Below are 72,089 nucleotides of genomic sequence, written 5' to 3'. Positions count from 1 at the left end.
GTAGGATCTTAATTTGAGCCAGGTCGCTCCAGTCAGGAAAATAATCCCGCAGTAACAGGAAATGTGGATTATTATGTGGATTGAAATTAATGTACATTTTAGTAAGGGTTAATAAATATTTTGTTAGGGAAAATCAAGTCTGAGATTTAAAAGTGGAAATTACAAACTTGTACAAGCCTTTTTATAACTCCAATACATCACAAGTTGTGCAGGAAGTTATCAGGAACAAAATACTGATCAAATGAAGATCCTACATCTGTAAGCCTAATGTTTTATAGTGCATCATTCTGTTATAGTGCCAATATATTAAAATAAATCTGGCTATCAATCATAATACATATTTCTTGAAATGTTTAATATGTACTTCATGACATTCCTTTTTATGTTTCTTTCAGAAATGGCTCTGGTAGTGGTTGTTGTAGGTTTGACAGTGGCGTTGGTGTTGTGTGGGATTGGGATCATGTTCCTTGTCTGCACCAGACGAAAAGAGCAAATCTGTGAAAATTGCAAAGGTAAGCAATATGATTATGAAAATATGCTAGATATTTTTTGCTGTGCTGAAGTAACAATCGTTTTGAATTGATATTGAAAATAGTCTTGCCTTTTAGTAACTGTCTGATGAAAACCTTGCAATTTAATTTTTTATTTTCATTTATTGAAAGCTGTAACGCCCCTCAATGTACTCTGAACATTTCATGACTCTAGGACCATGACAATGTAGTTTAAAAAGCTTCTGAAATTTCAAAATGGTATGTTCTTTAATGGGAAAATCTATTTTAAAAAATCCTGGAAAGTTCCTGCTTTGGTGATAAGATGTTTTCAACAGACAGCAATGCTTTATTAGATTTGTTCTTCTTCTGTTGAAGCAGTGGGTGCCTCTCAGGTTGGCAGACATGACAGATTACGTGGAGAACAGGTATATTTATATTGTGAAATGGTTAGATTCCAATTTTAGGTTGAAATCCCTCAATAGCTCATGATAACCCTTGAAAACTACTCTATGTGATGAATATTGAGCCAGTAATTATCTATTTTCTAACCAATATGTGGCCTACTGACTCATAGATACTTTTTATATTTCTATGAATATAACCATGTGATATGAACAACATGTATCTGACAAGTATTTATGTGTGAGAAACATGTTTTTTCTATGTTTCTAAGATATGTTCCTCTTAGGATCAAGATGGAGATACGTAGAATTATGCTGCATTGAATTTCTCAGAGAAGAAAACTAAAAGAGGAAGAAAGAAGAGAGAGATGCCACAGGAGAGAGTGTACTCTGATGTCAGGTGTTAAGGCTAGGACGAACTTAGCTTAATCATTCTAAAATGTAGTGTTAATAATACTTTTTGTCTTTTAAATGTGTTAGTCAGTGCCCCTTGTACAAAGAGAATTAGAAAATATGAGAATTTGATAAATGTAATAAATGTTTGATAAAAATCACGATCAATCAGAACACAAATTAACTAATTGAAAGAAGAGCAATAGTTTTTCTAAAAAGGGACATGTTTCACTAAAAAACTTATTTTACGATTTTGTTTATTTGTCCAGTGTTGATACAGTCCCTAACAATTGTGCATGTCAGCGGTTAACAAAATAGAGCACTTTCTGTAAACATCTAATATTGTGTGATGATCTTGTGTTTTGAATCATATGCACTTTAAATCATCGTCATCATCATCACACTTTTAGCTTTGTACTGAAAGTGCTCTGGTGGTACAAGACAAACATATTGTGTTCTGCTGAAGCTCTTTTTTCATTCTTGCTGTTTGGATGAGAAAGTAAATGGTTGTACAGCTAAGGGGTGGTGCTGTAGAGATGTGTGGGTGTCTGTTTGAGTGAAACAGATGTGGAGGAGAAGCAACCAGTGTAAAAGCACAGCCATCTCATTTATTGACGCCTAAAGTTAAGAACATGAAAAGAGCCTCCCCAGATGCATAGGTTCTGCCTGGTCTTATAAACTAGACTTAGGTCGTATAAACGCTAACCCATAGCCTAGCTAACATTAGCCAGCTAGCTAACATTAGCGTTAGCCAACTAGCCACCTAGCTAATGTTAGCCTCAACAAATTTGAATTTTGTAAATTATTGTACGTTTGCAAATTCATAACATATCATACAAATTGTAACTCGTAACATGTCAATAAAAATAGATGATGGACATCGACAAAGTAATTCATACTAAATTGATTTACTAACACAATTAGACAAAATGCTCTGAAACCATGTTGATAGATTGGACTGATGATGGTATCAAACCGATTGCCTTTTTGCACTATGAGCCAAGCTGTACTGGGCTGGCCTGCGTACACATCCACTATTGTTTCTAGAACTGTGCTGGACAGGACAATGTGAAAAGAATTAATCTGAGCCTGCCCATGATGGTTCCACATGAATGGATATGGTTAGAGTGTTGGCTAACTAACTGATTCTGAACACCCAAAATGAAACAAAATTTATGAAAGAGGAGGCCCAAAAGAGGATAATATGACAATATAACAAAAAATACAATATTGCAAGCAGTCACAAACTGAGTGAGAGAGTCCTGACCAACACCTAAATGAGGTGTAAGCAAAGTGTTATAGCATTTAGCTCCACGCATCAGGGGGAGGGTCCACTTATGCTCCAAACTAGTTTAGTAAAACATGGACTTGTCAGTCAGTCGTCTGCAGTTCAGAGAGATAATTATTTTGTTTCATCTGAACATAATTTCTTAATATGCAAAGGCATAGGCATAAAATTGTGAATAGCTATAACATACAATGGTTTTGTTTTAGAATAAGTAGTAGAAGTCCTAACTGGAGTGGCTGTTTGTTGCTAGCTATACTTCAGAGTCCTTTTTGAAATGTAGTATTTGCCCCAAAGACATAAAATATGCTTAGTACTTACCTGGTAATGCATACAGCTAACCTACAATGTTGAGTAAAATACAATTAAAGTGTGAATAATAACTAATTCAAATCTGTCAGTTTAAGCTAGAGATATCTAAATGTGATTTTCTGGATTTTTTTTCTAATTTTGTCTGTCATAGTTGAAGTGTACCTATGATGAAAATTACAGGCCTCTCTCATATTTTTAAGTGTGAGAACTTGCACAATTGGTGGCTGACTAAATATTTTTTTGCCCCACTGTAACAATGAGGTACCTTATGTCCTGTATGCACATCAACTAGATGGTTCCATATGCCATGTATGTAACTAGTTGGTACCATATGCCCTGTACATACATCAACTATGTGTTACCGTATGCCCTGTATTTCCCTAGGTTGTACCGTATGTCCTGTATATAAGTACGTGGTAGCATATGCCCTACATATACAGTTGAAGTCGGAAGTTTACATACACTTAGGTTGGAGTCATTAAAACTTGTTTTTCAACCGCTCCACAAATGTATTGTTAACAAATTAGAGTTTTGGCAAGTCAGTTAGGACATCTACTTTGTGCATGACACAAGTCATTTTTCCAACAATTGTTTACAGACAGATTCTTTCACTTATAATTCACTGTATACCAATTCCAGTGGGTCAGACGTTTACATACACTAAGTTGACTGTGCCTTTAAACAGCTTGGAAAATCCCAGAAAATTATGTCATGACTTTAGAAGCTTCTGATAGGCTAATTTACATAATTTGAGTCAATTGGAGGTGTACCTGTGGATGTATTTCAAGGCCTACCTTCAAACTCAGTGCCTCTTTGCTTGACATCATGGTAAAATCAAAAGATATCAGCCAAGACCTCAGAAAAATAACTGTGGACCTCCACAAGTCTGGTTCGTCCTTGGGAGCAATTCCCAAACGCCTGAAGGTACCACATTCTTCTGTACAAAAAATAGTACGCAAATATAATAACCATGGGACCACGCAGCCATCATACCGCTCAGGAAGGAGACGCATTTTGTCTCCTAGAGATGAACGTACTTTGGTGCATAAAGTGCAAATCAATCCCAGAACAACAGCAAAGGACCTTGTGAAGATGCTGGAAGAAATGTTATGTTGATATAGGACTAGTTTTACTGGGGATATAGATACTTTTGTACCTGAAAGGCCGCTCAGCAAGGAAGAAGCCACTGTTCCAAAACCTCCTTAATAAAAGCTTGACTACGGTTTGAAACTGCACATGGTGACAAAGATTGTACTTTTTGGAGAAATGTTTGGCGTTTGGCATAATGACCATCGTTATGTTTGGAGGAAAAAGTGGGAGGCTTGCAAGCCTAGGTACATCATCCCAACCGTGAAGCACGGGGGTGGCAGCATCATGTTGTGGGTGTGCTTTGCTGCAGGAGGGACTGGTGCACTTCACAAAATAGATGTCATCATGAGGTAGGAAAGTTATGTGGAGATATTGAAGGAACATCTCAAGACATCAGTCAGGAAGTTAAAGCTTGTTCGCAAATGGGTCTTCCAAATGGACAATGACCCAAGCATACTTCCAAAGATTTGGCAAAATGGCTTAGGACAACAAAGTCAAGGTATTGGAGTTGCCATCACAAAGCCCCGACCTCAATCCTATAGAAAATCTGTGGGCAGAACTGAAAAAGTGTGTGCGAGCAAGGAGGCCTACAAACCTGACTCAGTTACACCAGCTCTGTTAGGAGGAATGGGCCAAAATTCACCCAACATATTGTGGGAAGCTTGTTGAAGGCTACCCAAAACGTTTGACCCAAGGTAAACAATTTAAAGGAAATGCTACCAAATACTAATTGGCTGTATGTAAACGTCTGACCCAATGGGAATGTGATGAAAGAAATACATACTGAAATAAATCATTCTCTGTACTATTTTTCTGACATTTCAAATTCTTAACCTGAAGTGGTGATCCTAACTCACCTAAGACAGGGACATTTTACAAGGATTAAATGTCAGTTTAAATGTATTTGGCTACGGTGTGTGTAAACTTCCAACTTCAACTGTACATGAACTATGTGGTACCGTATCCCATTTATATACATTAACTAGGTGGTACCTTATATCTTGTATATAACTAGGTGGTACCGTATGCCCTGTATATACAGTAACTAGGTGGTACCATTTGCCATGTATTTAACTAGTTGTTCTGTATGCCCTGTATATAACTAGGTGGTTCCATATGGTACTATAGGAGAGGACGGCTAATAATAATTGCTTCAACGGAGGGAATGGAATGGCATGAAACACATGGAAACCTGGATCCATGTGTTTGATGTATTTTATACAATTCCAGTCATTCTGCTCCAGCAATTACGAGCCTTTCCTTCCCAATTAAGTAGCCTCCAACCTCATGTGGTACTGTATCCCCTGTATATAGCTAGGTGCTTCAATACATGCTGACTGCTCACAGTTTCTAGGAGGATGAGGGCAGGATCACCACTACACTACCACAAATGAAAGGTTCGACTTGATGTTGATACTGTATGTGTCACCCTTGAACTAGTAAATAGTGTCTAGTATGTTAAACTGATTATCCTTAATAGCATGTGATGTCAGTACCTTCAATGACACAACTACAGCACCACCAGCTTCAGTTTACCATATAAGGACAACATTCATTTGTTGAGCTAAGGGGCTGTTGTTTGTTTGTGACTTTCTTCCTGGCAGCAGTTTGGTGTGTGACGATAATCACCCTGTAATTTTCCACCCGGTTTCGACCGAGCAAGAGAGCAAGACCCACACAGGATGACTAACCTTCAGTTGAGGTCTCACACATAGATGAATTGGCAAACACGTGCATTGACAAGACAAACCCTCCACTCTGAGCCAGCAGAGGGACTCACCACTTCAAAGTAAAGGTGTGAACTCCTAGACAAAGCCTGTCAAAGTGTGAAAATGTAACATGTTCTGCTGCAAGTTGTTCTCATAAATGGTTCTACATTAACCCACTCCACTTAGTAATTCAATTATCCTTAATTAACAAAGCCTTAACTCATTTAAGCTTAGTTTAACCAAAAGCTTGATTAATGGAAGTTATGAATTATTGTAACCAGTAATATTGTTTTGTAATCCTTGGTCACCTGATGACATCAGAAACATGAAAAAGTGTGGCTAGTTATTGAAATATTTACAGCACTCATTGCTTAAATTTCTTTAAACTCTTTAGGTAATGTGCCACAGTAACCTTGATATAAATAAGTCAACTTTGCATAAAAAACACTGGCATTTGATATAAAGCAGCAGATCTATTAACCTGGCCTGTTTGACCTCCTCACTAGAGAGCAGCAGATCTATTACCCAGGCCTGTTTAACCTCCCTCTAGAGAGCAGTAGATATATTACCCAGGCCTGTTTGACCTCCTCACTAGAGAGCAGCATATCTATTACCCAGGCCTGTTTAACCTCCCTCTAGAGAGCAGCAGATCTATTACCCAGGCCTGTTTGACCTCCCTCTAGAGAGCAGCAGATCTATTACCAAGAGCTGTTTGGTAAAGGCAAAAAAAGGCCATGGTGGCAAAGTAAATACAATATAGCAAGTAAAACACTGAAATGGTAGATTTGCAGTGGAAGAATGTGCAAAGTAGATATAAAAATAATGGGGTGCAAAGGAGCAAAATAAATACAGTAGGGAAAGAGGTAGTTGTTTGGGCTAAATTATAGGTGGGCTATGTACAGGTGCAGTAATCTGTGAGCTGCTCTGACAGTTGGTGCTTAAAGCAAGTGAGGGAGATAAGTGTTTCCAGTTTCAGAGATTTTTGTAGTTCGTTCCAGTCATTGGCAGCAGAGAACTGGAAGGAGAGACGGCCAAAGAAAGAATTGGTTTTGGGGGTGATATATACCTGAGAGATATACCTGCTGGAGCGCGTGCTACAGGTGGGTGATGCTATGGTGACCAGCGAGCTGAGATAAGGGGGGACTTTACCTAGCAGGGTCTTGTAGATGACATGGAGCCAGTGGGTTTGGCGATGAGTATGAAGCGAGGGCCAGACAACGAGAGCGTACAGGTCGCAATGGTGGGTAGTATATGGGGCTTTGGTGACAAAACGGATTGCACTGTGATAGACTGCATCCAATTTGTTGAGTAGGGTATTGGAGGCTATTTTGTAAATGACATCGCCGAAGTCGAGGATTGGTAGGATGGTCAGTTTTACAAGGACTTGTTTGGCAGCATGAGTGAAGGATGCTTTGTTGCGAAATAGGAAGTCAATTCTAGATTTAACTTTGGATTGGAGATGTTTGATGTGGGTCTGGAAGGAGAGTTTACAGTCTAACCAGACACCTAGGTATTTGTAGTTGTCCAAGTATTCTAAGTCAGAGCCGTCCAGAGTAGTGATGTTGGACAGGCGGGCAGGTGCAGGCAGCGATCGGTTGAAGAGCATGCATTTAGTTTTACTTGTATTTAAGAGCAATTGGAGGCCACGGAAGGAGAGTTGTATGGCATTGAAGCTTGCCTGGAGGGTTGTTAACACAGTGTCCAAAGAAGGGCCAGAAGTATACAGAATGGTGTCGGCTGCGTAGACGTGGATCAGAGACTCACCAGCAGCAAGAGCGACATCATTGATGTATACAGAGAAGAGAGTCGGTCCAAGAATTGAACCCTGTGGCACCCCCATAGACACTGCCAGAGGTCCGGACAGCAGACCCTCCGATTTGACACACTGAACTCCATCAGAGAAGTAGTTGGTGAACCAGGCGAGGCAATCATTTAGGAAACCAAGGTCTCAGCTGTAACAGGTAGCATTTGTATGCCCAAGCATCTGTAATGATCTCATCTGTTTGCAACATTCCCTTTTTTAAATACCTAAATAAAAATGCAAATATATGCATTTGTGTACATGTGTGTATGGTACTTGCATGTCTCTGTATGTATCTGTGCATCAACATTCATAAGGAACAGCCAATATGAGCCAATATGAGTCAAACCTCATTTGATTTGATTTGATTTTTTTTTTTTTACCTTGCTGGCCATTACAATGTAAGGCCCCTGAATGGCGCAGCGGTCTAAGGCACTGCATCTCAGTGTTAGAGGTGTCACTACAGACAGTGGTTCAATTCCAGGCAGTATCACATCTGGCTGTGATTGGGACTCCCGTAGAGTGGTGTACAATTGGCCCAGTGTCGTTTGGCTGGGGTAGGCTGTCATTGTAAATAAGAATTTGTTCTTAACTGACTTGCCTTGTTAAATAAAACCTACTTTTGCTCTTTTGTTTTGCAGCAGTGTTGCAGGCATTCTTTGCACGCCAACGCTTGTCAAGTGGTTAGCCAGTCCACAGTGCTTTAGCTCGTAGGCGTAGGCTGTGGCGGGCCATCTCTGCACTTTGGACAGACCTCTGAGCTGTTTGCTCACTACAGGCCTTCCTTCCCTGCATGTGTGGGTAGCCGCAAGATACACAGCTATGTTATGACTATGAGAGACTTTGACAAACAAGCTAATTTTAGCAAACCTGTTAACTTGAGAGTTGTAGGGCCAGCTGCAAAGTCCTCTAGGATTACATCTAAAACATGTTGTCAATGCAGTGTTCAATGCAACATATGAAAAACTGGTCATGAGGTACCTATACATACCTGTTCGTTGATGTACAGTGGGGCAAAAAAGTATTTAGTCAGCCACCAATTGTGCAAGTTCTCCCACTTAAAAAGATGAGAGAGGCCTGTAATTTTCACCATAGGTACACTTCAACTATGACAGACAAAATTAGAAGAAAAAATCCATAAAATAACATTGTAGGATTTTTAATTAATTTATTTGCAAATTATGGTGGAAAATAAGTATTTGGTCAAAAATCCCAGAACCACACGGGGGGACCTAGTGAATGACCTGCAGAGAGCTGGGAGCAAATTAACAAAGCCTACCATCAGTAACACACTACGCCGCCAGGGACTCAAAACCTGCAGTGCCAGACGTGTCCCCCTGCTTAAGCCAGTACATGTCCAGTCCTGTCTGAAGTTTGCTAGAGGGCATTTGGATGATCCAGAAGAAGTTTGGGAGAATGTCATATGGTCAGATGAAACCAAAATATTACTTTTTGGTAAAAACTCAACTCGTCGTGTTTGGAGGACAAAGAATGCTGAGTTGCATCCAAAGAACACCATACCTACTGTGAAGCATGGGGGTGGACACATCATGCTTTGGGGCTGTTTTTCTGCAAAGGGACCAGGACGACTGATCCGTGTAAAGAATGAATGGGCCCATGTATCGTGAGATTTTGAGTGAAAACCTCCTTCCATCAGCAAGGGCATTGAAGATGAAACATGGCTGGGTCTTTCAGCATGACAATGATCCCAAACACACCGCCCGGGCAACGAAGGAGTGGCTTCGTAAGAAGTATTTCAAGGTCCTGGAGTGGCCTTGAGTGTGTGAAAACCTTGTGAAGACTTACAGAAAATGTTTGACCTCTGTCATTGCCAACAAAGGGTATATAACAAAGTATTGAGATAAACTTTTGTTATTGACCACATACTTATTTTTCACCACAATTTGCAAATAAATTCATTAAAAATCCTACAATGTGATTTTCTGGATTTTTTTTTTTCATTTTGTCTGTCATAGTTGAAGTGTACCTATGATGAAAATTACAGACCTCTCTCATCTTTTTAATTATTGAGTCGGAGATCTTGCACAATTGGTGGCTGACTCAATACTTTTTTGCCCCACCTGTATATTATTTTACAATAAGGAAACACTACTGTAAAACATACACTTTATCTTGTCCTTGGCCTTTATCCTAATCTGACTTTGAAAGTGTCCAGATAAAAGATTGCATAAATATTTTTGAATTATTAGATGATGCTTACCAAAATTGATAGGGCATGTGAAAGAAATGATATAACCACCCCCCAGCCACATCTAGCTAAGTGGATGGGTCACTGTTGTCTAGACAAGTTCACATGTTCATGAAATACAATAGATGGCCCTAATCACCCCCAGACACACCTGGCTAACTTGATGGGTCATGTAATCATTATATGGTGAAATGGAGTCTTTTATATCGACATGTAGCTAGTTATCTAAACAATGAACCATAATCCTAACCCATAGTTACAGTACAAACATATTGTCATTGTCATGCATGAAATGCTGGAGTAGGAATCTGCAGGTAGCTAAAGCTAACCAATAAGGTTCAATGTTAGGTAGAAGCTAATATTAGGCTCTAACTAACCATGAAAATGTGTTTCTGAGATACAAATAATACTACTACCAGAAAGCTAATGTCCGTTAGCTAGCTAACAGTATGTTTTAACTTGCAATGAAAACGACTTAATGACACAATTAGAAATGTATAATATCTGAAAATATGGCTAGACTTTAACCCGTATATACATGGATGAGCGCTTCCCAACACAGTGTCTTTTCCATTAGGATTGTAGCTTGCTACAGCTTGCTTGGCCCATTGTTTTGTCAAGTCATTCCGGTTCACACGGACTGTGTGCAGAAAGTAGTCCATCACAACCTTTTCCCAATGATTTTTGTTGATAGCGCCTGCTCAATTATGGGCAGAAAGAAACCTTTGCATGTCTCCATTTCTAACATTATATCTTGCAAAAAATCTGCGGTAGCAAGTCGGCATGTCAAGCCCATCCATTATCTTAACCAATTACTGCTAGCAGGTAGGTTGTCCTGTCTTTTTTCATGGTTAAACCAACTAGACTCGTAATTTAACAATTTTATTCTAATTTACAGATGGCATACAAGTGTTTTGTTAAGGCACATGAAAGTTCACATGTTCCTGAAAGTATTTCTGCCCAAAAAAGCATTTTGCTAAAAGAAATACCCCCCCCAAAAAAATGCCTCTCCTGTGAGTGATGTGCGACATATACCTACCTATCTTCTTGAAACGGGTCAGATATGGTATATCTGATAGTTGATATATTAAATTACTTCTGGATTATGGTTAATCTTCATGTTGAAAAGATTGAAGAACAGAAAGCAGAGGCATTTTAAATCAAAAATCAAATTGAATCAATTTTTATTTGTCACATGCACCGAATACAACAGTGAAATGCTTACTTACAAGCCCTTAACCAACAATGCAGCTAAGAAAAAATGTGTTAAGAAAGTATTTACTAAATAAACTGAACTAAACAATGAATAAATATAAATGATTGAAGAGCAAAAATAAAACAACAGTAACGAGGCTATATACAGGGGGTACCAATAAAGAGGTAATGTGCAGGGGCAGAGTTTAGTCGAGGTAATTTAGGTAATTTAGATGATGTTGATGATGATGATGACATTGATGATGATGAGGGGCACAGGTTAGTAGAGGTAATTTAAATGATGATGATGATGATGATGATATTGATGATGTTGAGGATAAGTTTTGTGACTATATTGATGATACTGACGATGATGATTATGATGATGATGATAGTGATGATGATGATGATAATAATGATAATAATGATGGTGATTAAATTGATGATGATGATATAATAACAATGATGATGATATATGCTGTGAAAGAGAGCTTAATTGTCTGACATCAAGTCATTATTGCAAACACCTTTAAAGACACTCATAGTTTATGGGGTAATACCACTGTACATGTCAGATATTCTATAGAGTAGCAGTAAGACTTTTGGAGCCTATTGGTGGAATCAACAAGTAGTTTTGTTCGTGAATGACCGGTGTTTTCAAGCGTTCTGGTGAATTTATTTAATCTGGGTCTGTGAAACTGCCCACTATGCAAAAGCTTGTTGTAGCAACATTGTTTCCACATAATTTCAACCAAAACAATCAATGTGATGATGTTAAATCAACATGGAAAACTGATTGGATTTGCAAAAAGTCATTAATGTAAGTTAATTTAGTCTTTTTTTCAACCAACTTTAACCTAAATCCAATGACATGCTGCCATTTGCTGTTGATTTCACTTTGAATTCACGGTTAGCTGACAACTCAACCAAACGTAAATCAAAACTACTTGTTGATTCCACCAATAGGTTCCAAAGGTCTTGCTGCTACTCTATAGAATAATATAATAATATAATAATATAATAATATAATAATAATATAATAATATATAATAATAATAATATAATAAAATAGAATATCTGAATGACATGCACTTGTGTTATGCCTCATACAAACACACAAGTACAGTCAACATCACATGGTGCTCTCAACAAATTAGAAATCCAGCAAATGATATACAATGGCAAATAATTGTTTGTTACCTGGACTCAAACTCATGAGAATGTGATAATCTCTTTGATATTTTCTCTTCGTGTGAGAGCGAGTCTGTTACAGGAAGAGTAGCCTCTGTAGAATTCACACCTCTAACACCAAAACCAAACTGGTGTTCAAGTTTCCAGGCATCACTGTTTGTCTCTGGGCATGCTTTTTTTCTCATTGTGGCTGGTCGCATTGGAAAATGTCACATCTCTCTCGTTCTGGAAGCCCTCCCTCCTTATTCAAGCCAAACACAGATGGAACCTCTGGGTCGTATTCCCCTGAATATGACCCCCTTACCATGTTTGCCATATCCACTGATGTAGCTACTTCTACCCATTATGAAGAATCACTTCACTATCACTCTATATTTCCCTGCTGTTGTTCTCAAACAGTATGATATATTATATTTGACTACAAGGTCAATAGATATAATAGATGCACAAAGATCATGCCTGCAAAACATGCTAAGCTCTCACCCTTACCAATAGCAGCGGAAAATAGCATATTTGGGGATATGATCTTTGCTCCTCTGTAACTTTCTCACTGATTATTATTCATGATTCATTCACGATTATCCATTATCTGTCAAGGTATACGTGAAAGGCTGTAGGAAGTCAAGCGCAGGAGAGCAGATATTTGATGGCAAAGCGGAGCCTTTTATTTGGCGAACCAAAAGCACACGGCACAAACGAACACGAAAATACAAATATGGGTTTAACATAACCCAGCGCAACCAGCCTAACGTGCGCATACATGCAAACAGATAAACAATACCACACAAAGACATGGGGGAAACAGAGGGTTAAATACATAACACATAATGAGGGAAATGAGAACCAGGTGTGTGGGAAAACAAGATAAAACAAATGGAAATTGAAAAATGAATCAGCGATGGCAAAAAGACCGGCGATGTCGACCGCCGAACACCACCTGAACAAGGAGAAGCATCGACTTCGGCAGAAGTCGTGATAGTACACCCCCCTGACTCGTGGCTCCAGCAGCGCGCGGACACAGGCCTCGGTGACGACCCGGAGGGTGAGGCGCAGGGCGATCCGGACGGAGACGGTGGAACTCTCACAGCAGAGAAGGATCCAACACGTCCTCCACCAGAACTCAGCAATTCTCCTCCGGACCATACCCCTCCCAGTCCACGAGGTACTGAAGGCCCCTCGCCCGACGTCTCGAATCCAGTATGGAATGAACGGAGTACGCCGGGGCCCCCTCGATGTCCAGGGGGTGGAGGAACCTCCCGCACCTCAGACTCCTGGAGCAGGCCAGCCACCACCGGCCTGAGGAGAGACACATGGAACGAGGGGTTAATGCAGTAATCGGGGGGAAGCTGTAACCTGTAACAAACCTCATTCACTCTCCTCAGGACTTTAAATGGCCCCACAAACTGCGGACCCAGATTCCGGCAGGGCAGGCGGAGGGGCAGGTTTCGGGTCGAGAGCCAGACCCGGTCCCCCAGTGCGAACACCGGGGTCTCACTACGGTGACGGCCTGCGCCAACTTTCTGGCACGGGTAAGGGGTGTAACTTACCTCTGGGCAGATTACTTGGAGCCTTACACTGGGCGCACACCGAGCAGGAGGAAACATAAACCCTTACGTCCATAGCCAAAGTGGGCCACCAGTACTTCCCACTCAGACAGCGCACCGTCCGACCGATTCCTGGATGACCAGAGGAGGGTAATGTGTGGGCCTAATAGATCAGCCGGTCACGCACAACAGACAGAGCGTACAGACGCCCAGCTGGACACTGGAGGGGAGCGGGCTCTGCACGCGACGCCCACTCAATGTCCACATCCAGCTCGCACACTACCGGCGCCACCAGGCAGGAGGCCGGGAGTATGGGAGTGGGATCCAAGGGCCGCTCCTCTGTGTCACACAGCCGGGACAGTGCATCTGCCTTCACATTCTGGGAACCTGGTCTGTAAGAAAGGGTGACAAAACAAAACGGTTGAAAAACCTGGCCCACCTCCTCACCGCCGGGATGTACTCCAGATTGCGGTGGTCAGTCCAGATGAGAAAAGGGTGTTTAGCCCCCTCAAGCCAATGTCTCCACGCCTACAAAGCCTTGACGACAGCCAACAACTCCCGGACCCCACGTCATAGTTTCGGTGGCGTACCCGAACGCTGAAAGAGCACAGCTTCTACCCCAGCCTCGGACGCGTCCACTTCCACTATGAACGCCAAAGAGGGATCCGGATGAGCCAGAACAGGAGCAGAGGTAAACAGAGCCCTCAGGTGACTAAAAGCCCTGTCCGCCTCAGCTGTCCAATGCAAGCGCACCGGTCCCCCCTTCCCCCCTTCAGCAGTGAGGTAATGGGAGCCGATACCTGGTCAAAATCTTGGATAAACCTCCGGTAGTAGTTGGCAAACCCTAAGAACTGCTGCACCTCCTTTACCATGGTGGGAGTCGGCCAATTACACACGGCTGCAATGCAGTCACTCTCCATCTCCACCCCTGAGGTGGAAATGCGATACCCTAGAAAGGACTGACATAATGAGGAAAATGAGGACCAGGTGTGTGGGAAAACGAGGCAAAACAAATGGAAAATGAGAAATGAATCGGCGATGGCTAGAAGACCGGCGACGTCGACCGCCGAACACCGCCCGAACAAGGAGAGGCATCGACTTCGGAAGAAGTCGTGATATTACCATGGTGGCATTCACATTCATTTAGACGTTTTCAGCAACATATTCTTATTTATTGTAAACTTATTTACAATAAAGCGACTCGAAACTGACACTATGCATTATTCATCATTCAGTTCCTGTTGGGCACAATTAATCTGAAACACAACCAAAACAAACAGCAAATGCATCCTCCAAGTTTTGTCGAGTCACAAGCTTTATGTAGTCATTGCATGCTCGGAATAAGGAACCAAATACTAAACATTACTTTAATATACTACACGTGAATAATGTGTTCAAAATACTAACACAAAAAACAAGAAATGGGGGAACGAGATACATTAAGTGCTTTCCTTTATAAATGGTAAAACAGATATTTTTGAAAATACCCTCAAATAAAAGGTCACATTCTGTACTAGAGACTCATATGAAACATTTGCTTTCAAATCCAAAATGCTGGAGTATAGAGCCATATTTACAACATTTTTGCTTCACTGTTCAAATAAATACAGAGGGGAGGGTATGTTTGATGATTTCATTTTTCTAAAAACAACAGTGAATGCTTACAAAAATCATTCAAATGTGTTGCATAAACCACGACCAACAGAGTACGGCGCTTTAGCAGTATAGATATATTACAACTGAGAAGGAACATCAACATGTTTCATAATTGTAATCATCACCACATTGACATAAGGTCAGACTTTGAGACTGAAGAGAGAATTCTGTCCTAGTGCAACATTGCCATCTGGTGAAAGACTACATCATCATGTAAAATGTTCCTTCCTGATGCTGTATCAATTGTAATGTCATTGACAGAAATGTGACCATATTCATGTTACACCACTCTGTTATGTCTTACAATAGTAAGTGTGGTTGGTATCGTTTCTTACTCCTTTCTCACATCTGTCAAGTTTCACTACTTTAGACAAATAACAGCTGTTATCATGACAGTGATCATGAAAGTGAGCAGCTACATACTGTACATGTTCTCCTTTTAGCCATTTCTCACACCTTTCCCTTCAGTATTATCAAGTGATCAACACTGCACAGTACAGTATCACTGGTTTGCCACTGTGTGTAACGGCGTTCGTCTGTAGAAAGAGAGTCGGACCAAAATGCGGCGTGGTGTTTACTCATGTTATTTAATGAAAAATGAACGATACATGAAATAACTTTATGTACAAAACAACAAACGAAACACGAAAACCTATACAGCCTATCTTGTGACAACAAACACAGAGACAGGAACAATCACCCACAAAACACACAGTGAAACCTAGGCTACATAAATATGGTTCCCAATCAGAGACAACGAGAATCACCTGACTCTGATTGAGAACCGCCTCAGGCAGCCAAGCCTATGCTAGACACCCCTACTCAGCCGCAATCCCAATGCCTACTAAAACCCCAATACGAAAACACAACAAAAATAAACCCATGTCACACCCTGGCCTGACCAAATAAATAACGAAAACACAAAATACTAAGACCAAGGCGTGACACTGTGAACACAACCACCAGACTTTTGATCCAAGGGTGTGAAGTTCCTCATGTTCTTGGAATGGAATATTAACAAAAGCAGTCATACCATAAACATGTGCTCAAGTCCATTGAGATAAAATCCCTTGAACCACTTCCTGTCTGTCATCTTCTGCAGCAAACACTGTATACCGCAGCCAGTGCTGAGTCACATTCCATTTCTGTAGTGTTGCCCTCCCATTCGGCTTCACAACACAAGGACACCACAGAAAAAGCTATTGGGTTAGCTAGAACAGAGAGTTGTCCCAACAACACCAACATGTCAATTCAATGGTTGGGCCTCCTAGTGGACCTGTGGTTTCTTTTGTCCTGCCTACCATTTCACATCTCAGCTTTCAATCTGGACATGGACACAAAGCATGTTCTGAGGAAAAATGGTGATCCAGGAAGCCTGTTTGGATTCTCCCTCTCACTTTGTGACAACTGCTGTTGTAAAAAGGGTTTTATAAAGTAATATTGATTTTTTGGCTGATTGATTGATACAACTCAGACCAGCAGTGACAAAGTTGTTCCTTGTTTGAATATTTTATTGTATTATTATTATTGTATTTTTCCTAGATTGCTGGTTGGGAGCACCATGTGCCAAGTCATTGACCAAAGCTGAAGTTACAGGTGGAATCTACAAATGTGAGCTCACCACTGATTCTAAGAGCTGTGAGCGTGTCAAGCTCCACAAAGATGGTTTATTTGCTTCCACTCATGTGTAATACAGAAGTGCAATTGTTTATCGATCTCTACAGTTTCCATCCAAAAACAAATTCTGTGAAATGACGTCAACACATATTGGAGGAGTTACTGGCTTGCTAAAGTGGCTAGCTTAGCTAACGAATTAGCTACGTTGGTCGAGGTACGCATGACCAGAATGACACTTCAACAAACCACCAAAGGCACACCCCATTTCTGTTTGAAAATTTAGAAAGGGGCAGAGTTCGATTGTTTTTCTTACCCTTAGTTGACCTCCAAAACATTTTGAAATGGAACAAAAATGCATTTCTTAACTCCAGGTAATTGTATTGAATATGAACCAGCTGAGGTTGGTCGTTATGGTTGGGTTGAGGAAGGATTTAGTTGTCCTGTTTGATCATCAGCAGAATGACAGTGGATGTGTTTGGTTATTCTAGAGGAGAAAGAGAGAAATGTATTCATAAATGTGTTTGAAATCAGCACAAAACGCCCTAAATAATCTTGTTGTTAAAAATGTATTCAAGCATAAGGGAAGTCACATTTTCTATGATTGGTTATCCCATAAGTCCTTACATGTTGTCCAATCATAATCAACCCACCAACACCTCAGATCCCAAAATTCATTAAACTATGTAAACTCTAACATTGAGTTATCCTGCAACAGATGCCGTTCAATTGGTAATACTCATCTTTGTCTTCTTCCAATGCCTCTTAAGCAGGTTGTTAAGCAGGTTGACATTTATTGTGGATGAGTGATTTCCACTAGATGGTATAGATGTAAAGTCAAAAGTGTCTATATTGTAAATATTTATGAAAATTGTCAAATTTAGGGTTAGGCATTATAGTTAGCAGTGTGGTTAAGGTTAAGATTTTATGACTTTGTGGCTGTGCCAGCTATAATGACCACTCTGTAGAGCTGCCTACAGAAAAGATACATGACAAAAAAACGCTGACCTGCACCTCTTAAGAGGAAAATAATCTAAAAGTAACTGACAGTAATCAGAGTGTGTCACTGAGTTTGGGTAATCCAAAAGATACGTTACTGATAACAATTTCGGACAGATAACTAGCAACTGTTACGGATTACATTTAGAAAGTAACCCACTCAAACCTGTATGAAAGCTACATTTAAGGTGGCTTTACTGTAGCGTTAAGACAACACTCACCACACCTCTATATTCACTCTTTCACATTTCTTTAACACTCATCCTCCTCTATTCTATCTCATTCAACCAATCTACCATTGGGATTTTGTCGCTTTTAAGAAAAGTAAAAACAAAAGTTTAAAGAATGTTTTGGATCCTCCCCTATCAACACCCCGTTACATTTTTTTTACTAAGCCTTTCTCAAACGATACAAAACCACACACGCTTCTACGATCCTATCATGAGTCCCAGGAACAATCTTTCCACGGGAGATCTCAAGGGAAACGTTGTACGAAGGCTGATCCAGTGGTTCTCAAATATCCCTGGTTCATATCTCTGCCTTCAAACGAAGAAGCATGAAATGCATGTCCAATGCAGAGGTGGTGAGGATAAATTATTCAGTAAAAATGCTATTCTACTTGTTCAATTGTTTCAAGGACATGTCCTCGTAAGCTTTCTGACAGACAGCTCAACACAATCCTCCCCCTAATGCACTGTTCCCATAAACAAAAAAACATTAACTTTCCTTCTATGTTTTTTACGCATCAGTTTGTCTGGTTTGAAGGAGCCCTAAACTGATGATGAGCAAACGATTCCACAATGAACTGGCGACTGATGAACAATGAAATGGACATTAACTTTACAAAATGCCAATGTTACAAGGAGGTTGTCATCTGAGATGCACATTCCATAGAAACCAGCAGACATAGGGGACCTCCAGAACTGACTTGCCTGGTTAAATAAAGGAAAAATAAAATATCACTGTTGTATCATTGGCGAACTTAATGAAGGTGTTGGAGGCTTGCCTGGCCGTGCACTCACGAGTGAACAGGGACTACAGGAGGGGACTGAGCATGCACCCCTCAGTGGCCCCTGTGATGACGTGGTGGATGTGTTGTTACCTACACTTACCACCTGGGGGCGGCCCGTCAGGAAGTCCAGGATCCAGCTGCAGAGGGAGGTGTTTAGTCCCAGGATCCTCAGCTTATTGATGAGCTTTGAGGGCACTATTGATGAGCTTTGAGGGTAATACAGACTCAGACAGGGAGAGGTTGAAAATGTCACTGAAGAAACTTTCCAGTTGGTCAGCGCATGCTCACAATACACGTCCTGGTAATCCGTCCGGCCCTGCAGTCTAGTGAATATTGACCTGTTTAACTTGTTAGGGACGTGGTCCCGTGGTGGGAACATCAATCAGCGGAAATGTTCAAGAGCGCCACCTATAGAGGTTGATACAACTCAAACTTTCATTAAAATGGACATACAATGTACTGAATTAAAGCTACACTCGTTGTGAATCTATCCACCAAGTCAGATTTGTAAAATGCTTTTCGGCGAAAGCATGAGAAGCAATTATCTGATACCATGCACCCTCAAAATACTGCAACGTCACCTAACACGACAGATTTTGCGTTAGCCGGCGCAAACCAAAACGCAGAAATAAAATATAAAACATTCATTACCTTTGACGAGCTTCTTTCTTGGCACTCCTAGATGTCCCATAAACATCATTTAGGGTATTTTTTTCGATTAAATCGGTCCATATATAGCCTAGATATCGATCTAAGAATACTGTGTGAACAACGGGAAAAAAATAGCTTTTTCTAACGTAACGTTATTTTTTTTAATTAAAAAAGTTGACGATAAACTTTCACAAAACACTTCGAAATACTTTTTTAATGCAACTTTAGGTATTAGTACACGTTAATAAGTGATAAAATTCATCAGGAGGCGATGTAAATTCTATAGATGTCCGTCTCGAAAAAATGTCTTGGAGAGAGCTCGACCAAAACATCCGGTCGGAGACCGGAGGGAATCGGTTCCCTTGATTCGGTTAGACCAAGAATCAAAGCTGAAGCAAATGACAAGACTCTAGACATCGTGTGGAAGCTGTAGGCACTGCAACCTCGGCCTAATTTAATTCGGTTCACTTTGAACAATTCCTTGAAGTCGCGCATGGATATTTATTTCCATTTTCAGTGATCAGATTTTCATGCACTTTTCGATGAAACGCACGTTCTGTTATAGTCACAGCCGTGATTTAACCAGTTTTAGAAACGTCTGAGTGTTTTCTATCCACACATACTAATCATATGCATATACTATATTCCTGGCATGAATAGCAGGGCGCTGAAATTTTTAACAAAAAGCTGCGAAAAGCTGCTTAAATTCTCGACTTCCCTAACAGGTTTTAAAGGTCGTACTCACATCGGCTGCGGAGAGCGTGATCACAGTCTTACACAACATGCATGTTTCAGTGTTATTTGCATCGAAGCGAGCAAAGAAGTAGTTTAGCTCATCTGGTAGGCTCGTGTCACTGGGCAGCTCTCCGTTGTGCTTCCCTTTGTCATCTGTAACTGTTTGCAAGCCCTGCCACATCCGACGAGCGTCGGTGTAGTACAATTCGATCTTAGTCCTGTATTGACCCTTTGCCTGTTTGATGGTTTGTTGGAGGGTATAGCGGGATTTCTTATAAGCTTCCGCTCCTTGAAAGCGGAAGCTCTAGCCTTTAGCTCAGTGTGGATGTTACCTGTAATCCTTGGCTTCCGTTTTGGGTATGTACGTACGGTCCTTCTTCGGACAACGTCATCGATGCACTTATTGATGAAGTCAATGATTGATGTGGTGTACTCCTCAATGCCATAGGAGGAGTCCCGGAACATATTCCAGTCTGTGCTCGCAAAACAGTCCTGTTTCATCTGACACTTTTTATTTAGTCACTGGTGCTTCCTGCTTTAACTTTTGCTTGTAAGCAGGAATCAGGAGGATAGAATTATTATCAGATTTGCCAAATGGAGGGTGAGGGTGAGGGAGAGCTTTGTCTGCGTCTCTGTGTGTGGAGTAAAGGTGGTCCAGAGTTTTTTTCCCTCTAGTTGCACATTTAACATGCTGATAGAAATTTGGAAAGACGGATTAAAGTTTCCCTGCATTAAAGTCCCCTCCACTCGGAGAGCCACGTCTGGGTGAGCATTTTCCTGTTTGCTGATGGCGGATACAGCTCCTTCAAAGTGCGGTCTTAGTACCAGCATCAGTCTGTGGTGATATGTAGACCGCTATGAAAAATACAGATGTAAACACTCTAGGTAGATAATGTGGTCTACAGCTTATCATGAGATACTCTTCCTCAGGCGAGCAAAACCTTGACACTTCATTACATATCGTGCACCAGCTGTTATTTACAAAAATATGTAGTCCGTCGCCCCTTGTCTTACCAGACACCTCTGTTCTATCCTGCCATTACAGCGTAGAACCAGCAAGCTCTATGTTGATAATGTTGTCGTTCAGCCACGACTCTGTGAAGCAAAATATATTACAGTTTTAATGTACCGTTGGTAGTTTAATCTTCTGCGAAGGTCATCTATTTAATTTCCAAAGATTGTACATTTGCTAGCAGAATGGAAGGCAGTCGGGGCTTGTTCAATTGCCTAACAAATTCTGAAAAGGCAGCCCGTCCTCCAGAACCTTTTACTCCGCCTTCTCTTCACGCAAATGACGGGGATCTGTGCCTGTTCCCGGAAAGAAGTATGTTATTCACGTCGGGCTCATCGGACTCGATAAAGAAAAAAAAGGATTCTGCCAGTTCCTGGTGAGTAATCGCAGTTCTGATGTCCAGAAGTTATTTTCGGTCATGAGAGACGGTAGCAGCTACAAATTGTACAAAATAAGTTAGAAAATAAGTTACTAACAGCACAAAGAAACAAACAAAAAACACCATTGATTGTGGACATGTAAAACATAAGCCTTCTTCTCTGGGTCCATTTTTTTCACTCTGAGGTTAGCTCCTTCATGGATAACATAGCTATGGAACAGAGTCCTTCATACCTATCGACACTACAATGGTGTAAGACACATTGACATGTAATAAATTAACATATGTCTTGAGGTCGACATCAATTCTTACTGACCTCCAGGCATTGATATGGAAATTATCTGTTGACATCAGACTCATTCCGAACAGGTTGCAGCCTTCCAGGACACTTGGTTTTCTTTCCCTTGGCATGTGTGCTTGTGTAAGCAGAAATGCACATGTACAACAGAACATAAAAAAATTTGCTATAATCATCGTAACCCTGATTTTCAGGCTGCAGTAATTGACAATCTCCACATGGGGTCGACAGGGACCATAAATGACCAAAACAAAACAAAACCGCCAGAGAGAAGCTACGACAACTGTGACCTGGCCAAGATAAAGCAAAGCAGTGTGACACAAACAACAACACAGAGTTACACATTGAATAAACAAACGTGCAGTCAATAACACAACCGAAAAAAATCTATATACAGTGTGTGCAAAAGAGGTAAGACTAGGGAGGCAATGGAATAAATAGGTCGTTGTGGTTTAATTTAGCAATTAGACACTGGAGTGATAGATGTGCAGAAGATGAATGTGCAAGTAGAGATACTGGGGTCAAAGGAGAAATAAAGCAGTGAAATATGAGCAGTGAAATATACCTATTGGAGCGTGTGCTTCAGGTGGGTGCTGCTATGTTGACCAGTGAGCTGAAAGCGGGGCTTTACCTAGCAAATACTTATAGATGACCTGGAGCCAGTGGGTCTGGCGACGAATATGAGGCGAGGGCCAACCAATGAGAGCATACAGGTCGCAGTGGTGGTAGTATATGTGGCTTTGGTGACAAAATGGATGACACTGTGATAGACTGCTGAGTAGAGTGTTGGTGGCTATTTTGTAAATGACATCGCCAAGGATCGGTAGGATAGTCAGTTTTACGAGGGTATGTTTGGCAGCATGAGTGAAGGATGCTTTGTTGCGAAATAGGAAGCCGATTCTAGATTTAATTTTGGATTGGAGATGCTTGATGTGAGTCTGGAAGGAGATTTTCAGTCCAACCACACACCTAGGTATTTGTAGTTGTCCACATATTCTAAGTCAGAACCGTCCAGAGTAGTGATGCTGGACGGGCGGGCTGGAGCGGGCAGCGATCGGTTGAAGAGCATGCATTTAGTTTTTCTTGCATTTTAGAGCAGTTGGAGGCCACAGAAGGAGAGTTGTATGGCATTGAAGCTCGTCTGGAGGTTAGTTAACACAGTGTCCAAAGAAGGGCCAGAAGTATACAGAATGGTGTTGTCTGCGTTGGGGTGGATCAGAGAGTCACCAGCAGCAAGAGCGACATCATTTATGTATATAGAGAAAAGAGTCGGTCCGAGAATTGAACCCTGTGGCACCCCCATAGAGACTGCCAGAGGTCCGGACAACAGGCCCTCCAATTAGAGACAATGAACTCTGTCTGAGAAGTAGTTGGTGAACCAGGCAAGGCAGTCAATTGAGAAACCAAGGCTGTTAATTCTGCCGATGAGAATGTGGTGACTGACAAAGTCGAAAGCCTTGGCCAGGTCGATGAAGACGGCTGCACAGTACTGTCTTTTACCGATGGCGGATATGATATCGTTTAGGACCTTGAGCGTGGCTGAGGTGCTTCCATGACCAGCTCGGAAACCAGATTACATAGCGGAGAAGGTACGGTGGGATTCAATATGGTCGGTGATCAGTTTGATAAATCCATGATAATTGATAATTGTTTCAGGGAGCGTTTGACAGTGATGAGGTGTGGTTGTTTGACGGCAGACCCATTATGGACACATGCAATGAGGCAGTGATTCCTGAGATCATGGTTGAAGACAGCAGAGGTGTATCTAGAGGGCAGGTTGGTCAGAATGGTATCTATGAGGGTGCCCGTGTTTATGGATTTGGGGTTGTACCTGGTAGGTTCATTGATAATTTGTATGAGATTGAGGGCATCAAGCTTAGATTGTAGGATGGCCGGGGTGTCCCAGGTTAGGTCACCTAACATTACGACCTCTGAAGATAGATGAGGGGCAATCAATGCACATATGGTGTCCAGGGCACAGCTGGGGGCTGAAGGTGGTCTATAACGAGCGGCAACGGTGAGAGACTTGTTTCTGGAAAGGTGGATTTTTAGAAATAGAAGCTCGAATTGTTTGGGCACAGACCTGGATAGACCTAGATAGTAGATTGCAACTCCGCCCCGTTTGAAAATGTTAAAGTTAGGGATGGAAATTTCAGGATTATTGGTGGCCATCCTAAACCAGGATTCAGACAAGGCTAGGACATCCGGGATGGCAGAATGTGCTAAAGCAGTGAATAAAACAAACTTAGGGAGGAGGCATCTAATGTTAACATGAATGATACCAAGGCTTTTACAGTTATAGAAGTCAACAAATGAGAGCGCCTGGGGAATGGGAGTGGAGCTAGGCACTGCAGGGCCTGGATTAACCTCTACATCACCAGAGGAATAGAGGAGGAGTAGGGTAAGGGTATGGCTTAAAGCTATAAGAACTGGTCGTCTTGTGCGTTTTATTTATGCTTATTTATTTTCCCTTTTGTACATTAACCATTTGTACATCGTTACAACACTGTATAAATACATACTATGACATTTGTAATGTCTTTCTTCTTTTGGAACTTCTGTGAGTGTAATGTTTACTGTTTTTTTATTGTTTATTTCACTTTTGTATATTATCTACCTTACTTGCTTTGGCATTGCTAACATATGTTTCTCCAATGCCAATAAAGCCCCTTGAATTGAATAGAATTGAGATGGGGTATAGAGAAAATGAGAGAAGTAGAAAAGGAAATGGGAAAGAAAGTGTGTAATCATTTAAATAAATAATGACAGCTATGTTGGAAACAGGAAGTTTCAAGGCCAATTGAAAAATGGCAACAGATAATTTGTTCGTTCGACATGGTGGGATCTTTTTGAGTGAGCAAAATTAATTATGTGAGAAATGGTGGTGGAAATGCCTTCATGCGTAAATATTGATATCATATCCATCAAATTGAAGTAAAATTGGAGACACGTAATGATAAATTGTGTGGTCCTCCTTCCACTACGACCCAACTTCGACCTGAGAAACCATGCAGTTTATTAGGCTATAGATTAAATAAATTAAGGTGATGAGCTTGATGCTACTTTCCAATAAAAATTGACGGCCTAATTCTGGTGACATGATGATTAATGCTTCACTGCCATTTGACAAATAAAAAAATGCTCTCTTATCCATAATAATCTCATCATGTAAAGTAGCATACACTCACAACCCATGGGTGTCAAACTCATTCCACGGTGGGCCGAGTGTCAGAGGGTTTTGAGATTTTACTTTAAATTAAGACAACCAGGTGAGGGGAGTTCCTTACTAATTACACTGACCAAAAAGATTAACAACATGTGTTGGTCCCATGTTTCATGAGCTGAAATAAAAGATACCAGAAATGTTCCATATGCACAAAAAGCTTATTTCTCTGAAATTCTGTGAACAAATTTCTCTGTCAGAAATCGTCTCATTGATGCTCATCTGTGTGCTCATTTTCCTCACCAGGGTCTTGACCTGACGGCAGTTCTGTGTCACCTTTGATGGCCACTGGCATGATTGAGAAGTGTGATCTTCTATAAGAACGCTTATTTATGAATCCTATGACATTTGTAATGTCTTTCTTCTTTGGAACTTCTGTGAGTGGTTTCAACTGTACCTTTGGGCAGTTGTGCGAATTGGTGAGCAGAGTGCCCCATGGTGGATTGAAAAATGGCAACAGATAATTTGTTCATGGGTGTGGGGGGGGTATGGTATGGCCAGGCATAAGATAGGGACAACAGACACGATTGCATTTTATCAAAGGAAATGCCCATTGTCGTGCCATTCATCCGCCTCCATCACCTCATGTTTCAGTATATTAATGCATGGCCCCATATCGCAAGGAGCTGTACACAATTCCTGAAAGCTGAAAATGTCCCAGTTCTTCCATGCCCTGCATACTCACCAGACATGTCACCCATTGAGCATGTTTGGGAGGCTCTCGATCGACGTGTATGACAGCGTGTTCCAGTTCCCACCAATATCCACTTCGCACAGCCATTGAAAAGTAGCGTGACTACATTCCCCAGGCCACAATCAACAGCCTGATCAACTCAATGCAAAGGAGATGTGTTGCACTGCTTGAGGCAAATGGTGGTTACACTGGTTTTCTGATTCACGCCCCTTCCTTTAAGGTATCTGTGACCAACAGATTCTTATCTGTATTCCTGTCACCTTAGTATTCTTTGTTTTCTTTATTACTTTGGTTAGGTCAGGGTGTGACATGGGTGATGTATGTGTTTTTGTACCGTCTAGGGGTTTTGTATGTTTATGGGGTTGTTTACTATATAAGTGTTTTGTATGTCTATGATTGCCTAGATTGGTTCTCAATCAGAGGCAGCTGTTTATCGTTATTTAGGCAGCCATATTCTTTGGGTAATTCGTGGGTTATTGTCTGTGTTAGTTGCCTGTTTCAACACTATATTTAGCTTCACGGTCGTTTTGTATAGTTTGTTTAGTGTTTCTTCGTTAATAAATAGAAGAATGTATTCACATCACGCTGCGCCTTGGTCTCCTCCATTCAACAAACGTGACAATTCCCAGTAATTTGAAATCCATAGATTAGGGCCTTGTGAATGTATTTCAATTGACTGATTTCCTTACCTGAATTGTAACTCAGTAGAATCTTTTAAATGGATTTATATATATTTTTCAGTGTAATCCATCAATCACGTACAAGGGTGGAGCAAAATCCCGCAGACACTCGGCCCTCCATGGAATGAGTTTGCCATATGTGGCCTACACTCACTGTATCTACGAGTTGCTGGCTAGAGCCTATGTGCCATGACGAGGAATATTTGTATTTAAAGCAACAGTTTTTGTTACAAAACTATCGTCAAAGTTTAAAATGCAATGGAAACACATTGAACGTAAGGGGAAAAGTACATTATGTGTGCACTACGTCATCAACCACTTTTTTATCGGCAAAAAGTACATTTGGTGGAAACACACCACTGGTGGGAAAATGTGCATACTTTATGCCTACTTTATGCCTACTTTATGCCTTTATGCTTTATGTCTAATGGTAAACTGAAACCATTTTGGGATAATGTATGACACATCATTTCATTGTGTCTAGGAATTTATAGCGATCCATCTCAATTAGTGTGTATTGGGAAATGTAAGTATTGGTGATTAATATCAGAAAACATTTAGTAATCTAGGTCTAATTTCTGCAAAAGAATGTATAGTCATCAGTTGGAAAGTCTCATTTTCACCCTAAATAACAAACTTGGGGACTGAACTATCTACAGCTACATACCATTGGATTTTGTATATTCTACAATTGAACAAAAAACAGAAGTGTTTGACTAAATTTGGAAACCATATGTTGATCACCTTGGGGAATGTGTTGTATTGTAGGCGTTTAGTTGTTGTGTTGCTCGGTTTGTGGCATGCTGTGTGAATATATATAAAAAATGTGTCAATTTGTACAAATTTTAAATTAAAAAAATTACGATTTATATTTCACATCCTAAATTTATCTACGATTTGGTGAATTGGATGATGTCATTTTGAAGTCAAAGAAAAACCGTTGATTCTGGATATTCAAATTCTGTCACACTGTCCCAGCGTATTCTCGTTTTATCTAGAATTCCTTTTGGCACATCAATAGCCATATTATAATGCCAATTCTTTGGAAGTGTGTCCGCTATACAGTATGTTTGTGATGATGCAAATTCTCTGAAACTGGTTCTGCTATATTTTATGTACTGTTAGGTTCTAAATGAACCTTATAACATTTCATGGACAATTAGTAAAACTCACACCAGGTTTATTCACTCATTGGGCCATATTGCTGCACAACCAAGGAACAAATTCACACCAGCACTGGTATTTAACCCTTTATCCTATGCTGAGCCCCTTCTTACACATCTGAACAGCTAATACACCTCTGTTGCTATCCAGTAGATTAGTGATATATGTTGTTCCTCACTTCATCTAACCCGACCTCTGCCCAAATTGCTCACTCCTCCCCAGTTCGCGGCTGTCATGTTGATTCATACTAATCTGTGTCTCTTCTCCTCCCATAGGAACACTGAGGTCTGAAAATAACATATCCTGGTAGAATGTAAACGTTCTACATTCTTCTCTCTCATTCAGTGACATGAAAAAGGATATTTCATATTTTCAAGTTTAAAAGTCAGAACAGAACAGTACAATGATTCTAATTCTCTAGAACTCTGTCCTCTATATATTGTTTGCAATGATGTCACTTCTCTGAAACTGGTTCTATTTTTTGGGACATGTTGCCAATTCCCTGGAACTGAATGGAAATCCATTTCACTTCTTAGGGATAGCCCCCTTTTTAAAATGTTTCACCTAAAATGACATACCCAAATCTAACTGCCTGTAGTGCAGGCCCTGAAGGAAGGATATGCATATTCTTGGTACCATTTGAAAGGAAAGTGTTTACTGTGTGGCTCATCTTTTTCTGCCATTGTTTATTATGCTGCATTCAATGTGTAGTGTAGTATAGTGGTTTTGATGCATATCAGCATTTTTGTTTGCCTCACCAACATTATCATGTTCAAATTGTCACTGGGAACAGTGTCTGTTGTATTTACAATATTTTTTTAAATATTGATTTTACTATTTGAAATGAGAACGTCCCTCTTCAGAATATGTATATAAATCAAGCAGGTTTAGTACCTTCTACCATACTCTACCATACAAGAAGGCTCACTGCAGACAGGTAAGATTGACTTGATTGTTTCTAGGGTTGTGTTGCGCTGTCCGTAAGAAAAGCTGTAAAGACATATCGGTCAACCACCTGAAAATGTAGAACAGCATTTCTACCAAATCATTTCTCCCCACCCCACCGCTGTCAGACATGTATTTTATGAGTTTTGATTTGAAGGCACCCTAATATGAAGTCTCTCTTGATTGACTGTGGCAGATATTTGGGGAAGACTTGACTGTTAATAGTTAAAAAGCCAATAGTTCATTTAAAACCCTTTTAATCCATGCAATGTTTTACCATAGGTGTCAGGGTGACCAACATCTAAGTTCATCACAAACAGGTCAAATGTAATTGCCTGAGCATTACAGTGCTAGAGCATTAAAGAATAGCTCTGTATCTGAAGATTGTTGTCTTTGATTAATGCTGTATTGTATCTGTAGAGATACTTGAGAGGACAGAAAACAACTAACCAGTCACATCAAAGGCCATTGAAACCAGTTGTCAGAGGTAAATGGCTTCTCTCTCAAGTAAAATATTGCCACGTCTTTGTAACCAAAATATGATTTCAGTGATATAATGTAGATCATGTTTGTAATTTACAGTATATATCATTTGGATTATGATGGCTCTACTTTATCTTAGTATGTCACTGTTTTTAACACAGTGTATTGCTGTAAATCACATTTTGTCTTGTTTTCGGTATAAATGAATTGTTTGGGACACAAAGCAGTTTTAACTCTCCCCTTACAGAAAAGTGTTTCACAGTTTTTAAGAAAATATACAGAACCTCAATTTGAGTGGAAGGGGTGGGTGCTACATTTACTATGGAACGTTGCTGGTATGCATACCGCATTTACCTGAAGATGGCTAACATAGTATTAAGCTGTATGCATTCATCTACCACCCTGTCTGACTCATCTCTCCTGTTTCTCCATTAAGATCTAGACATGACGTTCCAGAAGGCTTTCCTGTTCCTGGTGTTGCTGTGTGCTACAGTGATGGCCAATGTCGTCCAACAACATAAACAATTCCTAAAACAACACGTCAATGGGCAAATGAACACCCAGGCGTGTGAGAGTCAGATGAGATTATTGAATTTGAACCGGCCTGATGGAAAATGCAAAGTGAAGAACACCTTCATTTTGGCCAATCCAGAGAATGTCATACAAATCTGCACTGGTGGTGGCACACCGCAGGGAAGCAATCTGGTTAAAAGCAACAATGCCTTCGTTGTAGTCATATGTACACGTACAGGTGTGGATTCCCATCCCAATTGTACGTACAAGGGATCTTCGGCCACTAAGAATGTTATCATTGCATGTGAAAAAAAATTGCCAGTGCACTATGATGGTGATGTTGATATTGGCACTACGGATGGAAAGTGAATACACATGAAAGGTGTGTCACCGCTAAATATAAGCACAACTGGAGACTTGTTATTGACAAGGCAGCGCTACTGTGGCTAGCAAATGAGTGTAGGAGTGTTTTCTCACAACTAGATCTCTGCTAACAATTGCAACACTGTCTCCAAAACTGCATGTCTCCTGTAATGTCTACTTTCCAAGCGTAACTCAACTAAACTGCTTTGTGAAATAAAATAACAAAGTTGTCACTCAAATTGTTGTGTCCTGTTTTGTTTTTCGGTATGGGGATTTTGGACCAATCGTACTGTTTCAAAAACTTTACATGAGCTGCAACCATGGACATCTCTGGGAAAGACCTTCCTATTTCCTGGATGATCAAGTCCCATACTGTTTTAGAATGGGCTTCAAGATTATTTCGTCAAATTCATAAAACGTGTTCATCTAAGATATTATATTGATATTTGTGGATTAAATTCTAAGCATCTTATTACCAAATGTCTCTGACTGACACTTTGCCATCTAATAGAAGCCTAACCTCAAAGTGCTTAAAGGTCCAATGTAGCAGTTTTTATCTCAATATTAAATCATTTCTGGTTGACAAGTAAGTATCTTACTCTGATTGTTATCAATTAAAATGGTCAGAAAAAAAAATAGCTTCTTAGCAAAGGGCAATTTCTCAAGCAAGAATTTTGCTCCATCCCACTGAAACAGGCAGACATTTCAGACAGGCTTTTCATTAAAAGGGAATTGTCATAATTCTTAACAATTTCACAGTATTGTTCCAACCTCATACTGTGGAAATATGTACTACTGTATATACAAAACACATGAAAATCACATTTTTGACTGCACTGGGCCTCTAAAGTAAATTTAAGATTTTGAATAGACGGGATGGCACTTTATCCAAAAACTGTGTTAGGACAGTGTGGGTTTAGCAGATGCTTCTATCCAAAGTGACTTTACAGTCATGCTTGCACACATTATACGCACGGTTTGTCCTGGGAATTGAACCCACTATCCTGGTGTGCAAGCACCATACTCTACTAACTGAGCTGCCATGATATTGTATGATATCTGTCAGGCCGCTATTAGAACTCTCTCATCCCATACTTCACTAAACGGATCAACGCATTCACCATATAGTCCAGGTGCCTAAGAAATGCTTACCTAAGAACCCCAATGAAGACTTTTTTAAAGCTGCCACCCCACACGTTGTTGTAAAATTATTGTTTTGTATTTATAACATATTTGAACATTGTATTATATTTAAAGTATTGTGCTAGTTTAGGATTTTACTTTTGATGATATTATGTGATTGTAAATTGGTGTGAAATTCAGTCTATGACTGCAAATAAGCAGTCAAATATATTACTAACACTTTGTTACTATTCATAGGCTGAAAACTCTTCACTGTAATGTTAAACTAGCGGTAAACAAACGTGCATTAATTCAAAACAAAAGTACATGTGTGTTAGTCCTACCTTACTTCAAACGGAACTTCCGCATGTTACAATTAGAGTTGTGCTTGATTGACAAAGGTTTTCCACTAGAAAACACTGTTGCAAATAAGATAAAGTTTTTTTTAAATTACTATTAAATTCAGTAAAAACAGAAGAGAACATTTTTTATCATCCAAACAATCAAATCAAACTGTTCCACCAGTTCATCCAAAGGAAATCCCATTGTTTATACCTGGATGTGTGTTGTTGTTTATACCTGGATGTGTGTTGTTGTTTATACCTGGATGTGTGTTGTTGTTTATACCTGGATGTGTGTTGTTGTTTATACCTGGATGTGTGTTGTTGTTTATACCTGGATGTGTGTTGTTGTTTATACCTGGATGTGTGTTGTTGTTTATACCTGGATGTGTGTTGTTGTTTATACCTGGATGTGTGTTGTTGTTTATACCTGGATGTGTGTTGTTGTTTATACCTGGATGTGTGTTGTTGTTTATACCTGGATGTGTGTTGTTGTTTATACCTGTGTTGTTGTTTATACCTGGATGTGTGTTGTTGTTTATACCTGGATGTGTGTTGTTGTTTATACCTGGATGTGTGTTGTTGTTTATACCTGGATGTGTGTTGTTGTTTATACCTGGATGTGTGTTGTTGTTTATACCTGGATGTGTGTTGTTGTTTATACCTGGATGTGTGTTGTTGTTTATACCTGGATGTGTGTTGTTGTTTATACCTGGATGTGTGTTGTTGTTTATACCTGGATGTGTGTTGTTGTTTATACCTGGATGTGTGGTGCCCCCACCCATGACCTCATCCTCAAACTCTAGTTCCTGTGATAGATTATCTTTTATACCACATTTGTATTCATTTACAGTGGTTGCTTTGATTGCAGGACAATGTCATTTCTGCTACTCTTGAACCCATTTTCTGAGTCATCGCTAGTTACGACAGACACAAAGTTATAAACCCTGCCCATTTCTACAAGTTATCTCCTTAAAATCTGATTTTAAACCTAACCTTAACCTTAACCCTAATCTTAACCAGACTCCTAACCTTATGCCTAACCTTAAATTAAGACCAAAAAGCCATTTTGCCAACTATGTGAATGTGACATACTGTAGTTGATAATGAAATGAAATAAGACAGACCTATACCTAGCATCATTTGTACCTCTGCGTGGCTCTTTCTTTGTCATGTTTTACGTTTTCGATGGATTGTTCACTTCATTAACCATAAACTGGGCCTATAAAAGGTTTCATATCAACCGACTTGCATAATATTTCTGAGCCTCATGTAGCAATCTGTCTTCCAGATGACGTTGGCCTTCCACAGACCATCTAACCTGAGACAGGTTTCTTTGGTAGTCTGAAGCTGCAAAGATGAGCCAACCATGTGTATTTCTCCTCTTGGTCAATACAGTCTGTAAGTATGACCCAATGCTTGATTATACTATTTATCATTTTCATTATAGGTGGGTTAATAAATAATTGACCCATTTTCAGTTTAGTTCAACATGTGTAGTATTTTATGTTTCTTCAACAGATTCTGTCAGTGACCATCTCAATACAGTGACTGTTAAGCTTGGGGAATGTTTGACCCTTGAAGGTGTCCAACCACCTGGTTGCAACATGTTATTGGAAAGTACCCTGAAGTCACTCAATGTACAATTCAAGTTCAAGTCATGTGACATACAAGGGGAGGGGTTTGCAGATCCTCTGCATAACTATGTAATACACGAGAGAAAATGTTTTAACTTGCTAATTTCAGAGGAAAAGCTAATTTATTCAGTTATATATTATTGTGCAGCCATGTACACCGATAAAGTGACATTTGGAAAATTCATCCCTATCGTCCACTGTAATTATGAATGATCTTTTCACTAATTAATAACCGTTAGTTAACTAATTTGATTTTATGACTTCAACTGGTGTTCTTTAAGTTTTCTTAATAAGCATGTGGTAATACTTTTGGGTCCTGTCTATATTAACAATAATTCAAACGTTTTTACTTTATTGCTTTTTTCCCACTTCACAAAAAACATTGTTGATAGGAAGATATTGGGTTGAAATAGTGTTACATTTGGGATAAATGAAAAACAAATATATATGGTAGGCTCACAGTCCAACTCCAAGACTGTGGAGCAACAGGCAGAGTCTGACCCAGTCCATTCAGGAGACTCTGTGACTCTACAGTGTACAGTACTCTCTGAGACCTCTACAGGAGAACACAGCGTGTACTGGTTCAGAGCTGGATCAGGAGACTCCCATCCAGGAGTCATTTACACCCCTGGGAACAGGAGTGATGAGTGTGAGAAGAGCCCTGAGACTCTGATGCTGGGACTTACTACTGTGCTGTAGCCACATGTGGGGAGATCCTGTTGGGAAATGGAAGGTGATGAAGTATAAATGATACATATTTATTTTTAAACTTCTGTGTTTGGTCCTGTTTAACAGTCATTCACTGTCTTGATATAGAGTACATTATGAAATTATTGTGAAGAACACTAGATTTTCAGTATTGTGGATTTTGCATTCAATATGAAGATGGAATTTACTTCTGACTGCTTTCTGGTCTTCCTTGTTAACCTCTAGCGTCGAGCAATCCCGTATCCGGGAGCGTAATCATGGCCTCAAGCTCATTACCATAACGCAAAGTTTCCTATTCATGAAAATCGCAAATGAAATTAAATAAATATATTCAAACACAAGCTTAGTCTTTTGTTAACAACACTGTCATCTCAGATTTTCAAAATATGCTTTTCAACCAAAGCTACACAAGCATTTGTGTAAGACTATTGATAGCCTAGCATAGCATTAAGCCTAGCCTGCTGAATGCAGGCAACATTTTCACAAAAACAAGAAAAGCATTAAAATAAAATAATTTACCTTTGAAGAACTTCAGATGTTTTCAATGACGAGACTCTTAGTTAGATAGCAAATGTTCATTTTTTCCAAAAATATTATTTGTGTAGATGACATAGCTCCGTTTGGCTAAGAAAAAGACCGGAAAATGCAGTCACTTACAACGCCAAACGTTTTTACAAATTAGCTCCATAATATCGACAGAAACATGGCAAACGTTGTTTAGAATCAATCCTCAAGGTGTTTTTCACATATCTATTCGATAATCTATCAGTGGTGGCAGTTAGCTTCTCATCAGAAGCAAACAGAAAAATACTGCAGCTGGAGATTATGCAATAATTGTGACGGAGGACACCAAGCGACCACCTGGTAGATGTAGTCTCTTATGGTCAATCTTCCAATGATATGCATACAAATACGTCACAATGCTGCAGACACCTTGGGGAAAACGTGGAAAACGTAAGCTGACTCCTAGCTCCTTCACAGCCATAAGGGGTCATTGGCATGAGGCGATTTTTAAAAATGCGGCACTTCCTGATTGGATTTTTATCTGGGTTTTTTCTGTAACATCAGTTCTGTGACACTCACAGACAATATCTTTGCAGTTTTGGAAATGTCAGAGTGTTTTCTTTCCAAAGCTGACAATTATATGCATAGTCGAGCATCCTTTCGTGACAAAATATCTTGTTTAAAACGGGAACGGTTTTCATCCAAAAATTAAAATAGCACCCCCTATATCCAAGAAGTTAACAGAAAACCCCGAAGGAATGTGCTGTTTCAGCAATATTCATCCTCGGGGAAGCATTATTAACGTGTATCGTCCTGATAATCTACCTCATGTACACAAGGAAGAATATAAAGATCTGTGACTGTTGTAATGGTAAGTCAATTGTGATTATATATATTTTTTTCTGAGAAGCATTTGGTTTATTTGTACATATGTTTTAGATTTTAGCCTTGGTTTTTCAAATGATTGCCTCACCTGTTTCACCAACTGCTTCTTAGATAGAGTTCAGTGTGTCAAATCGGGGGACCTGTTGTCCGAACCTCAGGCAGTCTCTATATGCGTACCACACTGTTAAGTCCTCGGGCCGACTCTTTTCTCTGTATATATCAATGATGTCGCTCTTGCTGCGGGTGATTCCTTGATCCACCTCTACGCAGACAACACCATTCTCTATACCTCTACCCCTTCTTTGTTAACCTCTCTAGGGTAGGGGGCAGCATTCTGAATGTTGCATGCCCAAATTAAATGGCCTGCTCCTCGGACCCAGAAGATATGATATGCATATAACTGGTAGATTTGGATAAAAAACACTCTAAAGTTTCCAAAACCGTTAATATAGTGTCTGTGAGCATAACAGAACTGATTTAGAAGGCGAAAACCTGAGAAAAATCCAGGAAATAGTTTTTGGGGGGTTTTGTAGTTTTCTATTCAATGCCATTACAGTATCCATTGACATAGGACTCCATTTCCAGTTCATATGCCTTCCACTAGATGTCAACAGTCTTTAGAAATCGTTTCAGGCTTGTATTCTTATAAATGAGGGAGTAAGACCAGTCTGAATGAGTGGACCCTAACATGACGCAGAGTTTTTTCAGGCGGATGTGCATTTCTTGTTTACCTTTTATATTGACAACGTTATTGTCCGGTTGAAATATTATAGATCATTTAGGCTAGAAAACAACCTGAGGATTGAATATAAACATCGTTTGACATGTTTCTATGAACTTTACGGATACAATTTGAATTTTTGTCTGATTTTCTTGACTGAGTTTGAGCCTGAGGATTACTGAAGAAAACGCGCTAACAAAACTAAGGTTTTTGATTATAAAAGAGACTTCATCGAATAAAAGGAACATTTATTGAGTAAATGAATGTCTTCTGATTGCCACCATATGAAGATCAAAGGTAAGGGGTTCATTTTATCTATATTTCTGAGTTTTGTTCTGCTTGGCTGGTTACTGTTTGTAATAATTTGTCAATTGGGCTATGTTCTGGGCTAGGTATGTTCTGGGCTAGGTATGTTCTGGGCTAGGTATGCTTTCGCCGAAAAGCTTTTATAAATATGACACTGTAGTTGGTTTAACAAGAAGTTCATCTTTAAACCTATGTAAAATATGTTTGGTTTTATGAATTTTTATAATGAGCATTTCTGTTATTGAATTTGGTGCTCTACGACCTCACTGCATGTTGGCCAGATGGGATGCTAGCATCCCACATACCCTAGAGAGGTTAACAAACCTCCAAACGAGATTCAATGCCATAAAACACTCCTTCCGTGGCCTCCAACTGCTCTTAAACGCTAGTCAAACTAAATGCATGTCGTTACACGTACCCGCCCGCCCGACTAGCATCACTACTCTGGACGATTCTGACTTAGAATATGTGGACAACTACAAATACCCAGATGTCTGGCTCGACTGTAAACTATCCTTCCAGGCTCATATGAAATCTGGAATCAGCTTCCTATTTCACAACAAAGACTTAAATCTCCCTCACTAACTTTAAGTATCAGCTATCTAAGCAGTTTACCGATCGCTGCAGCTGTACACAGCCCATCTGTAAATAGCCTATCCAACTACATACCTCATCCCCATACTGTCTTTATTTACTTTTTTTGCGCTTTTGCACACCAGTATTTCTACTGGCACATCATCTGCACATCGTTCACTCCTGAGTTAATTTGCTAAATTGTAATTACTTCGCTATTTGTCACGCCTTGGTCATAGTATTTTGTGTTTTCGTTACATATTTGGTCAGGCCAGGGTGTGACATGGGTTTAAATGTTGTGTTTCCTATTGGGGTTTTGTAGGCATTGGGATTGCGGCTGAGTAGGGGTGTAGCATAGGTTTGGCTGCCTGAGGCGGTTCTCAATCAGAGTCAGGTGATTCTCGTTGTCTCTGATTGGGAACCATATTTAGGTAGCCGGGGATTCACTGTGTATTTCGTGGGTGATTGTTCCTGTCTCTGTGTTAGTGTTCACCAGACAGGCTGTATAGGTTTTCACGTTCCGTTTGTTGTTTTTGTATATATAAAGTTATTTCATGTATCGTCTTTTCGTTATTAAAGAACATGAGTAACTACCACGCCGCATTTTGGTCCGACTCTTTCGACAAACGAACGCCGTTACACTATTGGCCTTGTTACTTCCTTACTTCATTTGCACAGACTGTATATAGATTGTTCTATTGTGTTATTGACTGTACTTTTGTTTATCCCATGTGTAACTCTGTTTTGTTGGTTTTTGTCACACTGCTTTGATTTATCTTGGCCAGGTCGCAGTTGTAAATGAGAACTTGTTCTCAACTGACCTACTTGGTTAAATAAAGGTGATATAAAATAATATAAAATAATGATATAAAATAATCAGATTAATGGCTGTAAGTATTTGGACATACCCATGGGTAAAATTAATTAAATCACAATATATTAATGTGTTTCCTGTAATTTGGCATATGATTACATTGCATACTTCTGTAGTTATTTTCTGTAGGTTTTGTTCACCCTGCCTTAAATTAGATAAATACTTGCTTCTTTGTTCAGAAATCAGCAAAGTGATCAGGTATGAAATTATTTAATCTGAATTGTAATTAACTACTGGCCATGCAATCATCACAACTATTCAACAGACATTTTACAATTTTGGCAGTAGCTAAGACCAAATGCGGCCCGCGGCCAGTGACGGACTTCTACCCGCGGCCCGCGGCCAGTGACGGACTTCTACCCGCGGCCCGCGGCCAGTGACGGACTTCTTCCCGCTGCCCGCGACCAGTGACGGACTTCTACCCGCGGCCAGTGACGGACTTCTACCCGCTGCCCGCGGCCAGTGACGGACTTCTACCCGCTGCCCGCGGCCAGTGACGGACTTCTACCCGCTGCCAGTGACGGACTTCTACCCGCTGCCAGTGACGGACTTCTACCCGCTGCCCGCGGCCAGTGACGGACTTCTACCCGCTGCCAGTGACGGACTTCTACCCGCTGCCCGCGGCCAGTGACGGACTTCTACCCGCTGCCAGTGACGGACTTCTACCCGCTGCCCGCTGAAGTAGTAACGGACTTCTGTGCCCGCTGCCAGGCACTCGGACTTCTTCCCGCTGCCAGTGATTGTAGATGACCTTCTTCCCTGGGCCAGCTCCGCCAGGTACAGCACGGACTTCTTCCACAGCTGCCTATGGTTGGTTGGACTGTTGGTTCATTTCCCGCTCTGCTTAACAAATAAGGAACAGTCAAAATGTGCACTTATAAATCATAACAATTTGAATCAAAATACAGCTGTAGACAGAAGTCAAAGATTAAGCATCAGAGATACAACTGATGTCTCCTGAGTTCTGCCCAGAACAAAAGAAAGACAGCAGTTTGGAATGCATATCTACCTGAAAAGAGAAGACTAACCTGTCTGTAGAACAGTATGGACTTCTACCCGCATGCCCGCGAGAAGGTTTTTACGGCCCCTGGGGACTTGATTTATTATTAGAACCGCCCGCCCGCAGCAAGCCGGCGCAGATCTTTTACACGCACCAATACTACATTTCCCACAATGCAACAGTGACGGACTTCTTCATTTCCACAGCAGTTGTCAGCATCACAGTAAAATTAACTTTCAGATACCCATCAAAAATGGCAAAACGGAAGGTGGACACTGAGAACCGGGGTTTCAAACCAGTGGGACGGACTTCTCACGGAGGTAGCTGAAAACCTGTGTGTCTTCTGTGTGGAGAAAGTGTGGCGGGTACTGATATAATCTGAGACGACTGAAACCACGCGGACAAAAACGGAATTCTGGAACCCGCTGCCAGTGACGGACTTCTTCCCGCTCTGCCAAAAAGCCAAATGACGGACTTCTGCTGTCCGCTGCCAGAAGAGATCCTAAATCAGCCCGGCCTTTTCGGAGGGGGATTGCATCAAAAACTGCATGACGGACTTCTTCCCGTTTGCCCAGTGAAAAAGGACTTTTAAATGTGAGTCTGAGCCCCTGCCAGTAGACCAGGACTTCTAAAAGAGCTGCCAGTGAAAAAGGGAAAAGACATTCTTCCTTGGCTGAGAGCCATTTCTGTGATTTTCATTGGATCATTCTTCATACACCAGGAAGCTGTGCGGTAAAGTGAATGGAGCATGTAATGACTTCTTCCCAGCTGCTTTATCAGAGCCGTTTGATCTTCTTCCCAGTTCTGCCAGTTGAGCGGATTTGCCTTATCCCAGCTGCGATGGCTAAGCCAGGGAAACTTCTTCAAAGATGCTGCCAGTGACGGACTTCTTCCCGAGACTGCCAGTGAAACGGACTTCTCATCTGAATGCTGAACCAGTGCAGGGTCGGGATCTGTCATCTCCCTGCTGCCAGTGAAGGCATTTAAAACAAACTGACTCTGTGGGAGACGCAGATGCGGACTTCTTCCCAGCTGCCAGACCATGAAAGAGGACCAGTCTTCCCCGCGCCAGTTGGCGGATAAAATAGGTATGCTTGCCGCTGACTTTGACGCCGATTTGCTGACTTTGAAGCACAAAAAAGCAGGTTGGAACTGCTCGGTAACCCATTTGCTGTTGACGTGGAAATTCACCACCAAACCTCCAAATGGAGTCGATTGACCTCCAATGCAATGATGCACTGACTATCAGTGGGTGCTATGCCCCTTTACAATGCCCCAGCTGCGCATCCAGGCTCCTTCTATGTTTGGCAGCACATTGTAGATGAACTGGTTTCTTTGATGGCTTGAACAAAACATCACACAGAAGCCTCAGGTACCTCCACTCACTGAGGATTTCCTCAGCTCTTCTCCTGGCTCTTGTGGAAAAGATGGGCCAGTATCACCCTCAACCTCAAACAAGTGAACATGGCAATCACATATTTAGAGTTTTTACTCAGTTCAAGTTTAAAAGTTAAAGTTTAATATTTGTTTTCACTGCATGTTACTTCTCCTTAAACAAAGTGTTGTTTTTGATTAATAGATTTTGCACTTTATTTTATTGTATTTCAACAATTATATTTTTAAAATATTTCAGTTGAGTGGATGATAGAAAATTGCTATTATTGTTTTTTTCTTTGAAGTTATTTACTTAACAAATAAGGAACAGTCAAAATGTTCATGTTATAAATCATAAAATTTGAATCTGTTGAAAATTAAAGCTGTAGACAGAAGTCAAAGAAAATATTATTTATCATCAGATTGGAATATACAACTGATGTCTCTCCTGAGGTTCTGCCCAGAAAAAAAGAAAGACAGCAGTTTGGAATGCATATGCTACTTCTGTCCATTTGACTTTGACACCCCTGCTGTAGAACAAATAGAAGGGACAAAATCTCAACAACGCACACTTTGTCGCGAAAGTGCAGCACTGTTTTTCAAGTAGCTCATCTTGAGATTGCCACGACACACCTATGGCTTCGTCCTCATCATAAGGTGAGTGAGTGAGTCAGTGTGGCCCTGTCAATGGTATTTAGTAGTCTACTGTAGGCTGTAATATGTATACAGTACCAGTCAAAAGTCATTATTTTTACTATTTTCTACATTGTACAATATGAGTGAAGACATCAAAACTATGAAATAACAACTATGGAATCATGTAGAAACCAAAGAAACTGTTCAACAAATCAAAAGACATGTTTAATTTCAGATTCTTCAAAGTAGCCACCCATTGCCTTGATGACAGCTTTGTACATTCTTGGCATTCTCTCAACCAGCTTCACCTGAAATGCTTTTCCAATAGTCTTGAAGGTGTTCCCACATATGCTGAGCACTTGTTGGCTGCTTTTCCGTCACTCCCAGGTCCAACTCATCCCAAGCCATCTCAATTGGGTTGAGGTAGGGTGATTGTAGAGGCCAGGTCAAATTATGCAGCACTCCATCACTCTCCTTCTTGGTCAAATATCCCTTACACAGCCTGGAGGTATGTTGGGTCATTGTCCTGTTGAAAAACAAATGGTAGTTCCACTATGAGCAAACCGGACGGGATGGCGTGTTGCTACAGAATACTGTGTTGACCATGCTGGTTAAGTGTGCCATGAATTCTAAATAAATCCAGGTAACTCTGGGTCATCCTTTCCTGTGACGGTCCTCATGAGAGCCAGTTTCATCATGGAGCTTGATGGTTTTTGGAACTGCACTTTGTGCAGTTTGTGAAATTTTCCAGATTGACTGACCTTCATGTCTTAAAGTAATGATGGACTGTCAATTCTCTTTGCTTATTTGAGATGTTCTTGCCACAACATGGACTTTGTCTTTTACCAAATAGGGCAATCTTCTGCATACCACAACTACCTTGTCACAATACAAATGATTGGCTCAAATGCATTAATTTTAAGAAAGAAAGATATTCCACAAATGAACTTTTAACAAGGCACACCTGTTAATTGAAATGCATTACATGTGACTACATCATGAACATGGTTGAGAGAATGCCAAGAGTGTTGTAAGATGTCATCAAGGCAAAGGGTGGCTATGTAACGTCAGCTTCCAACTCACACTCTCAAACACGTAGATCCCCAGAACGCAGCTACCTTTCCAGCCCACTTTCCAGCTCACAAACACCTTGATCTCCTGAACGCAACTCACACTCCAGATCCCAATCACCTGAATTCTGATCACATACCTGTATGTCATTATCACACAATAATTTAGTTCAATTCTTTGCACCCCATCACTGAGGTATTGTTTGGTTTGTGACACTCATCAAATCTGAGCGTTGGGTTTCCCATAATTTACTCCTCCTGTGTATGATAGTTTTTACCTGACTTACTAATGACGCCTTTTGCCTACGTTTGTAGCCTTTTCCCTGCCTGTACTGTTGCCTTTTTGGACCCCCTATGTATGACCTTCTGCCTGCCCCTGGACCCAGCTACCTGCCTTCTCCTGTGGTCCTTCACAATTAACACCTGCCGCACCCTGCGTTTGAAACCAGCTATCTGTTTCCCATCGTGTTCATTACAGGCTACTTTGAAGTATCTCAAATACAAAATATATTTTTATTTAACACTTTTTGCTTACTAAATGATTTCATGTGTTATTTTATAGTTTTGATGTCATCACTATGATTCTACAATGTAGAAAATAGTTCAAAATAAATAACCCTGGAATGAGTAGGTGTCAAAAATGTTGACTTGTACTGTATATTTAAAACCAAAAACTTTTAGACTTTTACTCAAGTAGTATTTTATTGGGTGACATCCACTTTTACTTGAGTAGTTTGTTATTAAGGTATCATTACTTTTACTCAAGTATGACAATTGAGTACTTTTACTCAAGTATGACAATTGAGTACTTTTTCCACCACTGATCAATTAGACGGGTTGTGACTGGTTCAAAAATCAGTTGACTGGTTCAAAATCAACATTTACAATTGTCATCAATGATCAATACAGAAGTCCAAAAAAAAAATCAGACTATAGTTAAAGTATCATTTAAAGTGATACCATGTCCAGACCCTTGTTGGTGGAAAACCATCTACTTCAGGAAGTGTTGCACAACCAATCAGGTCATTCTTACATTGCACCAAGCAAAATGAATAGTTATCCTTTTGTCACATCAGTCATTACATGTTTCATGGTTAAGGGAAAGAATGTAGCAAGATGACCAGAACCAGCTTTATTTTGGTACTTCTCACTCAACTTTGTAAGTGCATGCCTAACCAATTGTCTTACTGAACTGCAGAATTTAAAACTGAATGTGTAATCTACGTCTTAGACTATTGGAAAGTAGTGCAGTAGTGCAGAAAGAGGATGGAATACTGTAGCTATATCAAAGTAGTTTTGACAGCTGTGACAGGAAACATCACCATATCAGTATGTTTTAAGGACATTGGTTAGGCTTTGTCTTCGCCCATTCCCAGATAGCTCTGACCACTTTAGCAATTATTCCACAAATTGATATCTGAATTGGCAAAGTTAATGTATTTGCAAAACGTTCTATTGCAGACCCTATTCAAAGTGAAGAAGTTCATCAGCCAGTTCCACTAACCACTGTTCAGTGTTCAGCTCGGAGACTCCATACCTCTATCATGCCTATTCGCTGATAACAAACATTTAAGTCCTCTACTGGTACAAGCAAACTATTGGTCAAATGCCCCATGTTGTGGCAGCTATTACTGATTCTTTAAAAGCTGTTCTTTTTTGGAAAGTTTAACAACCCATGTTTTAAAGTGATCAAAGCTGAAGATGTCTCTCAACTCGTTATCAGCAATATTCAGCACATCAGATGAGGCAACCTACTACTGTGCTGTGGGAACAAAGTCTCAAATGGATTATCGAAATGGAACCTGTTTGGCTAACAATGGTAATTTCATTTGAATTGTATATTTCAGTATAATATCATCAGTGTACAGTATAGTCAACAGCAGATATTATAAAGTTAATCTTGGTACATTGTTCTAAATGCACACTGTCTTAAAGATGTGCTATTAATGCCACAGATTTTAAACTTGAGAATATTCTTCAACCAACACAATAAACAATTTAGGTTCCAGTGGAAAGAGGTTTACCAAGATAACTCTGGAGCAGCAGCCAGTGTCTGACCCAGTCTATCCAGGAGACTCTGTGACTCTGCAGTGTACAGTACTCTCTGAGACTTGTACAGGAGAACAGTGTGTCTTGGTTAAGAGCCGGATCAGGAGAATCCCACCCAGGAGTCATTTACATCCCTGGAAACAGGAGTGATGAGTGTGAGAAGAACCCTGAGACTCCCTCTCCTACACAGAGCTGTGTCTACAGCCTATCCAAGAACAACCTCAGCCCCTCTCATGCTGGGACTTACTACAGTGCTGTGGCCACATGTGGGGAGATCCTGTTTGGCAATGGAACAAAACTGGATGTCAAGGTACTTTTAATGAGATGGGAAGAAGCCTAGTAACCTTAAAACTGAATTATACTGCAGCATAATCACAAATAGAGGTCAACAATTAATTAAAATTCCTACTACGATATTTGCACATTTATATGGAACTTACAGTGCAGCCTTTTAAAAGGTTGGACAAAGAAGTTCCTGTTGTGCATTATTATTATTTAGTTTTTAGATCACAAAAAGCATTTTTTATTGTATTGTTATTATGTTCCCCATGTATTTGTAGTTGGGATGGACTGTAATGCACTGGTTCCAGTTGGTATTGGTCTGTGTGGAGCATTAATGTTGAATGCTGTTTTACTGTTCTTTATCCACTCAAGTCAAAAGGAAACAAACGGAGAGCATTAAAACCAGTGCTGTAATTTAAAAGCTGGTGCTATAATTCGACAGTTTCTTGACTACATGACATATTGAATTTTAAACAATGAATTAATGGAATTACATTTATCCAATGCATCATGTTTGGAGGCTATTCACAGTTGAAGCATTTTTTTTAAATACTGTTGTTCTTTTGTACACAGTTTCGTTAGAAAAATTACTTACTTGTTTGAAAATGATCCTTTAGTCTCATAAATGTTTGTGTGATTTATTAGTGTACTCAGTAACCAGTCTAGAGACAATTAGCTCAGAGCAGCTATTGAAATATTGTGAGCTGGTTACAAGTCAAGTGCTTTAATTTCCTGTTTCTTTATCTTTATTTCTTTCTGACATTGTGTCACAGTGTCAACTTGCTGTTATGCAACCACCATACTGTTATGCAGGCACCATATTTGTCACCAAACCCCCTGGCTCCAGGTCACCTGTAAGACTTTGCTAGGTAAAGCCCTGCCTTATCTCAGCTCACTGGTCACCATAGCGGCAGGGTAGCCTAGTGGTTAGAGCGTAGGCCAAGTAACTGGAAGATTGCAAGTTCATACCCCGAGCTGACATGGTACAAATCTGTGATTCTGCCCCTGAACAGGCAGTTAACCCACTGTTCCTAAGCTGTCATTGAAAATAAGAATTAGACAGTCTAATGTACTTGACCTCTTGCTCAGTTGTGCTCTGGGGCCTCACACTCCTCTTTCTATTCTGGTTAGAGCCAGTTTACGCTGTTCTGTGAAGGGAGTAGTACACAGCATCGTGCCAGATATTCTGTTTCTTGACAATTTACAACAAGCCTTAATTTCTCAGAACAAGAATAGACTGTTGAGTTTCAGAAGAAAGGTCTTTGTTTCAAGACATTTTGAGCCTGTAATCGAACCCACAAATGCTGATGCTCCAGATACTCAACTAGTCTAAAGAAGGCCAGTTTTATTGTTTCTTAAATCAGAACAATAGTTCTGTCAGCTGTGCTAACATAATTGCAAAAAGGTTTTCTAATGATCAATTCACTTTTTAAAATGCTAAACTTGGATTAGCAATGACACAACGTGCCATTGGAACACAGTGATGGTTGCTGATAGTGGCCTCTGTATGCCTATGTTATTCCATAACAAATCAGCCGTTTCAGGCTACATTAGTCATTTACAACATTATTAATAATGCCAACACTGTATTTCTGATACATTAGATTTTCTTTTAATGGGCAAAACATGTGCTTTTCTTTAAAAAACAAGGACATTATGTATGTATGTATGTATGTATGTATGTATGTATGTATGTATGTATGTATATCACCCTTATATTAACATTTTCAAAGTTTCTGGAGACGGCAGGAGAGAATTTTGGACTCTTTCTAACAACTGTTGATTTCTGGTGACTTTTCTTGCACTTTCAGCAACAGTGGCAACACCCAGGTGGTTGATACATTTTTGGTAATGGACGACCAGTACCTACAGAAAGGAGCAGCTTCCATGGAGGAACTGAATGCAGGAGAAGTATGTGTGATGTTCTGATGAGGGGCTCTGTCTTTTGTCTCTATCCTGCCTTTCCAGCCCAAACTTCCTCAACACCCTATTCCTAGTATGACTGAGGACATTCAATCTCCAACATCCTAATCTACCTCAGGACATTATATCTCCATCATCTCAAATTATATTTGTTGTGTTGGGCAATTTGTTTAGCTTTTAACGCTTTGAGATTATTTTGGAATGAAAATCGCTTTACACATTTTGAATGAGAGATTTGTTAAAAAATTAAGTTTGTATTTCTTTAAATAAGTTATCAGCAGGTTGTATTTTGTTCACAGCATCTAAGAATTTACAGATTAACATTAATTTCAGGTCAATGATGAGAATATTGTTAAAGCAAAAGCCACATTGACCTCAACCACTGTGCTGAACACTGACTTTGCAAAACCTTATGAACACCTGCTCTTTCCATGACAGACTAACCAGGTGAAATGTATGATCCCTTAATGATGTCACTTGTTAAATCCACTTCAAACAGTGTTTTTGAAGGGGATGAGACAGGTTACTGACCAAGTTTTAAGCTTTGAGACAATTGGATTGTGTGGGTTATGGTAGTAGGTGCCAGGCGCACCGGTTTGAGTGTGTCAAGAACTGCAACTCTGCTGGGTTTTCACGCTCAACAGTTTCACGTGTTTATCAAGAATGGTCCACCACCCAAAGGACATCCAGCCAACATGACACAACTGTGGGAAGCATTGGAGTCAACATGTGCCAGCATGCCTGTGGAACGCTTCCGACACCTTGTAGAGTCAATATTAGGAAGATGTTCTTATTGTTGTATATGCACCACTTAAATATTACTCAACCTTCTTCTATAATTTCGACACTAACACATAATATTCATTATCTACCAATAGTTAGGTTAGTTTTGTTGCCAAACAGGATCTCCCCATGTGGCCACAACATGGTAGCAAGTCCCAGCATCAGAGACTGAGGTTGTTGTTGGAGAGGCTGTGGACAACTCTTTGTAGGAGAGGGAGTCTCAGGGCTCTTCTTACACTCATCACTCCTATTCCCAGCGGTGTAAGTAACTCCTGGATGGGATTCTCCTGATCCGGCTCTGAACCAGTACACACTGTGTTCTCCTGTACAGGTCTCAGAGAATACTGTACACTGTAGAGTCACAGTGTGTCCTGGATGGACTGGATCAGAAACTGGTTGCTACACCAATGTAGGGGGATTGTGTCCTACATTGTGTCATTGTATTGAGAACATAATTATTCAGAAGCTTGTAAAGTGGAGACATCATAGAATTTTAAATAGTAATCATTCTTTTAGGCGCATGGCAGTCTTGGAAACAGCGTTTTGTTTGCTAAAAAGAGTGGTGCAGTGGCTAATTAAATGTAAACATTTGATGTCATTGTCAGTAATTATTCTAATTTATTCACCCCACAGTCAGCCAAGAAGCTCAGTTAGACATTTTGAGAGTTGTTAAAAGTTAGTTAGATAACGTTTCTACACTCCTTTGCTAGCTATACCGTAACGTTGTCATTTCAAAAACCTGTCTCCAAAAATGACAAGTTGTCTTTACATTCGACCATTATGACACGCATCAATTAATATCGACTTTCTATGCATACTGCAGCAAGATGGTTAATACTTTTTCTGAACATCTACTGTGTGTATAACAATACACAAAAACACTTGGTGAACATTGAAATACAGTTCAAATTAAATTACCTGCCCAAAAAATATTGTCCCCATTCCACAAAAGTATGTTGCCTCATCTAATGTGCTGATATTTCTGATAATGAGATTATACCCATATTGAGATTCCTCCACTTTGAAACGTGGATTCATAAATTCTCCTTTAAGTACAGGTTCTGATGCATAGTTTACAGATGCGACAAGATGGGGCAGTCGGCCAACAGTTTGTCTGTACCAGTACAGCAATTGTTGAGATTCTGCTTTAGGACATGGCAAAGATACAGTGTCTCCAAATAGACGAGTAGTCACTGGCATTGGTTGAGGAGCATCTTCAGTCTGAATCAGGTCTGCCAAAATGTGAATGTAATCAGATGTCAAAATTTAAATGAAAACGGACATTGTTCAACCTTTGAGTAACAGGTTGTTTTCTTAATTAAGTCATCAAACTACTGCAATTTAAAATGTCTGAAGATATATCGGTCACATTGCTGTCCAAATGGAATATATTTCATTACCTTTAGATATGACTTTCCAATATGATATTGTTATTCTTTTAGATTTTAAATTTTACTGTTCAGTAAAGTACTATGTGAGATTAGGACATGCACTTACACACTTGAGAGAGAAGTCCCCAAAGAAGGCAGATTCTGATCATCTTGATATGGACTGACTATAGCTTCAACAACTGTTTTTCTTTGTTACTATGAATGACAAAATGTTTAAAAAAATGTGGGCTGTTTAAAAGCTAAGAATGACTTGATTGGTTAGGGGAAAGTAATGCATCCCTTCCTGTTGAATGTTTTTACCTCGTTTTCACCCATGTACTGTATGCAATCTAAAGATTTATGGAGTGCACTAATTTGTTGGCCTACATTGCAGCAAGATATTGCTTAATGATGCAATATATCCCAGACTCATATTAAACATAGACCACGATTAAAACATTCCCAATAGAGATGTTACATTGAATATGTAACGAAAACGCTGTGAGTCGAGAAGCAGGTGAAACATTTAATAAAACAAACATGGGAACGAAACAGAACAGTAGCATCTACGCATGAACAATACTGACTGGGGAATGATCCTAAGGGAGTGCCAGGTATAGGAGAGGTAATGGTGTGCCTCATGATAGACGTACAGGTGCGCTTAATGATTGATGCCAGGTGTGCGTAATAATGGATCACACAACCGTTGTTATGTATACCGGCGACGTCGAAAACAGTAGACATGACAGGAAGAGCTATTTAGTCCATGATTAGGCTTATTCTGCATTCAGAAAGTATTCAGACCCCTTGACTTTTTCCGCATTTTGTTACGTTACAGTCTTCTCTAAAATGGATAAAAACATTTTTTCCCTCATCAATCAACACACAATACCCCATAACGAAAAAGCAAAAACAGATTCAGAAATTTTTGCAAATGTTTTAAAAATAAATCAGAAATATCAAATGTACATAAATATTCAAACCTTTCACTCAGTACTTTGTTGAAGCAGCGATTAATGCCTCGAGTCTTCTTGGTACAACGCTACAACCTTGTCACACCTGTATTTGGGGAGTTTCTCCCATTCTTCTATAAAGATCCTCCCAACCTCTGTCAGGTTAGATGAGAAGTGTTGCTGCACAGCTATTTTCAGGTCGATCCAGAAATGTTTGATCTGGTTCAAGTCCGGATTCTGGCTGGGCCATTCAGAGACTTGTCCTAAAGCCACTCCTGCATTGTCTTGGCTGTCTGCTAAGGGTCGTTGTCCTGGTGGAAGATAAACCTTAACCCCAGTCTGAGGTCCTGAGGGCTCTAGAGCAGGTTTTAATCAAGGATCAATCTGTACTTTGCTCTGTTCATCTTTCCCTCGATCCTGACTAGTCTCCCAGTCACTGCCACTGAAAAACATCCCCACAGCATGATGCTGCCACCACCATGCTTCACCGTAGGGATGGTGCCAGGTTTACTCCAGACGTGACGCTTGGCATTCAGGCCAAAGAGTTCAATATTGGTTTGATCAGACCAACGAATGTTGCTTCTTATGGTCTGAGAGCCTTTAGGTGCATTTGGCAAACTCCAAGCGGGCTGTCATGTGCCTTTTACAGAGGAATGGCTTCTGTCAGGCAACTCTACCTTAAAAGGCCTGATTGTGAGAGTGCTGCAGAGATGGTTGTCATTTTGGAAGGTTCTCCCATCTCCACAGAGGAACTCTAGAGCTCTGTCAGATTGACCATCAGGTTCTTGGTCACCTCCCTGACCAAGGCCCTTCTCCCCCGATTGTTCAGTTTGGCCGAGCGGCCAGCTGTAGGAAGAGTCCTGGTGGTTCCAAACTTCTTCCATTTAAGAAGGATAGAGGCCACTGTGTTCTTGGGGACATTCGATGCTTCAGAAATGTTTTGGTACCCTTCCCCAGATCTGTGCCTCGACACAATCCTGTCTAGGAGCTCTAGGGATAATTCCTTCGACCTCATGGATTTGTTTTTGCTCTGTAAACTGTGGGATATTATATAGACAGGTGTGTGCCTTTTGAAATCATGTCCAATCAATTGAATTGACCAAAGGTGGACTCCAATCAAATTGTAAAAACATCTCAAGGATGATCAATGAAAACAGGATGCACCTGAGCTCAGTTTTGAGTCTCATAGCAAAGGGTCTGAATACTTGCGCAAATAAGTTGAACCACGTGCCAGGGTTGACAGTTGTATTAGCTGTACTTACCGGACCACTTGACTGTTCTCTAGTGGAGTCACACCTGATTCTCTGAGAGGCACTCACTGTTTACATGGATTAAAATAACAAAAGTCAAATGAAGCAGATCTCGCATAGATACAAGATGATGGACTAGAAATGTATTCATATACACCACATGAATCAGAAATTTGGTGCCCAACAATTGGCAATATTATAGAGCTCACCTTTACATTGTTCACATTCTGACTTTGTATTTCTGTTGCAGATGATAATGATCACAGAAACACAAACTGATGTTACTCCCAATGCAATGACAACAGGATGTGCCGGCACTGTTGCTTTATATCAGGGCTGCCCAACCCTCTTCCTGGAAATCTACCTTCCTCTGGGTTTTCAGTCCAACTCTATTTTAACACACCTGATTCTACTAATTTGCTGCTAAACAAGACCTTAACCAGCTGAATCAGATATGCTAATTTAAGGCTGGACTGAAAACTTACAGGACAGTAGATCTCCAGGAGGAGGGTTGGGCAGCCCTGCTGTATATAATATAAAATGAAACTATTAAATATTGATAATGTAGTTTTAATGGGGCAATCCAGGATTAGAAAAAACAACAAAGCGACCACCCGCCACCTATGTTGATGAACAGGTAAGGGATAGGGTTGAAGAAATTTAACCCAAAGTGCATAAAAAGCCTTGGTAATGAAATTAACATTAGACCAGAAAGGCACGAAGCGGTCGCTACAAGTGAAATGGTTGGAACTTTGCACCTGAAAACGATGGGAAGAAAATTAAACCAACTAATAGACCAGGAAACGTGAGTCGGCGAGCTACACTTTGATATGGTTGAAACTTTGAACCTCAACACGTGAAGAAGATAACCTCACCTATCAGACTAGGATGTCGAGAGTCTGCAGCTGTGAGTGTAAAGTGGTTTGGAACTTTGAATACCAACACAAGGGCGGCAGAAAACTCTCCTCTCAGACAATCACTAATACAGCTAAGTAACTGTTCTGAGGAAACACCCCATTGGAGACCGGACAACTAAGAAGGACATTGTGACCTCTGGTCGACAATCAGAGCATATACAAGTGGGCCATGGAAAGGCCTAACCAAACCCTTTCCAAGAAGACTTGGTGCCAACAGAGATAAACGGTGATTAAATGGGATTAAGGTCTGGGGAGTTTCCTGGCCATGGACCCAAAATATTGATGTTTTGTTCCCTGAGCCACTTAGTAATCACTTTTGCCTTATGACAAGGTGCTCCGTCATGCTGGAAAGGGCATTGTTCATGGGAGAAGTTGCTCTCGGAGGATGTGTTGGTATCTATCTTTATTCATGGCTGTGTTGTTAGGCAAAATTGTGAGTGAGCCCACTCCCTTGGCTGAGAAGCAACCCCACACATGAATGGTCTCAGAATGCTTTACTGTTGGCATGACACGGGACTGATGGTAGCGCTCACCTTGTCTTCTCCGGACAAGCTTTTTTCCGGATGCCCCAAACAATCGGAAAGGGGATTCATCCGAGAAAATGACTTTACCCCAGTCCTCAGCAGTCCAATCCCTGTACCTTTTGCAGAATATCAGTCTGTCCATTATATTTTTCCTGGAGAGAAGTGGCTTCTTTGCTGCCCTTCTTGACACCAGGCCATCCTCCAAAAGTCTTCGCCTCACTGTGCGTGCAGATGCACTCACACCTAACTGCCTGATGCCATTCCTGAGCAAGTTCTGTACTGGTGGTGCCCCGATCCCGGAGCGGAATAAACTTTAGGAGACAGTTGCTGGCACTTGCTGGACTTTCTTGGGCACCCTGAAGCCTTGTTCACAACAATTGAACCGCTCTCCTTGAAGTTCTTGATGATCTGATAAATGGTTTATTTAGGTGCAATCTTACTGGCAGCAATATCCCTGCCTGTGAAGCCCCAGTTGTGCAAAGCAATGATGACGGCACGTGTTTCCATGCAGGTAACCATGCTTGACAGAGGAAGAACAATGATTCCAAGCACCACCCTCCTTTTGAAGCTTCCAGTCTGTTATTCAAACTCAATCATCATGACAGAGTGATCTCCAGCCTTGTCCTCGTCAACACTCACACCTGTGTTAACGAGAGGATCACTGACATGATGTCACCTGGTCCTTTTGTGGCAGGGCTGAAATGCAGTGGAAATGTTTTTTGGAGATTCAGTACATTTGCATGGCAAAGAGGGACTTTGCAATTAATTGCAATTCACCCGATCCCTCTTCATAACATTTAGGAGTATATGCAAATTGCCATCATACAAACTGAGGCAGCAGACTTTGTGAAAATTAATATTTGTGTCATTCTCAAAACCTTTGGATACGACTGTAGAGTTTAATTCGGGAGATGGTAACTCTTTAAACAACTTCTTCCGTGGTGCCCCAAATCCTCATAAGTTAATTGTAACATGATTGATCTAATCAGGTAACAACTAAGGATGCGCCCCTTTTCTTCAATTTTCGCCTAAAATGACACACCCAAATCTAACTGCCTGTAGCTCAGGCCCTGAAGCAGGATTTGCATTTTCTTGGTAGCATTTAAAAGGAAACACTTTGTGGAAATGTGATTGGATTTTAGGAGAATATAACACATTAGATCTGGAAAAAGATAATATAATGAAAAAAAGGCCAAAATGTATGGTTCCAGCCCAGGTGCAATTTATATTTTGGCCACTAGATGGAACCAATGTATGTGCAAAGTTTTAGACTGACCCAATGAACCATTGCATTTCTGTTTAAAATAATATCAAGACTGCCCAAATGTGCCTAATTTCATGTTCAAAACTGCACACTCTCCTAAAACAATAGCATGGCATTCTTTCACTGTAATAGCTACTGTAAATTGGCCAGTGCAGTTAGATTAATAAACATTTAACCTGTTCAGGATACCACGGTTTACTGCCCCTTCTGGAGGATTTGGGTACCCATATAAAACATGATACATTTTTGTCAAAAGTTGCTAATATATGCAAATATAATCTAATAAAAAATATTATCGAATAGAAAACACTCTAAAGCTTTTAAAACCGTTTAAATTATGTCTCTATGTATAGCAGAACTCTCAAAATCTGCATTTTCCCAAAATATCTCTTCTCATCTGAAAAGTTGGGTCACCTTTGACCTCATCGCAAACACCCTTCACAAACAGTCACAGCACCCGGAACAGTCTCCATGTGTTCAGCGTGATCTCAGCTTTCAATGGGACTTCTCATTGTGAGAAGATCGATTGAACAGTGCTTGTGTTTCTGTTTGTTCTCAAAATTGCTGTACACCTTTATAACATGTTAAAGCTTGATTATGAAGTTAGTTTGACAAGTTTACTCGACATATTATATATACTTTCGAAGTTTTGGTGCGCAACCACTTCAATTTTGACTACATTTTTACCAAAATCAGGCTATTTTGAGAACCGAAAGACGCAGACTTGAAAACTGAACGCTAATTTGGTGAGTATAATCCCTTACAGGTCGTTTGATGGAAGAATTACAAAGGTAAGGGAATATTTAATGTATTAATTTTGGGTTTCTGTCGACTCCAAGATAGAGGAGTCATTATGCTACTGTGGGAGCGCCGACTCCATATTATAGTCTAGTGAACGCAAAATGTAACGTTAAAATTAAATGTAACAATGCAATTGCATTTAGAAGAAGTGTATCTTGCTATACATATGTAAAACATGCATATTTAGTCAAAGTGTATGATGTGTATTCCTTGTTAGCTGACGTTATCTGCCGGGGCTATCGTCATTTCTCAGGACATTTGGGTAGCATTTTTTGAACGATGCATCATTGTAAACAGAGATTTATGGATATATATAGCATATTATTGAAAACAAATGAATGTACTGTGTAACATGTTATATTACTGTCATCTGATGAAGATTTCAAAAGGTTAGTGAAATGATTTTTCTTTTAATCCTGCGTTTGTTGATTGCATATTTTTTCCTACTTGGCTATGCTAATGAGCTATGTCTGCGGTGGTGGTTTGACATAAATATGTGCTATGTTTTTGCCGTAAAACATTTTAGAAATCTGACTTGCTGGCTAGATAAACAACTTGTTTATCTTTCATTTGAGCTATTTTACTTGTTAATGTGTGGAGGTTAAATATTTTTAGGAATATTTTTGCGCATTGTGCGTTATGGTAATGAGCTTGAGCTGTAGTCACGCTACCAGCAGAGGAATAAAACTCCCGAGCTGGTTAAGCTTTCTGGCCATATCAGATATGTCTATGTCCTGAGAAATGTTCTTGTTTTTTATTTATTTCACCTTTATTTAACCAGGTAGGCTAGTTGAGAACAAGTTCTCATTTGCAACTGCGACCTGGCCAAGATAAAGCAAAGCAGTGTGACACAGACAACAACACAGAGTTACACATGGAGTAAACAATAAACAAGCCAATAACACAGTAAACAAGTCAATGACAGAGTAGAAAAAAGAAAGTCTATATATATATATATAGTGTGTGTGCAAAAGGCATGAGGAGGTAGGCAATAAATAGGCCATAGGAGCGAATAATTACAATTTAGCAGATTAACACTGGAGTGATAAATGAGCAGATGATTATGTGCAAGTAGAGATACTGGTGTGCAAAAGACCAGAAAAGTAAATAAAACAAAAACAGTATGGGGATGAGGTAGGTAGATTGGGTGAGCTATTTACAGATGGACTATGTGCAGCTGCAGCGATCGGTTAGCTGCTCAGATAGTTGATGTTTAAAGTTGGTGAGGGAAATAAAAGTCTCCAACTTCAGTGATTTTTGCAATTCGGTCCAGTCACTGGCAGCAGAGAACTGGAAGGAAAGGCGGCCAAATGAGGTGTTGTCTTTGGGTGAGAAATACCTGCTGGAACGTGTGCTACGGATGGGTGTTGTTATCGTGACCAGTGAACTGAGATAAGGCGGAGCTTTACCTAGCATAGACTTATGGATAACCTGGAACCAGTGGGTAAAACAAACTTATGGAGGAGGCTTCTGATGTTGACATGCATGAAACCAGAGTTTTTTTCGATCACAGAAGTCAACAAATGAGGGTGCCTGGGGGCACGCAGGGCCTGGGTTTACCTCCACATCACCCGAGGAACAGAGGAGGAGTAGGATGAGGGTACGGCTAAAGGCTATCAAAACTGGTCGCCTAGAGCGTTGGAGACAAAGAATAAAAGGAGCAGATTTCTGGGCATGGTAGAATAGATTCAGGGCATAATGTGCAGACAGGGGTATGCTGGTGTGCGGGTACAGCGGAGGTAAGCCCAGGCACTGAGTGATGATAAGAGAGGTTGTATCTCTGGATAAGCTGGTTATAATGGGTGAGGTCACCGCATGTGTGGGAGGTGGGACAAAGGAGGTATCAGGGGTATAATGAGTGGAACTAGGGGCTCCATTGTAAACTAAAACAATGATAACTAACCTCAACGACAGTATACAAGGCATATTGACATATGAGAGAGACATACAGCGAGGCATAAAGTAACCACAGGTGTTGATTTGGAGAGCTAGCTAAGACAACAATGGGTGAGACAGCAGCTAATCAGCTAAAACAGGTAAAATGGTGATGAATGGGCAGAGAGGGTCAGTTAACTACACACAGAGCCTGAGTTTGCGGCTGGGGCCGACAGATTAAAATATATATACATTTATATATAAATTAATAAATAAAATAAATAAACAGAATGGAGTACCGTGATTAATGGACAGTCCAGCGGGCATCAGCTATGTAGCCAAGTGATCACAGGGTCCAGGGGGCAGCAATAGATGGAACAGGGAAGCCGCAGAGTATTCGCTACTACGCTAGCACGCGGCCGACACGGCGTTTAAAGTTAATAGCCCGGGGATAGTAGAAGCGTCTGCTCCGACGTCCGATGGTGGCCGGTTGAAGGCACAGCGGATGGAGTATTCGTATTCAGACCTGTCTTGGTGGTGCGGCGGGGCACTGTGTCGACTAAGGACCCAAGCCAGATGGCAAAAGAGGTATTGTAGTTGTAGCAATTTAGTTTTCTATTCGGGAGATGCGCCTGGATCACAGCTAACCAGTGCTAGCTTCGGGGCAGGGGCATTAGCCACTATAGCCACCCGGTAGCAACGGTGATCCGGTGCCAAGGTCCAGAGCTTGCGGCAAGGATCCGGTGGAGTAGTTTGTTATAGCCTCTTGGAAGAAGGACTTACTTGTTACTTAACGTCTTGCGTTGAGCCATCCCGGATCCGGGATCGTGACTACAGCCTCAAGCCCATTACCATAACGCAACGTTAACTATTCATGAAAATCGCAAATGAAATTAAATAAATATGCTAGCTCTCAAGCTTAGCCTTTTGTTAACAACACTGTCATCTCAGATTTTCAAAAATATGCTTCTCAACCATAGCAAAACAAGCATTTGTGTAACAGCATTGATAGTTAGCATAGCATTTAGCTTTAGCATTCAGCAGGCAACATTTTCACAAAAAACAGAAAACCATTCAAATAAAATAATTTACCTTTGAATAACTTCGGATGTTTTCAATGAGGAGACTCTCAGTTAGATAGCAAATGTTCAGTTTTTCCTGAAAGATTATTTGTGCAGGAGAAATCGGTCCATTTTCTGCGTCATGTTTGGCTACCAAAAAAAAACGAAAATTCAGTCATTACAACGCAAACTTTTTTCCAAATTAACTCCATAATATCGACAGAAACATGGCAAACGTTGTTTAGAATCAATCCTCAAGGTGTTTTTCACATATCTATTCGATGATAAGTCACTCGTGGCAGTTTGGTTTCTCCTCTGTTCAAAATGGAATGCACCTGGAGATTACGCAATAGTTTCGACGGAGGACACCGAGCGGACACCTGGTAAATGTAGTCTCTTATGGTCAATTTTCCAATGATATGCCTACAAATACGTCACAATGCTGCAAACACCTTGGGGAAACGACAGAAAGTGTAGGCTCATTCCTTGCGCATTCATAGCCATATAAGGAGACATTGGAACACAGCGCCTCAAAAATCTGTCTCACTTCCTATATGAAATGTCATCTTGGTTTCCCCTGTAGCATTGGTTCTGTGGCACTCACAGACAATATCTTTGCAGTTTTGGAAACGTCAGAGTGTTTTCTTTCCAAAGCTGTCAATTATATGCATAGTCGAGCATCTTTTTGTGACAAAATATTGGGCTTAAAACGGGCACGTTTTTTTTAATCCAATAATGAAATAGCGCCCCCATAGGTTGAATAGGTTATAACCTCATGCTAATCGCTTTAGCCCATGTTAGCTCAACAGTCATCAGATTAATGAAAGTAAAGTCACGACATCACCTTTTGATGTTATACAGTATTTGTTTACAATAACATTGTTTAGAAACAAAGAGTAAAACAAGCTCATGTGATATCAAAAAGCTACAGTATTTTATTTAAGAGTAATTTTCTATTAACTTGAACTTAACTTGAATTGAATTAACTTGAATTGAATCTCAGACTGTCGCCTCTGTGCCACAATGCACTCTCCTACATGAGCCACCATGATTTGAAAATAACAACTTACAATATAATATTCAGACACTACCAATATCCATTCCTTTGCCAAACAGTGGAAAAGTTAAACATTTCCTGTTCCATTCTCAACCAATAAGCAGTTAGTGTAATCAAAAGACTGGTGATATGTATCTGGGACTATAGTTCTATAATGCTTATCTTACTGTAATCTGTTGGATGAATGCTTTTGGCCTACTAATTGATACCATACTTAAGTTATATATCTCTATTTGACCATAATGCCTTTTGCATGGTTTACTAGGTCAAACTCTTTTAGGAGTAACCCACCCATCCTAGTTTGCCTCTCCTCAGTAAGATCTTAGCATAATCTCCAATGTAAAGTGACTTCAAAAAGTGAAATGATTACCTTAGAGATATTATACAAAAAGAGGAATTTACCAAATGGTATAAAAATGCTTCTTATGACTTGAATCATGAATAAAATGGTTTAATCAACAAATTGACGATGACGGACAGTAAGAATTTGACCTCTTGTCAAATTAATAACAAACAAAAGACACTATTCTAGAAATATTCAGTGATATACAATTCTAATGATAATAATACGACATTCATTTATAGTTATAATTTGATGCGTGATAATGAAGGAACAAAAATCATTTAGCACATATAAACCCCATACGATAAGGTTCCATTCAACGTTTTGCTCAATGTTACCAACATATACATAGATATTTAAAGATGAAGTCCCTCCTGCTACCAGCTGACATCAGCTAGCTCAGAGTAAGTGGAAAACTATTTGAGCAGAAAAATGGTTGTAATTCCATTGCGTATGGTATTGTAATGGGAAATTGTATGGTATTGTAATGGGAAATTGTATCTTACATTTGTAAAATTTCATACAAGAGCAATGTCCTGAGATTTTCTTAACCAAAACTCTTACATTTTGTCTAAATGGAGACGCTTGACTGAGATAATTTAGTCTATGCTGTATCTGAAACAGTTCAATCCCAGTCTGAGTACCTGACATCAGAGTACACACTCTCCTGTGGTGTCTCTCTCTTCTTTCTTCCTCTTTTAGTTTTCTTCTCAGAGAAATGCAATGCAGCATAATTTAACAAATCTGTGTTTGGCACCTAAGGAATAGAGTACAGTAAATAATAAATATTGTACACAATAACAGAAAAATCTAAATAATAACATCATATGAAATGTGCATTCTGAGGCTAGGATTCAATTTATATTACAGGGCCCTGGACCTGAGCTTTTTTGTCAAGCGTGATTTAACACAGATCTAACGTGGATCATATTTTAATGTCATGTTTTTTCCTACTTGTTAATGACCGGCTTTGGCTATGCAAAACCAAAGTTTTAATAAAACAAAACATTTCTTAAAGTATTTACGTTTTAATGACCAATACCTAAAAATATTTTTTCAGCGTGTTGACATTGTTAAATATAATATTTGAAGTTACACTACATATTTCTGGACAATACATAAGCTAGTGAATATGAAAGTAATTTAACATTTTAAAGACAAACATCTCAAATTTAAAAATTTTAAAAACTATCAACCACTTTTGGATCAACTGAGATTTGGCCAAATAAGGCAGGTTCAAATTAACAACATTTAAATACAGGTTTTCTTTATGACAAACAACAGTGCCGCAATATCTCATGAGTTTCTGCTGTACTTAGTGATTTATTCACAAATTGTTCACATACACACTAATATACACACTCCTGTAACAGGCAATGTAACTCTTGTTTTCACACATTGGATAACAAATGTTACATACCTGACCACTTGACTGCTCTGATGAGAGGTTATCATCATGGCGAATATGTTGAGAGACACTTGCTGTATCAACAGATAGAAACCCAAGCATGAAAATGGAGATTAAATATACAGTATAACATTAAGCACACAATCAGAACATAGTCATATATTACTTTTAAATTAACATAGCTAACACATTTGACACAAAACAATGTATATGTATATATAAAATGACTTACCTTTACAATGATCACATGTTTGTCTCTTGTTTTTGGTACAAGAAAGAATAAAAATTACAATCACACACACAGCCACTGCTGCTCCCAAGCTGAGGACAATGGGATCCACTGTGTTTCCTTGTACAAAAATAGATTTAACAAGCTTTTTTTGATTAATGTTAAGCTTGCATAGTTGATAACACAATTTATTTTGCTATGACCCATTTAAACTAAATAATGGTATCTATAAAATACGCTTGAATGTTTGTATAAATATTTTCAAGAGTACGGTATTTTTTCAATTTAACAAGAAGTTGTACCTTTAATGGTGTTAAGTTTGGTTCCGTCTCCAAACAGGATCTCCCCGCATGTGACCACAGCACAGTAGTAAGTCCCAGCATCAGAAGGGCTGAGGTTGTTCTTGGAGAGGCTGTAGACACAGCTCTGTGTAGGAGAGGGAGTCTCAGGGCTCTTCTCACACTCATCACTCCTGTTTTCAGGGGTGTAAATTACTCCTGGATGGGATTCTCCTGATCCAGCTCTGAACCAGTACACCCTGTGTAGTCCTGTACAGGTCTCAGAGAGTACTGTACACTGTAGAGTCACAGAGTCTCCTGGATGGACTGGGTCAGACACTGGCTGTTGTTCTACAGTCTGGTAGTGTGACCTCTTCTGACTGACACCTAATTGATGTTGTTTTTATGGAAGAAATGTACGTGTCATGTGAATACACACTTATTGCAGTTTGGCTTTTTAGAATCATATGTATGCAACACACACAGCATCAATAACTATGGATAACTTAACAAAACTGTTGTGATAAACATTGAGATAAATCATATTTCTGAAATAAATTACCTTTTACAGACAAAAATGTTCCATTTCTAAACTTAATTTCATACACTGTTCCTATTCCACAGAAGTATGCTGCCTCATCTGATCTGCTGATATTGTTGATGATGAGAAGATATCCAACTTTTACTTTCTCCATTGTGAAACGTATGTTGTTAAACTCTCCATTAAGAACAAAATGTGCAGATTTTTTCTTTTCCACAGTTGCCACAACTTGGGGCATTTGACCAGCAGTTTGCTTGTACCAGTACAGCCATTGGAAATAATCAATTGTCTCTGAGAAAAAACATGGAAGAGATACAGACTCTCCGAGCTGAGCTGTGGTCACTGGAATTTGTAGAGGAACTTCTTCAGAGTGAATCAAGACTACACAAAAATAGAATGAAATCAGTTTGTCAGCTATGTTATCCATTCCATCAAACAATGAAGAAAAATAAATACAAAGTTGAAATCGGAAGTTTACATACACTTCGGTTGAAGTCATTAAAACTAGTTTTTCAATCACCCCACAAGTTTCTTGTTAACAAACTATAGTTTTGACAAGTCGGTTAGGACATCTACGTTGTGCATGACACAAGTAATGTTTCCAACAATTGTTTACAGACAGATTATTTCACTTATAATTCACTGTTTCACAATTCCAGTGGGTCAGAAGTTTACATACACTAATTTGACTGTGCCTTTAAACAGCTTGGAAAATGACAGAAAATTATGTCATGGCTTTAGAAGCTTCTGATCACATAATTGACATCATTTGAGTCAGTTGGAATCAGTTGGAAGTGTACCTCTGGATGTATTTCAAGGTCTACCTTCAAACTGATTGTCTCTTTGCTAGACATCATGCTAGACATCAGTCAGGAAGTTAAAGCTTGGTTGCAAATAGGTCTTACAAATTGACAATGACCCCAAGTATACTTCGAATGTTGTGGCAAAATGGCTTAAGGACAACAAAGTCAAGGTATTGGAGTGGCCATCACAAAGCCATGACCTCAATCCTATAGAACATTTATGGGCAGAACTGAAAAAGTGCATGCGAGTAAGGAGGCCTACCAACCTGACTCAGTTACACCAGCTTTGTCAGGAGGAATGGGCCAAAATTCACCCAACATATTGTGGGAAGCTTGTGGAAGGCTACCCGAAACATTTGACACAAGTTAAACAATTTAAAGACAATGCTACCAAATACTAATTGAGTGTATGTGAACTTCTGACCCACTGGGAATGAGATGAAAGAAATACAAGCTGAAATAAATCACTCTACTATCATTCTGAAATTTCACATTCTTCAAATAAAATGATGATCCTAACTGACCTAAAACATGAATTTTTACTTGGATTAAATATCAGGAATTGTGAAAAACTGAGTTTATATGTAATTGGCTAAGGTGTATGTAAACCTCCGACTTCAGCTGTGTGTGTGTGTGTGTGTGTGTGTGTGTGTGTGTGTGTGTGTGTGTGTGTGTGTGTGTGTGTGTGTGTGTGTGTGTGTGTGTGTGTGTGTGTGTGTGTGTGTGTGTGTGTGTGTGTGTGTGTGTGTGTGTGTGTGTATGATATAAATGACAATTACTGTCATTAATTATTTGCACTTGAATTTCCCACAAATATATTGCCATCTTAATTGCATCATACCGAATCTGAAGACATAGCTTTTCAATCAGACATCATTATATGATCAGTTTTAAATGTTTCTCTCCAGTAAGACAGTACATGGGACCGCTGGTTAAACTGGTACTTACAGATTTGACTGACTAACATCCAAACAAGGTTGATTCTGATCATCTTGATGTGTTGTAACAACAGTTGGTCTATAGTCCCCAAATGAAGTTACTGGTGAGAGCAGACATATATATATACATGTAAGCTGATTTGAATTCTAAGAATGACTTGATTGGTTGGAAAAAACTAAAGTTCAACATTTCCTGTTCCATTTCCAACCAATAAGCAGTTGGCGTAATCAGAAGACCAGCGATAATGCTTCTCTTAATGTAATCTGTTGGCTGAATGCTTTAGGCTTACTAACTGATACCATACTTGTGTAATTTTGATCAAAATGCCTTTTGCATGGTTTGCTTGACCTACCTATATGAGGAGAAGCCCACTCATCTTAGTTTGCCTCTCCTCAGTAAGATCTTAGCATAATCTCCTATGTAAATTAACTTCATAAAGTTGCATTATTGTGTTTCAGAGATATTATACAAAATATGAATTTATTTGATGCCATAAAAGTTTTTTAATTTAAACATTTTTTCATTTCACCTTTATTGAACCAGTTAGGCCAGTTGAGAACAAGTTCTCATTTGCAAATATGACCTGGCCAAGATAAAGCAAAGCAGTGTGACAAAAAACAACACAGTTACACATAAACAAACGTACAGTCAATAACACAATATAAATATCAATGTACTGTGTAGAAGAGTAGGAAGGTAAGGCAATAAAAAGGCTTTTGTGTTGAAATAATTACATTTTACCATTAACACTGGAGTGATAGATGTACAGATGATGATGATGTGCAAGTAGAGATACTGGGGTGCAAAAGTGCAAGAAGATAAGTAACAAAATGGGGATGAAGTAGTTGGGTATGCCATTTACAGATTGGCAGTGTACAGGTACAGTGATCGGCAAGCTGCTCTGACAGCTGATGCTTAAAGTTAGAGGGACAGAAGACTCTAGTTTCAGTGATTTTCTTTTGCAATCCGTTCCATTCAGTAAAGAACTGGAAGGAAAGTCGGCCAAAGGAAATGGTGGCTTTGGGGGTGACCAGTGAAACATACCAGCTGTAGTGTGTTGCTATGGTGACCCGTGAGCTGAGATAAGGCTAGGGCTTTACCTAGCATAGGCTTAGAGATTAACTGGAGCCAGTGAGTTTGGCAACGAATATGTAGTGAGCCAATCAGAGCATACAGTTTGCAGTGGTGGGTAGTATACGGGGCTTTGGTGACAAAACAGATGGCACTGTGATAGACTGCATCCAGTTTGCTGAGTAAAGTGTTGGAGGCTATTTTGTAAATGACATAGCCGAAGTCAAGGATCGGTAGGATAGTCAGTTTTACGAGGGTATGTTTGGCAGCATGAGGGAATTCTTATGATCTGAATCATGAACTATTTGTTTTATTTAAACTTCAATAACAAACCGAAGACACTATACTGGAAATATTCAGTGATATCAAATTATAAAGATAATACTTTAACATTTATTTATTGCTATAATTAGATGTGTGATAAATGTATGGAACAAAAATAATGTTGCACATGTCAACCCCATATACTATGGTTCCATTCAGCATTTTACACAATGTTACCAATATGTACACTATATTTATGAACTTATGTGGACACCCCTTCAAATGAGTGGATTTGGCTATTTCAGCCACACCCCGTTGCTGACAGGGGTATAACATCGAGCACACAGCCATGCATAGACAAACATTGGCAGTAGAATGGCCTTACTGAAGAGCTCAGTGACTTTCAGAGTGGCACCGTCATTGGATGCCACCTTCCAACAAGTCAGTTAGTCAAGTTTCATGGTTCTAATTTTATTAGGCTATTGTATTATAATATTGGAAAAGTTCATCCAAGAGCAATGTACTGAGATTGTATGGGTTTTGGTTAAAACATTTTGTCTAAATAGAGATGCCTGAAAAATATAATTTTGTCCATGTTGTAACTGAAACAAAGTTCACTTCCAGCCTGAGTACCTGGCATCAGAATACACACTCTCCTGAGGTGTCTGTCTTTCTTCCTCAATTAGTTTTCCTCTCAGAGAAATGCAATGCAGTTTAACATATCTGTGTTTGGCACCTAAGGAATAGAGTACAGTAAATAACAACTCCCTTGTGCACAATAACAGAAATGTCAAATAATAACATTAAAAACCCACATCTAAAATGTACCTATACGTTGAAATAAAACTATCAACGACTTCTTTGATCAACTGAGCCAGCCAAATTATAGCTGCAGGTTATAATTAACAATATATTTAAAGATTTTATTTATGACACAACACTGCTGCAATATCTCATGGGTTACTGCTGTACTTAGTGATTTATTCACAAATATACACATATACACTAATATACACACTCGTGTAACAGTCAATGTACCTCTTGTTTTCACACACTGGATAATACAGATGTTACATACCTGACCACTTGACTGCTCTGATGAGAGGTTATCATCATGGTGAATATGCTGAGAGACACTTGCTGTATCAAAAGATAGAAACCCAAGCACTAAAATGGAGATTAAATATACAGTATAACATTAAGCGCTCAATCAGAACATAAAGTGATATTTTACTTTTAAATGAACATAGTTAACACATTTGACGCAAACCAATATATATGTATCTCTAAAATGTCTTACCTTTACAATGATCACGTGTTTGACTCTTGTTGTTGGTACAAGCGAGAATAAAAATGACAATCACACACACAGCCACTGCTGCTCCCAAGCTGAGGACAATGGGATCCACTGTGTTTCCTGGTACGAAAATACATTTAACATGCTTTTTATGTTTTATGATAAGTGATGACACCATTTATTTCGCTTTGACCCATTTAAACTAAATAATGGTACCTTTAAAATAAGCTTGCATGTTTGCGTTAATATTCAAGTGTAAGGTGCTTTATCAATTTAACAATAATTTGTACCTTTAATAGTGATATGTTTGGTTCTGTCACCAAACAGGATCTCTCCACAGCACAGTAGTAAGTCCCAGCATCAGAAGGGCTGCGGTTGTTCTTGGATAGGCTGTAGACACAGCTCTGTGTCGAAGATGGAGTCTCAGGGCTCTTCTCACAATCATCACTCCTATTCCCAGGGGTGTAAATGACTCCTGGATGGGATTCTCCTGATTCAGCTCAGAGAGTACTGTACACACAGAGTCTCCTGGATGGACTAGGTTAGCCTCTGGCTGCTGGTTGAGTCAGACCTCTGACCGTTCCCTTACTCAGAACAGAGTCATTTTCAGGCGTTCAGATAATATAAGATAAACATATTTTACTGCAGTCCTTTTTTTAGCTGAGAAATCACAAAAGTGGCAGGCATTTGTTTTGTCTTTTTACTTAACAAATTGTCCAATAAATAGAAAGTACAATTATTTTACTTTTTAAAAACATAAATGTGCCATCTCTAAACTTCACAGTCATCTCTCTTCCAATTGCACAATAGTACATGACTTCTTCTTCTGGGATCATCTTCATGATAGTAAGGCGAAACATCGGTTGAGCCAATTTTACATTGGAGTGTGAATGATTAAATCCAGAGTGAAACACAGGCTCTGTTAAATATTTATTCATCGATGAGACAAGTTGTGGAATTCCTCCCACAGTTCGCTTGTACCAGTGTATTTGCTCATCGCTGAATTCTTCTACTGGGAAAACACATAGCAGTGTTACAGGATCACCAAGTTGAACAGTGGTCACTGGACTTAGCAGGTTAACACGGTCTACATCTAAATCAAATGGAAACAGAAACACAAGGATACTGTATTTATGCTAAACAAAACAGAACAATAGTCTGAACAGAACAATAGTCTGAACTTTTCAAATAATCGAAAATCAAGATGTGAAAATCATTCCAGATGTTTAAGATGTATTTTTCTTACTTTGTTTATTAACACTGACATCAAGATACAAGCCGAGACCCAGATGCAGACACAAGAGACAGATGGTTGGAGTCGTACAGTGTTTAATAGTCAAGCATCTTTTCATGACAAAATATGTAAATGTGTAAATATGTAAATGTAAAAATGTAAATATCGCCCCCTAGTCGTAAAAGGTTTTAAATATAAATGCCCCATTCAAAAAATGTAGAACTAAGAACAGATATAGCCCTTGGTTCACTCCAGACTTGACTGCCCTTGACCAGCACAGAAAACTTCCTGTGGTGAACTACATTAGCATCGAATAGCCCCCGCGGAATGCAACTTTTCAGAGAAGTTAGGAACCAATATACACAGTCAGTTAGGAAAGCAAAGGGTAGCTTTTTCAAACAGAAATTTGCATCCTGTAGCACAAACTCCAAAAAGTTTTGGGACACTGTAAAGTACATGGAGAATAAGAGCATCTCCTACCAGCAGCCCACTGCACTGAGGCTAGGAAACACTGTCACCACTGATAAATCTATGATAATCGAGAATTTCATAAAGCATTTTTATACGGCTGGCCAAGCTTTCCACCTGGCTTCCCCTACTCCGGCCAACAGCTCCACACCCCCCACAGCAAACTGCCCGACCTATATCTATCCTGCCCTGCCTTTCTAACGTCTCGAAAGCCAAGTTAACAAACAGATCACCGACCATTTCGAATCCCACCGTACTTTCTCCGCTATGCATTCTGGTTTCCAAGTTGGTCATGGATGCACCTCAGCCACGCTCAAGTTCCTAAATGATATCATAACCTCCATCGATAAAAGACAGTACTGTGTAGTCGTCTTCATCGAGCTGGCCAAGGCTTTCGACTCTGTCAGTCACCGCATTCTTATCGGCAGACTCTATAGCCTTGGTTTCTCAAATGACTGGCTAGCCTGGTTCACCAACTACTTCTCAGATAGAGTTTAGTGTCAAATCGGAGGGCCTGTTGTTTGGACCTATGGCTGTCTCTATGGGGGTGCCACAGGGTTCAATTCTCAGGCCAACTCTTTTCTCTGTATATATCAATGATGTCACTCTTGCTGCTGCTGATTCTCTGATCCACCTCTATGCAGACGACACCATTCTGTATACTTCTGGCCCTTCTTTGGACACTGTGTTAACAAACCTCCAGATGAGCTTCAATGTCATACAACACTCTTTCCGTGGGCTCCAACTGTTCTTAAATGCAAGTAAAACTAAATGCATGCTCTTCAACTGACCGATACCCGACCGATGAGCATCCCTACTCTGGACGGTTCTGACTTAGAATATGTGGACAACTACAAATACCTAGGTGTCTGGTTAGACTATAAACTCTCCTTCCAGACTCACATTAAGCATCTCCAATCCAAAATTAAATCTAGAATCTGCTTCCTATTTCCAAAAAAAGCATCCTTCACTCATGCTGCCAAACATACCCTCGTAAAATGGACTATACTACCGATCCTTGACTTCGCCGATGTCATTTACAAAATTGCCTCCAACACTATTCTCAACAAATTGAGAAGATATTAATGCCCTTTCTTTTTTGTTAAGGGTTCTTATCTTTATATGTTATCTATGTGTCTATTGTAACAAGTGCTCTGAGGGTCAGGAAGCAAGTTCAGGGAATGAGTTTTAATAAATAAAATAAACAATGAACATGAAATGCAAACATTGCACCGACATGAAAACAGAGTCAATAACACCTGAGGAAAGAACCAAGGGGAGTGACAGATATAGGGAAGATAATCAAGAAGGTGATGGAGGTGAGTGTCATGTCGCGGAGGTGCGCAAGACGATGGTGACAGGTATGCGTGATAATCAGCAGCCTGATGACCTAGAAGCCGGAAAGGTAGTATACGTGACATCTGTGTGTTTTTATACATTCACGTGCATTTTAGAAAGTGTTGTTTCAGATTTTATTATGAAACAATAAATGTACCATTTGGGTAAGAATCACCAGAGGTGTCACAGTTTTCATAAGGTGAAGGAGAGTCGGACCAAACTGCAGCGTGTATATTGTGATCCATGTTTAATAAAACAAACGTAACACGAATCCAAAACACAGACTCTACAAAACAATAAACGCAATGAAAACCGAAACAGCCTAAACTGGTGCAAACTAACACAGACTAAGGCCGTCAAGACACTCAGGACAATCACCCACAATACAACCAAAGAATATGGCTGCCTAAATATGGTTCCCAATCAGAGACAACGATAAGCACCTGCCTCTGATTGAGAACCACTCCAGACAGCCATAGACTTTGCTAGATAACCCCACTAGCTACAGTCCCAAATACATACACACCAAAACCCCAAGACAAAACACACCACAATACAAAAACTCCATGCCACACCCTGGCCTGACCCAATACATGAAGAAAAACACAAAATACTTAGACCAGGGCGGGACAGAGGTCTGATTACAAGACTGTGTTAGCACGGCCAATGTCTGACCCATTCCACCCAGGAGAAAAGGTGACTCTGCAGTGTATAGTACTCTCTGAGGCCTCTACTGAAGAGCACAGTGTGAACTGGCTCAGAGTGTGATCAGGAGAATCCCATCCAGGAGTCATTTACATGCATGGGAACAGGACTGATGAGGGTGAGAAGAGCCCTGAGACTCCCTCTCCTACACAGAGCTGTGTCTATAGCCTCTTCAAGAACAACCTCAATCTCTCTGCTGCTGGGACTTATTACTGTGCTGTGGCCACATGTGGGGAGATCCTGTTTGGCAATGGAACAAATTTGGACCTGGCCACGGACACGAAATGCAATGAGTCAGGTAGAATCAGTGTAATTGAAGTGTACAGATGTAGGATCTACATTTGAGTCAGTTTGCTACAGCAGGACAATGTGATTTATTATGTGGATTATAATTAATGGACATTTTTGGAGGGGTTGATAACATAAGAGTGGTCAAATTCAGATCTTACATCTGTAGGCCCAATGTTTTATAGTACATGGTTTTTCTCTAGTGCCAGTACATGAACCTAAATCTGCCAACCTATTTATACATTTTCTTGGGTCAAAATTGTGAAAGATACTTCATGACATTAATATTTATGTTTGTTCCAGAAAAGGCTATGGTAGTGGTTGTTGTTGTTTTGGCAGTGGCGTTGGTGTTGTGTGGGATTGGGATCATCTTCCTTGCCTGCAACAGAAATAAAAACAAGTCTGTGAAAATTGTCAAGATAAGCAATACAATTTGGAAAATTTGCTAGATAACCTTTGCTGCCCTGAAGTTACAGTATTTTTGAATTGCTATGGACATTTATCTTGTCTTTATTTCCTGTCTGATGAACCTTGTATCTTCACTTTTGCCCCCCAATTTGTAAAAACATTTTTTTTAAACATTTATTGAAATATGGTCATGTTAACCATTTCCTGAAAAGTTTCTGTTTTGGAGATAAGATGTTGTCATCAGACAGCAACGCTTAATTAATTTCAATATTTTATTTTGAGTTTTCACTCGAAGCAGTCGGGGAGGAAGACATGACAGATTAAAAGGAGAACAGCTATATTAACATTGTGAAATGGTTCAATTCCAATTTGAGGGTGAAATTCCTCAATGGCTCATGATAACCCTTGAAAACTACTCTATGTGATGAATAATGATCCAGTAATTATATATTTTCCAAACAATACGTTACGTACCTTTAAAACGTAACATGATCAACATGTAACTGAGAAGCATTTCTATGTAATTTATTGTTCCTCCTTAGGATCAAGATGGAGTTACGTTGAATTATGCTGCTTTGAATTTCTCTGAGAGGAAAACTAAAAGAGGAAGAGAGAGACACCATAGGAGACTGTGTACTCTGATGTCAGGTGTTCAGACTGGGACTGAACTTAGCTTAAACATTCTAAAATGTAACATTAAGAAAAGTTACATTTGTAAGTCAGTGCAGTTTCAGTAAACTTCGTAAAGTTTTTTGATGGTTTGTTTTGAATCACATGATGAATCATCATCATCACACGTTTAGCTTTGTACTGAAAGTGCTCTACTCTTGTTAAACTCATGATTTAAGACTAGATACAGGTACCCTGAGATTCAGACCACGTGGTACAAGACAAACATCTTGTGTTCTGCTGAAGCTCTTTTTTCATTCTTGCTGTTTGGATGAGAAAGTAAATGGTTGTACAGCTAAGGGGTGGTGCTGTAGAGATGTGTGGGTGGCTGTTTGAGTGAAACAGATGTGGAGGAGAAGCAACCAGTGTAAAAGCACAGCCATCTCGATATTGATGCATCCTGTTGACAACATCAAAAGAGCCTTCCCAGATACATAGATCAAACGCATTCCATTTTCAAACTATAGAGCCAAGACAAACAAGGCTGTACTGGGCTGGCCTGATTATGCATCCACCACTGTTTCTAGAACTGTGCTGCAAAGGATAATTTGAAAATAATGTATCTGAGCCAGCACAGTATGGTTCAGCATGTATAGAAATGGTGAGAGTGTTAGTTAACTAACTCTGAACACTTCCACAATGAAACAAAACTTGTATTAACCCAATATGAAACACAACTGGTATATTAACACAATATGTATAAAAGAGGTCCAAAGAAGGGAATATAGTGATATATTTATCAAAACAATGTATTTATATATTTATTTCTCAATTTCATAATCATAAAAAGAAGTACTGGTAGGTCACTAAACACTAAAGCCCCGACTTTATTTCACAGAGTCTCAATCCCGAACTAGCCTAAACTCAAGCCCCTCCCTTCAGCGTAGGGGAATGGAAAAGGGTTACAGTATAGAAAGAATGCATAATGATAGTCAGTCACAAATGGAGTGAGAGAGACTTGACTCACACCTACATGAAGATAGCAATGTGTTAATGCTGTCATAGCCTTTATCTCCGCCCATTAGTGGGAGGTACCACTTATGCTCCAAACTAGTGTAGCAAAAAATAGACTTGTCAGTCATCTGCCGTACAGAGAGATTATTCTCAGGTTTCATCTCAACATAATTACCTAATTTGCATGAGCATTAAACATTTGAACAGCTAAAACATAAAATGGTTTGTTGTAGTCAGTAGAACAAGTAGTATTAGTCCCAACATGATGGAGTGGGTTTTTGTTACAATCTATTATTAAACTCTTCTGCTGTACTTCAGATATGCTTTGTACTTATCTGGAAATGCACATAGGTAGCCTACAATATTGAGTCAAATACAATTCAAGTGTGAATACGTTGTTTAAAGAGTTCTGAGGCAACAAAGACAACATCACATGCATTGTTTCCACAGGAGGCTGCTGAGGGGAGGATGGCTAATAATAATGTCTGCAGCAGAGTAAATGGAATGACATTTATTGTATTTGATACAATTCCACTCATTCTACTCCAATCATTACCACGAGCCAGTCCTCCCCAATTAAGTTGCCACCAACCTCCGGTGGTACCTTATGCCCTGTACATAACTAGGTGGTACCGTGTGCCCTGTTTAACTAGGGGTTTCAATACATGCTGACTGGTCACAGTTTCTATGAGGATTATGGCAACATCACCACTACACTAAAACAATTCAAAGGTTTGATTTGATATTGATGCTGTATGTAGCACCCTTTAAGTAGTAAATATTGACTAGTGTGTTAAACTGATTATCCTATTTAGCATCTCATGTCAGTACCTTCAGTGACTCCACTGTATCTCCACTAGCTTCAGTTTACCATATAAGGACAATGTTAATTTGTAGAGGTAAGGGGCTGTTGTTTGTTTGTGACCAGTTTCGTGTGTGACGATAATCACCC

At 39.8% G+C, this 72,089-nt stretch overlaps 1 protein-coding gene and 1 pseudogene across 2 annotated transcripts; one reads left to right on the top strand and one right to left on the bottom strand.

Annotated features, from left to right (window-relative positions):
- The first annotated feature begins 39,753 nt into the window (after window positions 1-39,753).
- On the top strand, window positions 39,754-46,900 carry LOC118376563 (uncharacterized; annotated as a pseudogene).
- Window positions 46,901-56,604: 9,704 nt separating this feature from the next.
- Window positions 56,605-62,820, bottom strand: LOC118376566 (uncharacterized). 2 transcript variants are annotated; one of them, XM_052513198.1, is made up of 7 exons: window positions 62,451-62,820; window positions 60,721-61,080; window positions 60,183-60,545; window positions 59,884-60,000; window positions 59,664-59,725; window positions 58,888-59,000; window positions 56,605-56,993 (listed from the first exon to the last, which is right to left on the bottom strand). In XM_052513198.1, exons 1-7 carry the CDS (start codon window positions 62,491-62,493, stop codon window positions 56,984-56,986), a joined length of 1,068 nt encoding a protein of 355 aa, XP_052369158.1. In that variant the 5' UTR covers window positions 62,494-62,820; the 3' UTR covers window positions 56,605-56,983. The 2 variants fall into 2 exon arrangements, with proteins under 2 accessions (XP_052369158.1, XP_035619164.1); XM_035763271.2 differs by lacking the exon at window positions 56,605-56,993 and having other exon boundaries at window positions 57,994-59,000.
- Window positions 62,821-72,089: the final 9,269 nt, after the last annotated feature.

The sequence above is a fragment of the Oncorhynchus keta genome, chromosome 4, assembly GCF_023373465.1.
Source record: "Oncorhynchus keta strain PuntledgeMale-10-30-2019 chromosome 4, Oket_V2, whole genome shotgun sequence".
Classification (NCBI taxonomy): Eukaryota; Metazoa; Chordata; class Actinopteri; order Salmoniformes; family Salmonidae; genus Oncorhynchus; species Oncorhynchus keta.
Note: the sequence above shows the minus strand (reverse complement) of the source record. Positions and strands in the feature narration are given on the sequence as shown.

What these genes read in the sequence shown, in the direction of transcription:
- LOC118376566 (XM_035763271.2), bottom strand. Translation starts at nt 62,493, where the DNA reads ATGATCAGAATCAACCTTGTTTGGATGTTAGTCAGTCAAATCT. An exon ending in CAAACTTAACACCATTAAAG is followed by an intron (nt 60,001 to 60,182) that starts GTACAACTTCTT and finishes TTTTTGTACAAG; the next exon opens with GAAACACAGTGGATCCCATT. An exon ending in CAGAGCAGTCAAGTGGTCAG is followed by an intron (nt 59,001 to 59,663) that starts GTATGTAACATT and finishes TCTATTCCTTAG; the next exon opens with GTGCCAAACACAGATTTGTT.